Consider the following 72,089-nt stretch of genomic DNA (forward strand, 5'->3'; position numbering starts at 1 on the left):
TTTTTCTTTTATGGTTCAAGTTAGATTTGATTCCTCTTTTATGTATTTATAGATATAAGCATGGAAATAATTCATTCCTATAAATACATCTGTGTGAAGGGAAGAACGTTTTTCGGTTTTATTTTAAAATTTTAGTTTTTAACATTTTGAAATTTAATTTATTTATTTATTTTTATACAGCAGGTTATTATTAGTTATGTACTTTATGCATATACATGTATACAGGTCAATCCCAATCTCCCAACTCATCCCACCACCACCACCCCATGGCTTCCCACACTTGGTGTCCATACGTTTGTTCTCTACCTCTGTGTCTCTATTTCTTCCCTGCAAACCAGTTCATCTGTACCATTTTTTAGGTTCCACATATATGCATTAATATACAATATTTGTTTTCCTCTTTCTGACTTACTTCATTCTGTATGACAGTCTCTAGATCCATCGATGTCTCTACAAATGACCCAGTTTCATTCCTTTTTATGGCTGAGTAATATTCCATTTTATATATGTACCACATCTTTATCCATTCATCTGTCTGTGGGCATTTAGGTTGCTTGCATTACCTGGCTATTGTAAATAGTGCTGCAATGAACATTGTGGTGAATGTGCCTTTTTGATTTATGGTTTTCTCTGGGTATATGCCCAGAAGTGGGATTGCTGGATCAGATGGTAATTCTATTTCTAGTTTTTTTAAGGAAACTCCATACTGTTCTCCATAGTGACTGTATCAATTTACATCCCCACCAATAGTGGAAGAGGGCTCCTTTTGTACACACCCTCCCCAGAATTTGTTGTTTGTAGAGTTTCTGATGATGCCGATTCTAACAGGTGTGAGGTGATACCTCATTGTAGTTTTGATTTGCATTTCTTTAATAATTAGTGCTGTTGAGCAGCTTTTCATGTGCGTCTTGGCCATTTCTGTGTCTTCTTTGAAGAAACGTCTCTTTAGATCTTCTGCCCATTTTTGTATTGGGTTGTTTGTTTTTTTAATATTAAGCTGCATGAGCTGTTTATATATATATATTGGAGATTAAACCTTTGTCCATTGATTCATTTGCAACGATTTTCGCCCATTCTGAGGGATGCCTTTTTCCATTCCCGTTTTTTTAACAAAAAAGGCAAGAAAGAAAAAGAAGCAGAACACTAATGTGCGTAAAATATGCCTTTTGAAATGGTCCTTTTGAAATATGGACGTCCTTTGAATTTTTTGGTCGATATGTGACCCCAGGATTTGTTTTCAGGGCAGGTGTCATTTACAGGCCTGCAATGATTTTGAATATCAACTGACCATTAGCGCTGGGATTAAAGCTGCTGTTGCGTGAAACGGCCACAAGGTGGCAGCAGTTCTCCCTTACCAAATCTGGTTAGTAGAGCAACAGAGCCTCAATGGAAGTCGTGTTCTAGATTGGAATTTAGAATGGAATGTGCCAGGAGAAAGCCCCTCAAGTTTCTCTCACTACTTCTTGTTCGTGTTTTTAATTTTTTTTTTATTTTCTATTACAGCAAGTTTGATTACAATGTTTGGCTTGTTGTAGGTGTGGAAGATGTGGTTCTTTTACACATATACAGATGTCTGTTCTTCCTGGGATCCTTTTCCCATGTACGTTAGGACAGAATGTTGAGTAGTCTTCTCTTGGTATTCCGTAGGTCTTTGGTGATTATATATGTCACCTGTGTTTGATTATGTCTGTTAACCCCGATATCGTAATGAAACCAATCCTCACACCTTTCCATTGGTGAACCATAAGTTTGTTTAATGAATCTGTGATTGCCCTTCTCCGTGGAAATATCTGCCCTGGTATCCATTTTTAGGTAACACCTATAAGTAATATGATACGATATGTGTCTTTCACTTTCTGACTTAATCCAAGTCACGTGATTACCTCTAGACTCATCTACGGGGCTGCAAATGGCATTGTGTCCTTTTTTTCCTTGGCTTCTATTCTGCCTTAGCGAGGTCCATTTTCAACAATGTGATTCCCTGAGGGTTGTGGATTAGCTGACCTGGGCAGCCTTACCCTCCCGGCCGGCCCTCCCCAGGTGTGCCTGGTTGAGGTCAATATAAACAGCGCTCCAGGCAGCAATAGCCCCTGAAGTTGTGCCTGACTCCATATTCTCTGCCCCGTCAGCAGTCTCGGGGCTGTGCTGGTGGGAGGGAGTGAGGGGCCAAGGCTTTGTTGGTGGCCCGGTGTGAGTAGGGCTCTGCTGGCCTTTCTGCAGGAGTTGCCAGGCTGCCACCTGTAAAGAAGAGGATGTGTCACCCATACCTTCCGATGGAATTTCTCTCCGGACAGAGGTGAGGAAGGAAAAAAGCAGTGGGGGCCGGGACACGAGGGGTATCTCAGGCAGAGCGATAGAAAGCTTCCAGAAGAGCGCCCGGGGCCAGGACCATGCTGGCTGGCCTGCAGGCACCAAGTTGGCCTGCGTGCTGTCGCTGGTGTGGCTCCACGGCCCTTCCTCTAGGCTTTCAAGCCCTTGTACATATTCAGGTGTTTTACCTGGGAAGGGTGGCAACAGTTCAGCAGCAGCTGGCCTGGGGCTCAGCTCACGTTTACTCACAGATGCCTCAGCACGGTCCCACAGCTTTGCAATGAGGACGCTCCTTGCATGGGGGGTGGGTTGCTGGCTGTATGGGAGGTGATTCCCCACCTCTGACCAATTTCAGAATTGTTTACCGCTGGAGCAAGTGCCCTGATAGGGTTTCCCTCTGTATAACTGGTGGGTTCAGTTTTTTTTTTCTTTTATGGTTCAAGTTAGATTTGATTCCTCTTTTATGTATTTATAGATATAAGCATGGAAATAATTCATTCCTATAAATACATCTGTGTGAAGGGAAGAATGTTTTTCTGTTTTATTTTAAAATTTTATTTTTTAAAATTTTGAAATTTAATTTTATTTATTTTTTTATACAGCAGGATATTATTAGTTATGTATTTTATGCATATACATGTATACAGGTCAATCCCAATCTCCCAACTCATCCCACCACCACCACCCCATGGCTTCCCACACTTGGTGTCCATACGTTTGTTCTCTACCTCTGTGTCTCTATTTCTTCCCTGCAAACCAGTTCATCTGTACCATTTTTTAGGTTCCACATATATGCATTAATATACAATATTTGTTTTCCTCTTTCTGACTTACTTCATTCTGTATGACAGTCTCTAGATCCATCGATGTCTCTACAAATGACCCAGTTTCATTCCTTTTTATGGCTGAGTAATATTCCATTTTATATATGTACCACATCTTTATCCATTCATCTGTCTGTGGGCATTTAGGTTGCTTGCATTACCTGGCTATTGTAAATAGTGCTGCAATGAACATTGTGGTGAATGTGCCTTTTTGATTTATGGTTTGCTCTGGGTATATGCCCAGAAGTGGGATTGCTGGATCAGATGGTAATTCTATTTCTAGTTTTTTTTAAGGAAACTCCATACTGTTCTCCATAGTGACTGTATCAATTTACATCCCCACCAATAGTGGAAGAGGGCTCCTTTTGTCCACACCCTCCCCAGAATTTGTTGTTTGTAGAGATTCTGATGATGCCGATTCTAACAGGTGTGAGGTGATACCTCATTGTAGTTTTGATTTGCATTTCTCTAATATTAGTGCTGTTGAGCAGCTTTTCATGTGCGTCTTGGCCATCTCTGTGTCTTCTTTGAAGAAACGTCTCTTTAGATCTTCTGCTCATTTTTGTATTGGGTTGTTTGTTTTTTTAATATTAAGCTGCATGAGCTGTTTATATATATATATTGGAGATTAAACCTTTGTCCATTGATTCATTTGCAACGATTTTCGCCCATTCTGAGGGATGCCTTTTTCCATTCCCGTTTTTTTAACAAAAAAGGCAAGAAAGAAAAAGAAGCAGAACACTAATGTGCGTAAAATATGCCTTTTGAAATGGTCGTTTTGAAATATGGACGTCCTTTGAATTTTTTGGTCGATATGTGACCCCAGGATTTGTTTTCAGGGCAGGTGTCATTTACAGGCCTGCAATGATTTTGAATATCAACTGACCATTAGCGCTGGGATTAAAGCTGCTGTTGCGTGAAACGGCCACAAGGTGGCAGCAGTTCTCCCTTACCAAATCTGGTTAGTAGAGCAACAGAGCCTCAATGGAAGTCGTGTTCTAGATTGGAATTTAGAATGGAATGTGCCAGGAGAAAGCCCCTCAAGTTTCTCTCACTACTTCTTGTTCGTGTTTTTAATTTTTTTTTTTTATTTTCTATTACAGCAAGTTTGATTACAATGTTTGGCTTGTTGTAGGTGTGGAAGATGTGGTTCTTTTACACATATACAGATGTCTGTTCTTCCTGGGATCCTTTTCCCATGTACGTTAGGACAGAATGTTGAGTAGTCTTCTCTTGGTATTCCGTAGGTCTTTGGTGATTATATATGTCACCTGTTTTTGATTATGTCTGTTAACCCCGATATCGTAATGAAACCAATCTTCACACTTTTCCATTGGTGAACCATAAGTTTGTTTCATGAATCTGTGATTGCCCTTCTCCGTGGAAATATCTGCCCTGGTATCCATTTTTAGGTAACACCTATAAGTGATATGATATGTGTCTTTCACCTTCTGACTTACTCCAAGACACGTGATTACATCTAGACTCATGTACGGGGCTGCAAATGGCATTGTGTCCTTTTTTTCCTTGGCTTCTATTCTGCCTTAGCGAGGTCCATTTTCAACAATGTGATTCCCTGAGGGTTGTGGATTAGCTGACCTGGGCAGCCTTACCCTGCCGGCCGGCCCTCCCCAGGTGTGCCTGGTTGAGGTCAAAATAAACAGCGCTCCAGGCAGCAATAGCCCCTGAAGTTTTGCCTGACTCCATATTCTCTGCCCCGTCAGCAGTCTCGGGGCTGTGCTGGTGGGAGGGAGTGAGGGGCCAAGGCTTTGTTGGTTGCCCGGTGTGAGTGGGGCTCTGCTGGCCTTTCTGCAGGAGTTGCCAGGCTGCCACCTGTAAAGAAGAGGATGTGTCACCCATACCTTCCGATGGAATTTCTCTCCGGACAGAGGTGAGGAAGGAAAAAAGCAGTGGGGGCCGGGACAGGAGGGGTATCTCAGGCAGGGCGATAGAAAGCTTCCAGAAGAGCGCCCGGGGCCAGGACCATCCTGGCTGGCCTGCAGGCACCAAGTTGGCCTGCGTGCTGTCGCTGGTGTGGCTCCACGGCCCTTCCTCTAGGCTTTCAAGCCCTTGTACATATTCAGGTGTTTTACCTGGGAAGGGTGGGAACAGTTCAGCAGCAGCTGGCCTGGGGCTCAGCTCACGTTTACTCACAGATGCCTCAGCACGGTCCCCCAGCTTTGCAATGAGGACGCTCCTTGCATGGGGGGTGGGTTGCTGGCTGTATGGGAGGTGATTCCCCACCTCTGACCAATTTCAGAATTGTTTACCGCTGGAGCAAGTGCCCTGATAGGGTTTCCCTCTTTATAACTGGTGGGTTCAGTTTTTTTTTTCTTTTATGGTTCAAGTTAGATTTGATTCCTCTTTTATGTATTTATAGATATAAGCATGGAAATAATTCATTCCTATAAATACATCCGTGTGAAGGGAAGAACGTTTTTCTGTTTTATTTTAAAATTTTAGTTTTTAAAATTTTGAAATTTAATTTTATTTATTTTTTTATACAGCAGGTTATTATTAGTTATGTATTTTATGCATATACATGTATACAGGTCAATCCCAATCTCCCAACTCATCCCACCACCACCACCCCATGGCTTCCCACACTTGGTGTCCATACATTTGTTCTCTACCTCTGTGTCTCTATTTCTTCCCTGCAAACCAGTTCATCTGTACCATTTTTTAGGTTCCACATATATGCAATAATATACAATATTTGTTTTCCTCTTTCTGACTTACTTCATTCTGTATGACAGTCTCTAGATCCATCGATGTCTCTACAAATGACCCAGTTTCATTCCTTTTTATGGCTGAGTAATATTCCATTTTATATATGTACCACATCTTTATCCATTCATCTGTCTGTGGGCATTTAGGTTGCTTGCATTACCTGGCTATTGTAAATAGTGCTGCAATGAACATTGTGGTGAATGTGCCTTTTTGATTTATGGTTTGCTCTGGGTATATGCCCAGAAGTGGGATTGCTGGATCAGATGGTAATTCTATTTCTAGTTTTTTTTAAGGAAACTCCATACTGTTCTCCATAGTGACTGTATCAATTTACATCCCCACCAATAGTGGAAGAGGGCTCCTTTTGTACACACCCTCCCCAGAATTTGTTGTTTGTAGAGTTTCTGATGATGCCGATTCTAACAGGTGTGAGGTGATACCTCATTGTAGTTTTGATTTGCATTTCTCTAATAATTAGTGCTGTTGAGCAGCTTTTCATGTGCGTCTTGGCCATCTCTGTGTCTTCTTTGAAGAAACGTCTCTTTAGATCTTCTGCCCATTTTTGTATTGGGTTGTTTGTTTTTTTAATATTAAGCTGCATGAGCTGTTTATATATATATATTGGAGATTAAACCTTTGTCCATTGATTCATTTGCAACGATTTTCGCCCATTCTGAGGGATGCCTTTTTCCATTCCCGTTTTTTTAACAAAAAAGGCAAGAAAGAAAAAGAAGCAGAACACTAATGTGCGTAAAATATGCCTTTTGAAATGGTCGTTTTGAAATATGGACGTCCTTTGAAATTTTTGGTCGATATGTGACCCCAGGATTTGTTTTCAGGGCAGGTGTCATTTACAGGCCTGCAATGATTTTGAATATCAACTGACCATTAGCGCTGGGATTAAAGCTGCTGTTGCGTGAAATGGCCACAAGGTGGCAGCAGTTCTCCCTTACCAAATCTGGTTAGTAGAGCAACAGAGCCTCAATGGAAGTCATGTTCTAGATTGGAATTTAGAATGGAATGTGCCAGGAGAAAGCCCCTCAAGTTTCTCTCACTACTTCTTGTTCGTGTTTTTAATTTTTTTTTTTTATTTTCTATTACAGCAAGTTTGATTACAATGTTTGGCTTGTTGTAGGTGTGGAAGATGTGGTTCTTTTACACATATACAGATGTCTGTTCTTCCTGGGATCCTTTTCCCATGTACGTTAGGACAGAATGTTGAGTAGTCTTCTCTTGGTATTCCGTAGGTCTTTGGTGATTATATATGTCACCTGTGTTTGATTATGTCTGTTAACCCCGATATCGTAATGAAACCAATCCTCACACCTTTCCATTGGTGAACCATAAGTTTGTTTAATGAATCTGTGATTGCCCTTCTCCGTGGAAATATCTGCCCTGGTATCCATTTTTAGGTAACACCTATAAGTGATATGATACGATATGTGTCTTTCACTTTCTGACTTACTCCAAGTCACGTGATTACCTCTAGACTCATGTACCGGGCTGCAAATGGCATTGTGTCCTTTTTTTCCTTGGCTTCTATTCTGCCTTATCGAGGTCCATTTTCAACAATGTGATTCCCTGAGGGTTGTGGATTAGCTGATCTGGGCAGCCTTACCCTGCCGGCCTGCCCTCCCCAGGTGTGCCTGGTTGAGGTCAATATAAACAGCGCTCCAGGCAGCAATAGCCCCTGAAGTTGTGCCTGACTCCATATTCTCTGCCCCGTCAGCAGTCTCGGGGTTGTGCTGGTGGGAGGGAGTGAGGGGCCAAGGCTTTGTTGGTGGCCCGGTGTGAGTGGGGCTCTGCTGGCCTTTCTGCAGGAGTTGCCAGGCTGCCACCTGTAAAGAAGAGGATGTGTCACCCATACCTTCCGATGGAATTTCTCTCCGGACAGAGGTGAGGAAGGAAAAAAGCAGTGGGGGCCGGGACAGGAGGGGTATCTCAGGCAGGGCGATAGAAAGCTTCCAGAAGAGCGCCCGGGGCCAGGACCATCCTGGCTGGCCTGCAGGCACCAAGTTGGCCTGCGTGCTGTCGCTGGTGTGGCTCCACGGCCCTTCCTCTAGGCTTTCAAGACCTTGTACATATTCAGGTGTTTTACCTGGGAAGGGTGGAAACACTTCAGCAGCAGCTGGCCTGGGGCTCAGCTCACGTTTACTCACAGATGCCTCAGCACGGTCCCCCAGCTTTGCAATGAGGACGCTCCTTGCATGGGGGGTGGGTTGCTGGCTGTATGGGAGGTGATTCCCCACCTCTGACCAATTTCAGAATTGTTTACCGCTGGAGCAAGTGCCCTGATAGGGTTTCCCTCTGTATAACTGGTGGGTTCAGGTTTTTTTTTCTTTTATGGTTCAAGTTAGATTTGATTCCTCTTTTATGTATTTATAGATATAAGCATGGAAATAATTCATTCCTATAAATACATCTGTGTGAAGGAAAGAACGTTTTTCTGTTTTATTTTAAAATTTTAGTTTTTAAAATTTTGAAATTTAATTTTATTTATTTTTTTATACAGCAGGTTATTATTAGTTATGTATTTTATGCATATACATGTATACAGGTCAATCCCAATCTCCCAACTCATCCCACCACCACCACCCCATGGCTTCCCACACTTGGTGTCCATACATTTGTTCTCTACCTCTGTGTCTCTATTTCTTCCCTGCAAACCAGTTCATCTGTACCATTTTTTAGGTTCCACATATATGCATTAATATACAATATTTGTTTTCCTCTTTCTGACTTACTTCATTCTGTATGACAGTCTCTAGATCCATCGATGTCTCTACAAATGACCCAGTTTCATTCCTTTTTATGGCTGAGTAATATTCCATTTTATATATGTACCACATCTTTATCCATTCATCTGTCTGTGGGCATTTAGGTTGCTTGCATTACCTGGCTATTGTAAATAGTGCTGCAATGAACATTGTGGTGAATGTGCCTTTTTGATTTATGGTTTGCTCTGGGTATATGCCCAGAAGTGGGATTGCTGGATCAGATGGTAATTCTATTTCTAGTTTTTTTTAAGGAAACTCCATACTGTTCTCCATAGTGACTGTATCAATTTACATCCCCACCAATAGTGGAAGAGGGCTCCTTTTGTCCACACCCTCCCCAGAATTTGTTGTTTGTAGAGTTTCTGATGATGCCGATTCTAACAGGTGTGAGGTGATACCTCATTGTAGTTTTGATTTGCATTTCTCTAATAATTAGTGCTGTTGAGCAGCTTTTCATGTGCGTCTTGGCCATCTCTGTGTCTTCTTTGAAGAATCGTCTCTTTAGATCTTCTGCCCATTTTTGTATTGGGTTGTTTGTTTTTTTAATATTAAGGGGCATGGGCTGTTCATATATATATTGGAGATTAAACCTTTGTCCATTGATTCATTTGCAACGATTTTCGCCCATTCTGAGGGATGCCTTTTTCCATTCCCGTTTTTTTAACAAAAAAGGCAAGAAAGAAAAAGAAGCAGAACACTAATGTGCGTAAAATATGCCTTTTGAAATGGTCCTTTTGAAATATGGACGTCCTTTGCATTTTTTGGTCGATATGTGACCCCAGGATTTGTTTTCAGGGCGGGTGTCATTTACAGGCCTGCAATGATTTTGAATATCAACTGACCATTAGCGCCTGGATTAAAGCTGCTGTTGCGTGAAACGGCCACAAGGTGGCAGCAGTTCTCCCTTACCAAATCTGGTTAGTAGAGCAACAGAGCCTCAATGGAAGTCCTGTTCTGGATTGGAATTTAGAATGGAATGTGCCAGGAGAAAGCCCCTCAAGTTTGTCTCACTACTTCTTGTTCGTGGTTTTAATTTTTTTTTTTTATTTTCTATTACAGCAAGTTTGATTACAATGTTTGGCTTGTTGTAGGTGTGGAAGATGTGGTTCTTTTACACATATACAGATGTCTGTTCTTCCTGGGATCCTTTTCCCATGTACGTTAGGACAGAATGTTGAGTAGTCTTCTCTTGGTATTCCGTAGGTCTTTGGTGATTATATATGTCACCTGTGTTTGATTATGTCTGTTAACCCCGATATCGTAATGAAACCAATCCTCACACCTTTCCATTGGTGAACCATAAGTTTGTTTAATGAATCTGTGATTGCCCTTCTCCGTGGAAATATCTGCCCTGGTATCCATTTTTAGGTAACACTTATAAGTGATATGATACGATATGTGTCTTTCACTTTCTGACTTACACCAAGTCACGTGATTACCTCTAGACTCATCTACGGGGATGCAAATGGCATTGTGTCCTTTTTTTCCTTGACTTCTATTCTGCCTTAGCGAGGTCCATTTTCAACAATGTGATTCCCTGAGGGTTGTGGATTAGCTGACCTGGGCAGCCTTACCCTGCCGGCCGGGCCTCCCCAGTTGTGCCTGGTTGAGGTCAATATAAACAGTGCTCCAGGCAGCAATAGCCCCTGAAGTTGTGCCTGACTCCATATTCTCTGCCCCGTCAGCAGTCTCGGGGCTGTGCTGGTGGGAGGGAGTGAGGGGCCAAGGTTTGTTGGTTGCCCGGTGTGAGTGGGGCTCTGCTGGCCTTTCTGCAGGAGTTGCCAGGCTGCCACCTGTAAAGAAGAGGATGTGTCAACCATACCTTCCGATGGAATTTCTCTCCGGACAGAGGTGAGGAAGGAAAAAAGCAGTGGGGGCCGGGACAGGAGGGGTATCTCAGGCAGGGCGATAGAAAGCTTCCAGAAGAGCACCCGGGGCCAGGACCATCCTGGCTGGCCTGCAGTCACCAAGTTGGCCTGCGTGCTGTCGCTGGTGTGGTTCCACGGCCCTTCCTCTAGGCTTTCAAGCCCTTGTACATATTCAGGTGTTTTACCTGGGAAGGGTGGGAACACTTCAGCAGCAGCTGGCCTGGGGCTCAGCTCACGTTTACTCACAGATGCCTCAGCACGGTCCCCCAGCTTTGCAATGAGGACGCTCCTTGCATGGGGGGTGGGTTGCTGGCTGTATGGGAGGTGATTCCCCACCTCTGACCAATTTCAGAATTGTTTACCGCTGGAGCAAGTGCCCTGATAGGGTTTCCCTCTGTATAACTGGTGGGTTCAGTTTTTTTTTTTCTTTTATGGTTCAAGTTAGATTTGATTCCTCTTTTATGTATTTATAGATATAAGCATGGAAATAATTCATTCCTATAAATACATCTGTGTGAAGGGAATAACGTTTTTCTGTTTTATTTTAAAATTTTATTTTTTAAAATTTTGAAATTTAATTTTATCTATTATTTTATACAGCAGGTTATTATTAGTTATGTATTTTATGCATATACATGTATACAGGTCAATCCCAATCACCCAACTCATCCCACCACCACCACCCCATGGCTTCCCACACTTGGTGTCCATACGTTTGTTCTCTACCTCTGTCTCTATTTCTTCCCTGCAAACCAGTTCATCTGTACCATTTTTTAGGTTCCACATATATGCATTAATATACAATATTTGTTTTCCTCTTTCTGACTTACTTCATTCTGTATGACAGTCTCTAGATCCATCGATGTCTCTACAAATGACCCAGTTTCATTCCTTTTTATGGCTGAGTAATATTCCATTTTATATATGTACCACATCTTTATCCATTCATCTGTCTGTGGGCATTTAGGTTGCTTGCATTACCTGGCTATTGTAAATAGTGCTGCAATGAACATTGTGGTGAATGTGCCTTTTTGATTTATGGTTTGCTCTGGGTATATGCCCAGAAGTGGGATTGCTGGATCAGATGGTAATTCTATTTCTAGTTTTTTTTAAGGAAACTCCATACTGTTCTCCATAGTGACTGTATCAATTTACATCCCCACCAATAGTGGAAGAGGGCTCCTTTTGTACACACCCTCCCCAGAATTTGTTGTTTGTAGAGTTTCTGATGATGCCGATTCTAACAGGTGTGAGGTGATACCTCATTGTAGTTTTGATTTGCATTTCTCTAATAATTAGTGCTGTTGAGCAGCTTTTCATGTGCGTCTTGGCCATCTCTGTGTCTTCTTTGAAGAAAGGTCTCTTTAGATCTTCTGCCCATTTTTGTATTGGGTTGTTTGTTTTTTTAATATTAAGCTGCATGAGCTGTTTATATATATATATTGGAGATTAAACCTTTGTCCACTGATTCATTTGCAACGATTTTCGCCCATTCTGAGGGATGCCTTTTTCCATTCCCGTTTTTTTAACAAAAAAGGCAAGAAAGAAAAAGAAGCAGAACACTAATGTGCGTAAAATATGCCTTTTGAAATGGTCCTTTTGAAATATGGACGTCCTTTGAATTTTTTGGTCGATATGTGACCCCAGGATTTGTTTTCAGGTCAGGTGTCATTTATAGGCCTGCAATGATTTTGAATATCAACTGACCATTAGCGCTGGGATTAAAGCTGCTGTTGCGTGAAACGGCCACAAGGTGGCAGCAGTTCTCCCTTACCAAATCTGGTTAGTAGAGCAACAGAGCCTCAATGGAAGTCGTGTTCTAGATTGGAATTTAGAATGGAATGTGCCAGGAGAAAGCCCCTCAAGTTTCTCTCACTACTTCTTGTTCGTGTTTTTAATTTTTTTTTTTTATTTTCTATTACAGCAAGTTTGATTACAATGTTTGGCTTGTTGTAGGTGTGGAAGATGTGGTTCTTTTACACATATACAGATGTCTGTTCTTCCTGGGATCCTTTTCCCATGTACGTTAGGACAGAATGTTGAGTAGTCTTCTCTTGGTATTCCGTAGGTCTTTGGTGATTATATATGTCACCTGTGTTTGATTATGTCTGTTAACCCCGATATCGTAATGAAACCAATCCTCACACCTTTCCATTGGTGAACCATAAGTTTGTTTAATGAATCTGTGATTGCCCTTCTCCGTGGAAATATCTGCCCTGGTATCCATTTTTAGGTAACACCTATAAGTGATATGATACGATATGTGTCTTTCACTTTCTGACTTACTCCAAGTCACGTGATTACCTCTAGACTCATGTACGGGGCTGCAAATGGCATTGTGTCCTTTTTTTCCTTGGCTTGTATTCTGCCTTAGCGAGGTCCATTTTCAACAATGTGATTCCCTGAGGGTTGTGCATTAGCTGATCTGGGCAGCCTTACCCTGCCGGCCGGCCCTCCCCAGGTGTGCCTGTTTGAGGTCAATATAAACAGCGCTCCAGGCAGCAATAGCCCCTGAAGTTGTGCCTGACTCCATATTCTCTGCCCCGTCAGCAGTCTCGGGGCTGTGCTGGTGGGAGGGAGTGAGGGGCCAAGGCTTTGTTGGTTGCCCGGTGTGAGTGGGGCTCTGCTGGCCTTTCTGCAGGAGTTGCCAGGCTGCCACCTGTAAATAAGAGGATGTGTCACCCATACCTTCCGATGGAATTTCTCTCCGGACAGAGGTGAGGAAGGAAAAAAGCAGTGGGGGCCGGGACAGGAGGGGTATCTCAGGCAGGGCGAGAGAAAGCTTCCAGAAGAGCGCCTCGGGCCAGGACCATCCTGGCTGGCCTGCAGGCACCAAGTTGGCCTGCGTGCTGTCGCTGGTGTGGCTCCACGGCCCTTCCTCTAGGCTTTCAAGCCCTTGTACATATTCAGGTGTTTTACCTGGGAAGGGTGGGAACAGTTCAGCAGCAGCTGGCCTGGGGCTCAGCTCACGTTTACTCACAGATGCCTCAGCACGGTCCCCCAGCTTTGCAATGAGGACGTTCCTTGCATGGGGGGTGGGTTGCTGGCTGTATGGGAGGTGATTCCCCACCTCTGACCAATTTCAGAATTGTTTACCGCTGGAGCATGTGCCCTCTTAGGGTTTCCCTCTTTATAACTGGTGGGTTCAGTTTTTTTTTTTCTTTTATGGTTCAAGTTAGATTTGATTCCTCTTTTATGTATTTATAGATATAAGCATGGAAATAATTCATTCCTATAAATACATCCGTGTGAAGGGAAGAACGTTTTTCTGTTTTATTTTAAAATTTTAGTTTTTAAAATTTTGAAATTTAATTTTATTTATTTTTTATACAGCAGGTTATTATTAGTTATGTATTTTATGCATATACATGTATAGAGGTCAATCCCAATCTCCCAACTCATCCCACCACCACCACCCCATGGCTTCCCACACTTGGTGTCCATACGTTTGTTCTCTACCTCTGTGTCTCTATTTCTTCCCTGCAAACCAGTTCATCTGTACCATTTTTTAGGTTCCACATATATGCATTAATATACAATATTTGTTTTCCTCTTTCTGACTTACTTCATTCTGTATGACAGTCTCTAGATCCATCGATGTCTCTACAAATGACCCAGTTTCATTCCTTTTTATGGCTGAGTAATATTCCATTTTATATATGTACCACATCTTTATCCATTCATCTGTCTGTGGGCATTTAGGTTGCTTGCATTACCTGGCTATTGTAAATAGTGCTGCAATGAACATTGTGGTGAATGTGCCTTTTTGATTTATGGTTTGCTCTGGGTATATGCCCAGAAGTGGGATTGCTGGATTAGATGGTAATTCTATTTCTAGTTTTTTTTAAGGAAACTCCATACTGTTCTCCATAGTGACTGTATCAATTTACATCCCCACCAATAGTGGAAGAGGGCTCCTTTTGTACACACCCTCCCCAGAATTTGTTGTTTGTAGAGTTTCTGATGATGCCGATTCTAACAGGTGTGAGGTGATACCTCATTGTAGTTTTGATTTGCATTTCTCTAATAATTAGTGCTGTTGAGCAGCTTTTCATGTGCGTCTTGGCCATCTCTGTGTCTTCTTTGAAGAAAGGTCTCTTTAGATCTTCTGCCCATTTTTGTATTGGGTTGTTTGTTTTTTTTAATATTAAGCTGCATGAGCTGTTTATATATATATATTGGAGATTAAACCTTTGTCCACTGATTCATTTGCAACGATTTTCGCCCATTCTGAGGGATGCCTTTTTCCATTCCCGTTTTTTTAACAAAAAAGGCAAGAAAGAAAAAGAAGCAGAACACTAATGTGCGTAAAATATGCCTTTTGAAATGGTCCTTTTGAAATATGGACGTCCTTTGAATTTTTTGGTCGATATGTGACCCCAGGATTTGTTTTCAGGTCAGGTGTCATTTATAGGCCTGCAATGATTTTGAATATCAACTGACCATTAGCGCTGGGATTAAAGCTGCTGTTGCGTGAAACGGCCACAAGGTGGCAGCAGTTCTCCCTTACCAAATCTGGTTAGTACAGCAACAGAGCCTCAATGGAAGTCGTGTTCTAGATTGGAATTTAGAATGGAATGTGCCAGGAGAAAGCCCCTCAAGTTTCTCTCACTACTTCTTGTTCGTGTTTTTAATTTTTTTTTTTTATTTTCTATTACAGCAAGTTTGATTACAATGTTTGGCTTGTTGTAGGTGTGGAAGATGTGGTTCTTTTACACATATACAGATGTCTGTTCTTCCTGGGATCCTTTTCCCATGTACGTTAGGACAGAATGTTGAGTAGTCTTCTCTTGGTATTCCGTAGGTCTTTGGTGATTATATATGTCACCTGTGTTTGATTATGTCTGTTAACCCCGATATCGTAATGAAACCAATCCTCACACCTTTCCATTGGTGAACCATAAGTTTGTTTAATGAATCTGTGATTGCCCTTCTCCGTGGAAATATCTGCCCTGGTATCCATTTTTAGGTTATACCTATAAGTGATATGATATGATATGTGTCTTTCACTTTCTGACTTACTCCAAGTCACGTGATTACCTCTAGACTCATCTACGGGGCTGCAAATGGCATTGTGTCCTTTTTTCCTTGGCTTCTATTCTGCCTTAGCGAGGTCCATTTTCAACAATGTGATTCCCTGAGGGTTGTGGATTAGCTGACCTGGGCAGCCTTACCCTGCCGGCCGGCCCTCCCCAGGTGTGCCTGTTTGAGGTCAATATAAACAGCGATCCAGGCAGCAATAGCCCCTGAAGTTGTGCCTGACTCCATATTCTCTGCCCCGTCAGCAGTCTCGGGGCTGTGCTGGTGGGAGGGAGTGAGGGGCCAAGGCTTTGTTGGTTGCCCGGTGTGAGTGGGGCTCTGCTGGCCTTTCTGCAGGAGTTGCCAGGCTGCCACCTGTAAAGAAGAGGATGTGTCACCCATACCTTCCGATGGAATTTCTCTCCGGACAGAGGTGAGGAAGGAAAAAAGCAGTGGGGGCCGGGACAGGAGGGGTATCTCAGGCAGGGCGATAGAAAGCTTCCAGAAGAGCACCCGGGGCCAGGACCGTCCTGGCTGGACTGCAGTCAACAACTTGGCCTGCGTGCTGTCGCTGGTGTGGTTCCACGGCCCTTCCTCTAGGCTTTCAAGCCCTTGTAGATATTCAGGTGTTTTACCTGGGAAGGGTGGGAACAGTTCAGCAGCAGCTGGCCTGGGGCTCAGCTCACGTTTACTCACAGATGCCTCAGCACGGTCCCCCAGCTTTGCAATGAGGACGCTCCTTGCATGGGGGGTGGGTTGCTGGCTGTATGGGAGGTGATTCCCCACCCCTGACCAATTTCAGAATTGTTTACCGCTGGAGCAAGTGCCCTGATAGGGTTTCCCTCTGTATACCTGGTGGGTTCAGGTTTTTTTTTCTTTTATGGTTCAAGTTAGATTTGATTCCTCTTTTATGTATTTATAGATATAAGCATGGAAATAATTCATTCCTATAAATACATCTGTGTGAAGGGAATAACGTTTTTCTGTTTTATTTTAAAATTTTAGTTTTTAAAATTTTGAACTTTAATTTTATTTATTATTTTATACAGCAGGTTATTATTAGTTATGTATTTTATGCATATCAATGTATACAGGTCAATCCCAATCTCCCAACTCAACCCACCACCACCACCCCATGGCTTCCCACACTTGGTGTCCATACGTTTGTTCTCTACCTCTGTGTCTCTATTTCTTCCCTGCAAACCAGTTCATCTGTACCATTTTTTAGGTTCCACATATATGCATTAATATACAATATTTGTTTTCCTCTTTCTGACTTACTTCATTCTGTATGACAGTCTCTAGATCCATCGATGTCTCTACAAATGACCCAGTTTCATTCCTTTTTATGGCTGAGTAATATTCCATTTTATATATGTACCACATCTTTATCCATTCATCTGTCTGTGGGCATTTAGGTTGCTTGCATTACCTGGCTATTGTAAATAGTGCTGCAATGAACATTGTGGTGAATGTGCCTTTTTGATTTATGGTTTGCTCTGGGTATATGCCCAGAAGTGGGATTGCTGGATCAGATGGTAATTCTATTTCTAGTTTTTTTTAAGGAAACTCCATACTGTTCTCCATAGTGACTGTATCAATTTACATCCCCACCAATAGTGGAAGAGGGCTCCTTTTGTCCACACCCTCCCCAGAATTTGTTGTTTGTAGAGTTTCTGATGATGCCGATTCTAACAGGTGTGAGGTGATACCTCATTGTAGTTTTGATTTGCATTTCTCTAATAATTAGTGCTGTTGAGCAGCTTTTCATGTGCGTCTTGGCCATCTCTGTGTCTTCTTTGAAGAAACGTCTCTTTAGATCTTCTGCCCATTTTTGTATTGGGTTGTTTGTTTTTTTAATATTAAGCTGCATGAGCTGTTTATATATATATATTGGAGATTAAACCTTTGTCCATTGATTCATTTGCAACGATTTTCGCCCATTCTGAGGGATGCCTTTTTCCATTCCCGTTTTTTTAACAAAAAAGGCAAGAAAGAAAAAGAAGCAGAACACTAATGTGCGTAAAATATGCCTTTTGAAATGGTCCTTTTGAAATATGGACGTCCTTTGAATTTTTTGGTCGATATGTGACCCCAGGATTTGTTTTCAGGGCAGGTGTCATTTATAGGCCTGCAATGATTTTGAATATCAACTGACCATTAGCGCTGGGATTAAAGCTGCTGTTGCGTGAAACGGCCACAAGGTGGCAGCAGTTCTCCCTTACCAAATCTGGTTAGTAGAGCAACAGAGCCTCAATGGAAGTCGTGTTCTAGATTGGAATTTAGAATGGAATGTGCCAGGAGAAAGCCCCTCAAGTTTCTCTCACTACTTCTTGTTCGTGTTTTTAATTTTTTTTTTTTATTTTCTATTACAGCAAGTTTGATTACAATGTTTGGCTTGTTGTAGGTGTGGAAGATGTGGTTCTTTTACACATATACAGATGTCTGTTCTTCCTGGGATCCTTTTCCCATGTACGTTAGGACAGAATGTTGAGTAGTCTTCTCTTGGTATTCCGTAGGTCTTTGGTGATTATATATGTCACCTGTGTTTGATTATGTCTGTTAACCCCGATATCGTAATGAAACCAATCCTCACACCTTTCCATTGGTGAACCATAAGTTTGTTTAATGAATCTGTGATTGCCCTTCTCCATGGAAATATCTGCCCTGGTATCCATTTTTAGGTAACACCTATAAGTGATATGATACGATATGTGTCTTTCACTTTCTGACTTACTCCAAGTCACGTGAATACCTCTAGACTCATGTACGGGGCTGCAAATGGCATTGTGTCCTTTTTTTCCTTGGCTTGTATTCTGCCTTAGCGAGGTCCATTTTCAACAATGTGATTCCCTGAGGGTTGTGGATTAGCTGACCTGGGCAGCCTTACCCTGCCGGCCGGCCCTCCCCAGGTGTGCCTGGTTGAGGTCAATATAAACAGCGCTCCAGGCAGCAATAGCCCCTGAAGTTGTGCCTGACTCCATATTCTCTGCCCCGTCAGCAGTCTCGGGGCTGTGCTGGTGGGAGGGAGTGAGGGGCCAAGGCTTTGTTGGTTGCCCGGGGTGAGTGGGGCTCTGCTGGCCTTTCTGCAGGAGTTGCCAGGCTGCCACCTGTAAAGAAGAGGATGTGTCACCCATACCTTCCGATGGAATTTCTCTCCGGACAGAGGTGAGGAAGGAAAAAAGCAGTGGGGGCCGGGACAGGAGGGGTATCTCAGGCAGGGCGATAGAAAGCTTCCAGAAGAGCGCCCGGGGCCAGGACCATCCTGGCTGGCCTGCAGGCACCAAGTTGGCCTGCGTGCTGTCGCTGGTGTGGCTCCACGGCCCTTCCTCTAGGCTTTCAAGCCCTTGTACATATTCAGGTGTTTTACCTGGGAAGGGTGGGAACAGTTCAGCAGCAGCTGGCCTGGGGCTCAGCTCACGTTTACTCACAGATGCCTCAGCACGGTCCCCCAGCTTTGCAATGAGGACGCTCCTTGCATGGGGGGTGGGTTGCTGGCTGTATGGGAGGTGATTCCCCACCTCTGACCAATTTCAGAATTGTTTACCGCTGGAGCAAGTGCCCTGATAGGGTTTCCCTCTTTATAACTGGTGGGTTCAGTTTTTTTTTTCTTTTATGGTTCAAGTTAGATTTGATTCCTCTTTTATGTATTTATAGATATAAGCATGGAAATAATTCATTCCTATAAATACATCTGTGTGAAGGGAAGAACGTTTTTCTGTTTTATTTTAAAATTTTAGTTTTTAAAATTTTGAAATTTAATTTTATTTATTTTTTTATACAGCAGGTTATTATTAGTTATGTATTTTATGCATATACATGTATACAGGTCAATCCCAATCTCCCAACTCATCCCACCACCACCACCCCATGGCTTCCCACACTTGGTGTCCATACGTTTGTTCTCTACCTCTGTGTCTCTATTTCTTCCCTGCAAACCAGTTCATCTGTACCATTTTTTAGGTTCCACATATATGCATTAATATACAATATTTGTTTTCCTCTTTCTGACTTACTTCATTCTGTATGACAGTCTCTAGATCCATCGATGTCTCTACAAATGACCCAGTTTCATTCCTTTTTATGGCTGAGTAATATTCCATTTTATATATGTACCACATCTTTATCCATTCATCTGTCTGTGGGCATTTAGGTTGCTTGCATTACCTGGCTATTGTAAATAGTGCTGCAATGAACATTGTGGTGAATGTGCCTTTTTGATTTATGGTTTGCTCTGGGTATATGCCCAGAAGTGGGATTGCTGGATCAGATGGTAATTCTATTTCTAGTTTTTTTTAAGGAAACTCCATACTGTTCTCCATAGTGACTGTATCAATTTACATCCCCACCAATAGTGGAAGAGGGCTCCTTTTGTCCACACCCTCCCCAGAATTTGTTGTTTGTAGAGTTTCTGATGATGCCGATTCTAACAGGTGTGAGGTGATACCTCATTGTAGTTTTGATTGGCATTTCTCTAATAATTAGTGCTGTTGAGCAGCTTTTCATGTGCGTCTTGGCCATCTCTGTGTCTTCTTTGAAGAAACGTCTCTTTAGATCTTCTGCCCATTTTTGTATTGGGTTGTTTGTTTTTTTAATATTAAGCTGCATGAGCTGTTTATATATATATATTGGAGATTAAACCTTTGTCCATTGATTCATTTGCAACGATTTTCGCCCATTCTGAGGGATGCCTTTTTCCATTCCCGTTTTTTTAACAAAAAAGGCAAGAAAGAAAAAGAAGCAGAACACTAATGGGCGTAAAATATGCCTTTTGAAATGGTCCTTTTGAAATATGGACGTCCTTTGAATTTTTTGGTCGATATGTGACCCCAGGATTTGTTTTCAGGGCAGGTGTCATTTACAGGCCTGCAATGATTTTGAATATCAACTGACCATTAGCGCTGGGATTAAAGCTGCTGTTGCGTGAAACGGCCACAAGGTGGCAGCAGTTCTCCCTTACCAAATCTGGTTAGTAGAGCAACAGAGCCTCAATGGAAGTCGTGTTCTAGATTGGAATTTAGAATGCAATGTGCCAGGAGAAAGCCCCTCAAGTTTGTCTCACTACTTCTTCTTCGTGTTTTTAATTTTTTTTTTTATTTTCTATTACAGCAAGTTTGATTACAATGTTTGGTTTGTTGTAGGGGTCTAAGATGTGGTTCTTTTACACATATACAGATGTCTGTTCTTCCTGGGATCCTTTTCCCATGTACGTTAGGACAGAATGTTGAGTAGTCTTCTCTTGGTATTCCGTAGGTCTTTGGTGATTATATATGTCACCTGTGTTTGATTATGTCTGTTAACCCCGATATCGTAATGAAACCAATCCTCACACCTTTCCATTGGTGAACCATAAGTTTGTTTAATGAATCTGTGATTGCCCTTCTCCATGGAAATATCTGCCCTGGTATCCATTTTTAGGTAACACCTATAAGTGATATGATACGATATGTGTCTTTCACTTTCTGACTTACTCCAAGTCACGTGATTACCTCTAGACTCATCTACGGGGCTGCAACTGGCATTGTGTCCTTTTTTTCCTTGGCTTGTATTCTGCCTTAGCGAGGTCCATTTTCAACAATGTGATTCCCTGAGGGTTGTGGATTAGCTGACCTGGGCAGCCTTACCCTGCCGGCCCGGCGTCCCCAGGTGTGCCTGGTTGAGGTCAATATAAACAGTGCTCCAGGCAGCAATAGCCCCTAAAGTTGTGCCTGACTCCATATTCTCTGCCCCGTCAGCAGTCTCGGGGCTGTGCTGGTGGGAGGGAGTGAGGGGCCAAGGCTTTGTTGGTTGCCCGGTGTGAGTGGGGCTCTGCTGGCCTTTCTGCAGGAGTTGCCAGGCTGCCACCTGTAAAGAAGAGGATGTGTCACCCATACCTTCCGATGGAATTTCTCTCCGGACAGAGGTGAGGAAGGAAAAAAGCAGTGGGGGCCGGGACAGGAGGGGTATCTCAGGCAGGGCGATAGAAAGCTTCCAGAAGAGCACCCGGGGCCAGGACCATCCTGGCTGGCCTGCAGTCACCAAGTTGGCCTGCGTGCTGTCGCTGGTGTGGTTCCACGGCCCTTCCTCTAGGCTTTCAAGCCCTTGTACATATTCAGGTGTTTTACCTGGGAAGGGTGGGAACAGTTCAGCAGCAGCTGGCCTGGGGCTCAGCTCACGTTTACTCACAGATGCCTCAGCACGGTCCCCCAGCTTTGCAATGAGGACGCTCCTTGCATGGGGGGTGGGTTGCTGGCTGTATGGGAGGTGATTCCCCACCTCTGACCAATTTCAGAATTGTTTACCACTGGAGCAAGTGCCCTGATAGGGTTTCCCTCTGTATAACTGGTGGGTTCAGTTTTTTTTTCTTTTATGGTTCAAGTTAGATTTGATTCCTCTTTTATGTATTTATAGATATAAGCATGGAAATAATTCATTCCTATAAATACATCTGTGTGAAGGGAAGAACGTTTTTCTGTTTTATTTTAAAATTTTAGTTTTTAAAATTTTGAAATTTAATTTTATCTATTATTTTATACAGCAGGTTATTATTAGTTATGTATTTTATGCATATACATGTATACAGGTCAATCCCAATCTCCCAACTCATCCCACCACCACCACCCCATGGCTTCCCACACTTGGTGTCCATACGTTTGTTCTCTACCTCTGTGTCTCTATTTCTTCCCTGCAAACCAGTTCATCTGTACCATTTTTTAGGTTCCACATATATGCATTAATATACAATATTTGTTTTCCTCTTTCTGACTTACTTCATTCTGTATGACAGTCTCTAGATCCATCGATGTCTCTACAAATGACCCAGTTTCATTCCTTTTTATGGCTGAGTAATATTCCATTTTATATATGTACCACATCTTTATCCATTCATCTGTCTGTGGGCATTTAGGTTGCTTGCATTACCTGGCTATTGTAAATAGTGCTGCAATGAACATTGTGCTGAATGTGCCTTTTTGATTTATGGTTTGCTCTGGGTATATGCCCAGAAGTGGGATTGCTGGATCAGATGGTAATTCTATTTCTACTTTTTTTTAAGGAAACTCCATACTGTTCTCCATAGTGACTGTATCAATTTACATCCCCACCAATAGTGGAAGAGGGCTCCTTTTGTCCACACCCTCCCCAGAATTTGTTGTTTGTAGAGTTTCTGATGATGCCGATTCTAACAGGTGTGAGGTGATACCTCATTGTAGTTTTGATTTGCATTTCTCTAATAATTAGTGCTGTTGAGCAGCTTTTCATGTGCGTCTTGGCCATCTCTGTGTCTTCTTTGAAGAAACGTCTCTTTAGATCTTCTGCCCATTTTTGTATTGGGTTGTTTGTTTTTTTAATATTAACCTGCATGAGCTGTTTATATATATATATTGGAGATTAATCCTTTGTCCATTGATTCATTTGCAACGATTTTCGCCCATTCTGAGGGATGCCTTTTTCCATTCCCGTTTTTTTAACAAAAAAGGCAAGAAAGAAAAAGAAGCAGAACACTAATGTGCGTAAAATATGCCTTTTGAAATGGTCGTTTTGAAATATGGACGTCCTTTGAATTTTTTGGTCGATATGTGACCCCAGGATTTGTTTTCAGGGCAGGTGTCATTTATAGGCCTGCAATGATTTTGAATATCAACTGACCATTAGTGCTGGGATTAAAGCTGCTGTTGCGTGAAACGGCCACAAGGTGGCAGCAGTTCTCCCTTACCAAATCTGGTTAGTAGAGCAACAGAGCCTCAATGGAAGTCGTGTTCTAGATTGGAATTTAGAATGGAATGTGCCAGGAGAAAGCCCCTCAAGTTTCTCTCACTACTTCTTGTTCGTGTTTTTAATTTTTTTTTATTTTCTATTACAGCAAGTTTGATTACAATGTTTGGCTTGTTGTAGGTGTGGAAGATGTGGTTCTTTTACACATATACAGATGTCTGTTCTTCCTGGGATCCTTTTCCCATGTATGTTAGGACAGAATGTTGAGTAGTCTTCTCTTGGTATTCCGTAGGTCTTTGGTGATTATATATGTCACCTGTGTTTGATTATGTCTGTTAACCCCGATATCGTAATGAAACCAATCCTCACACCTTTCCATTGGTGAACCATAAGTTTGTTTAATGAATCTGTGATTGCCCTTCTCCGTGGAAATATCTGCCCTGGTATCCATTTTTAGGTAATACCTATAAGTGATATGATACGATATGTGTCTTTCACTTTCTGACTTACTCCAAGTCACGTGATTACCTCTAGACTCATCTACGGGGCTGCAAATGGCATTGTGTCCTTTTTTCCTTGGCTTCTATTCTGCCTTAGCGAGGTCCATTTTCAACAATGTGATTCCCTGAGGGTTGTGGATTAGCTGACCTGGGCAGCCTTACCCTGCCGGCCGGCCCTCCCCAGGTGTGCCTGGTTGAGGTCAATATAAACAGCGCTCCAGGCAGCAATAGCCCCTGAAGTTGTGCCTGACTCCATATTCTCTGCCCCGTCAGCAGTCTCGGGGCTGTGCTGGTGGGAGGGAGTGAGGGGCCAAGGCTTTGTTGGTTGCCCGGTGTGAGTGGGGCTCTGCTGGCCTTTCTGCAGGAGTTGCCAGGCTGCCACCTGTAAAGAAGAGGATGTGTCACCCATACCTTCCGATGGAATTTCTCTCCGGACAGAGGTGAGGAAGGAAAAAAGCAGTGGGGGCCGGGACAGGAGGGGTATCTCAGGCAGGGCGATAGAAAGCTTCCAGAAGAGCGCCCGGGGCCAGGACCATCCTGGCTGGCCTGCAGGCACCAAGTTGGCCTGCGTGCTGTCGCTGGTGTGGCTCCACGGCCCTTCCTCTAGGCTTTCAAGTCCTTGTACATATTCAGGTGTTTTACCTGGGAAGGGTGGGAACAGTTCAGCAGCAGCTGGCCTGGGGCTCAGCTCACGTTTACTCACAGATGCCTCAGCACGGTCCCCCAGCTTTGCAATGAGGACGCTCCTTGCATGGGGGGTGGGTTGCTGGCTGTATGGGAGGTGATTCCCCACCTCTGACCAATTTCAGAATTGTTTACCGCTGGAGAAAGTGCCCTGATAGGGTTTCCCTCTGTATAACTGGTGGGTTCAGGTTTTTTTTTCTTTTATGGTTCAAGTTAGATTTGATTCCTCTTTTATGTATTTATAGATATAAGCATGGAAATAATTCATTCCTATAAATACATCTGTGTGAAGGGAAGAACGTTTTTCGGTTTTATTTTAAAATTTTAGTTTTTAACATTTTGAAATTTAATTTATTTATTTTTTTTATACAGCAGGTTATTATTAGTTATGTACTTTATGCATATACATGTATACAGGTCAATCCCAATCTCCCAACTCATCCCACCACCACCACCCCATGGCTTCCCACACTTGGTGTCCCTACGTTTGTTCTCTACCTCTGTGTCTCTATTTCTTCCCTGCAAACCAGTTCATCTGTACCATTTTTTAGGTTCCACATATATGCATTAATATACAATATTTGTTTTCCTCTTTCTGACTTACTTCATTCTGTATGACAGTCTCTAGATCCATCGATGTCTCTACAAATGACCCAGTTTCATTCCTTTTTATGGCTGAGTAAAATTCCATTTTATATATGTACCACATCTTTATCCATTCATCTGTCTGTGGGCATTTAGGTTGCTTGCATTACCTGGCTATTGTAAATAGTGCTGCAATGAACATTGTGGTGAATGTGCCTTTTTGATTTATGGTTTGCTCTGGGTATATGCCCAGAAGTGGGATTGCTGGGTCAGATGGTAATTCTATTTCTAGTTTTTTGAAGGAAACTCCATACTGTTCTCCATAGTGACTGTATCAATTTACATCCCCACCAATAGTGGAAGAGGGCTCCTTTTGTCCACACCCTCCCCAGAATTTGTTGTTTGTAGAGTTTCTGATGATGCCGATTCTAACAGGTGTGAGGTGATACCTCATTGTAGTTTTGATTTGCATTTCTCTAATAATTAGTGCTGTTGAGCAGCTTTTCATGTGCGTCTTGGCCATCTCTGTGTCTTCTTTGAAGAAACGTCTCTTTAGATCTTCTGCCCATTTTTGTATTGGGTTGTTTGTTTTTTTTAATATTAAGCTGCATGAGCTGTTTATATATATATATTGGAGATTAAACCTTTGTCCATTGATTCATTTGCAACGATTTTCGCCCATTCTGAGGGATGCCTTTTTCCATTCCCGTTTTTTTAACAAAAAAGGCAAGAAAGAAAAAGAAGCAGAACACTAATGTGCGTAAAATATGCCTTTTGAAATGGTCCTTTTGAAATATGGACGTCCTTTGAAATTTTTGGTCGATATGTGACCCCAGGATTTGTTTTCAGGGCAGGTGTCATTTACAGGCCTGCAATGATTTTGAATATCAACTGACCATTAGCGCTGGGATTAAAGCTGCTGTTGCGTGAAACGGCCACAAGGTGGCAGCAGTTCTCCCTTACCAAATCTGGTTAGTAGAGCAACAGAGCCTCAATGGAAGTCGTCTTCTAGATTGGAATTTAGAATGGAATGTGCGAGGATAAAGCCCCTCAAGTTTGTCTCACTACTTCTTGTTCGTGTTTTTAATTTTTTTTTTATTTTCTATTACAGCAAGTTTGATTACAATGTTTGGCTTGTTGTAGATGTGGAAGATGTGGTTCTTTTACACATATACAGATGTCTGTTCTTCCTGGGATCCTTTTCCCATGTACGTTAGGACAGAATGTTGAGTAGTCTTCTCTTGGTATTCCGTAGGTCTTTGGTGATTATATATGTCACCTGTGTTTGATTATGTCTGTTAACCCCGATATCGTAATGAAACCAATCCTCACACCTTTCCATTGGTGAACCATAAGTTTGTTTAATGAATCTGTGATTGCCCTTCTCCGTGGAAATATCTGCCCTGGTATCCATTTTTAGGTAACACCTATAAGTGATATGATACGATATGTGTCTTTCACTTTCTGACTTACTCCAAGTCACGTGATTACCTCTAGACTCATCTACGGGGCTGCAAATGGCATTGTGTCCTTTTTTTCCTTGGCTTGTATTCTGCCTTAGCGAGGTCCATTTTCAACAATGTGATTCCCTGAGGGTTGTGGATTAGCTGACCTGGGCAGCCTTACCCTGCCGGCCGGCCCTCCCCAGGTGTGCCTGTTTGAGGTCAATATAAACAGCGCTCCAGGCAGCAATAGCCCCTGAAGTTGTGCCTGACTCCATATTCTCTGCCCCGTCAGCAGTCTCGGGGCTGTGCTGGTGGGAGGGAGTGAGGGGCCAAGGCTTTGTTGGTTGCCCGGTGTGAGTGGGGCTCTGCTGGCCTTTCTGCAGGAGTTGCCAGGCTGCCACCTGTAAAGAAGGGGATGTGTCACCCATACCTTCCGATGGAATTTCTCTCCGGACAGAGGTGAGGAAGGAAAAAAGCAGTGGGGGCCGGGACAGGAGGGGTATCTCAGGCAGGGCGATAGAAAGCTTCCAGAAGAGCGCCCGGGGCCAAGACCATCCTGGCTGGCCTGCAGGCACCAAGTTGGCCTGCGTGCTGTCGCTGGTGTGGCTCCACGGCCCTTCCTCTAGGCTTTCAAGCCCTTGTACATATTCAGGTGTTTTACCTGGGAAGGGTGGGAACAGTTCAGCAGCAGCTGGCCTGGGGCTCAGCTCATGTTTACTCACAGATGCCTCAGCACGGTCCCCCAGCTTTGCAATGAGGACGCTCCTTGCATGGGGGGTGGGTTGCTGGCTGTATGGGAGGTGATTCCCCACCTCTGACCAATTTCAGAATTGTTTACCGCTGGAGCAAGTGCCCTGATAGTGTTTCCCTCTGTATAACTGGTGGGTTCAGGTTTTTTTTTCTTTTATGGTTCAAGTTAGATTTGATTCCTCTTTTATGTATTTATAGATATAAGCATGGAAATAATTCATTCCTATAAATACATCTGTGTGAAGGGAAGAACGTTTTTCTGTTTTATTTTAAAATTTTAGTTTTTAACATTTTGAAATTTAATTTTATTTATTTTTTTATACAGCAGGTTATTATTAGTTATGTATTTTATGCATATACATGTATACAGGTCAATCCCAATCTCCCAACTCATCCCACCACCACCACCCCATGGCTTCCCACACTTGGTGTCCATACGTTTGTTCTCTACCTCTGTGTCTCTATTTCTTCCCTGCAAACCAGTTCATCTGTACCATTTTTTTAGGTTCCACATATATGCATTAATATACAATATTTGTTTTCCTCTTTCTGACTTACTTCATTCTGTATGACAGTCTCTAGATCCATCGATGTCTCTACAAATGACCCAGTTTCATTCCTTTTTATGGCTGAGTAATATTCCATTTTATATATGTACCACATCTTTATCCATTCATCTGTCTGTGGGCATTTAGGTTGCTTGCATTACCTGGCTATTGTAAATAGTGCTGCAATGAACATTGTGGTGAATGTGCCTTTTTGATTTATGGTTTGCTCTGGGTATATGCCCAGAAGTGGGATTGCTGGATCAGATGGTAATTCTATTTCTAGTTTTTTTTAAGGAAACTCCATACTGTTCTCCATAGTGACTGTATCAATTTACATCCCCACCAATAGTGGAAGAGGGCTCCTTTTGTCCACACCCTCCCCAGAATTTGTTGTTTGTAGAGTTTCTGATGATGCCGATTCTAACAGGTGTGAGGTGATACCTCATTGTAGTTTTGATTGGCATTTCTCTAATAATTAGTGCTGTTGAGCAGCTTTTCGTGTGCGTCTTGGCCATCTCTGTGTCTTCTTTGAAGAAACGTCTCTTTAGATCTTCTGCCCATTTTTGTATTGGGTTGTTTGTTTTTTTAATATTAAGCTGCATGAGCTGTTTATATATATATTGGAGATTAAACCTTTGTCCATTGATTCATTTGCAACGATTTTCACCCATTCTGAGGGATGCCTTTTTCCATTCCCGTTTTTTTAACAAAAAACGCAAGAAAGAAAAAGAAGCAGAACACTAAAGTGCGTAAAATATGCCTTTTGAAATGGTCCTTTTGAAATATGGACGTCCTTTGAATTTTTTGGTCGATATGTGACCCCAGGATTTGTTTTCAGGGCAGGTGTCATTTACAGGCCTGCAATGATTTTGAATATCAACTGACCATTAGCGCTGGGATTAAAGCTGCTGTTGCGTGAAACGGCCACAAGGTGGCAGCAGTTCTCCCTTACCAAATCTGGTTAGTAGAGCAACAGAGCCTCAATGGAAGTCGTGTTCTAGATTGGAATTTAGAATGGAATGTGCCAGGAGAAAGCCCCTCAAGTTTGTCTCACTACTTTTTGTTCGTGTTTTTAATTTTTTTTTTTATTTTCTATTACAGCAAGTTTGATTACAATGTTTGGTTTGTTGTAGGGGTCTAAGATGTGGTTCTTTTACACATATACAGATGTCTGTTATTCCTGGGATCCTTTTCCCATGTACGTTAGGACAGAATGTTGAGTAGTCTTCTCTTGGTATTCCGTAGGTCTTTGGTGATTATATATGTCACCTGTGTTTGATTATGTCTGTTAACCCCGATATCGTAATGAAACCAATCCTCACACCTTTCCATTGGTGAACCATAAGTTTGTTTAATGAATCTGTGATTGCCCTTCTCCGTGGAAATATCTGCCCTGGTATCCATTTTTAGGTAACACCTATAAGTGATATGATACGATATGTGTCTTTCACTTTCTGACTTACTCCAAGTCACATGATTACCTCTAGACTCATCTACGGGGCTGCAAATGGCATTTTGTCCTTTTTTCCTTGGCTTCTATTCTGCCTTAGCGAGGTCCATTTTCAACAATGTGATTCCCTGAGGGTTGTGGATTAGCTGACCTGGGCATCCTTACCCTGCCGGCCGGCCCTCCCCAGGTGTGCCTGGTTGAGGTCAATATAAACAGCGCTCCAGGCAGCAATAGCCCCTGAAGTTGTGCCTGACTCCATATTCTCTGCCCCGTCAGCAGTCTCGGGGCTGTGCTGGTGGGAGGGAGTGAGGGGCCAAGGCTTTGTTGGTTGCCCGGTGTGAGTGGGGCTCTGCTGGCCTTTCTGCAGGAGTTGCCAGGCTGCCACCTGTAAAGAAGAGGATGTGTCACCCATACCTTCCGATGGAATTTCTCTCCGGACAGAGGTGAGGAAGGAAAAAAGCAGTGGGGGCCGGGACAGGAGGGGTATCTCAGGCAGGGCGATAGAAAGCTTCCAGAAGAGCGCCCGGGGCCAGGACCATCCTGGCTGGCCTGCAGGCACCAAGTTGGCCTGCGTGCTGTCGCTGGTGTGGCTCCACGGCCCTTCCTCTAGGCTTTCAAGTCCTTGTACATATTCAGGTGTTTTACCTGGGAAGGGTGGGAACAGTTCAGCAGCAGCTGGCCTGGGGCTCAGCTCACGTTTACTCACAGATGCCTCAGCACGGTCCCCCAGCTTTGCAATGAGGACGCTCCTTGCATGGGGGGTGGGTTGCTGGCTGTATGGGAGGTGATTCCCCACCTCTGACCAATTTCAGAATTGTTTACCGCTGGAGAAAGTGCCCTGATAGGGTTTCACTCTGTATAACTGGTGGGTTCAGGTTTTTTTTTCTTTTATGGTTCAAGTTAGATTTGATTCCTCATTTATGTATTTATAGATATAAGCATGGAAATAATTCATTCCTATAAATACATCTGTGTGAAGGGAAGAACGTTTTTCTGTTTTATTTTAAAATTTTATTTTTTAAAATTTTGAAATTTAATTTTATTTATTTTTTTATACAGCAGGTTATTATTAGTTATGTATTTTATGCATATACATGTATACAGGTCAATCCCAATCTCCCAACTCATCCCACCACCACCACCCCATGGCTTCCCACACTTGGTGTCCATACGTTTGTTCTCTACCTCTGTGTCTCTATTTCTTCCCTGCAAACCAGTTCATCTGTACCATTTTTTAGGTTCCACATACATGCATTAATATACAATATTTGTTTTCCTCTTTCTGACTTACTTCATTCTGTATGACAGTCTCTAGATCCATCGATGTCTCTACAAATGACCCAGTTTCATTCCTTTTTATGGCTGAGTAATATTCCATTTTATATATGTACCACATCTTTATCCATTCATCTGTCTGTGGGCATTTAGGTTGCTTGCATTACCTGGCTATTGTAAATAGTGCTGCAATGAACATTGTGGTGAATGTGCCTTTTTGATTTATGGTTTGCTCTGGGTATATGCCCAGAAGTGGGATTGCTGGATCAGATGGTAATTCTATTTCTACTTTTTTTTAAGGAAACTCCATACTGTTCTCCATAGTGACTGTATCAATTTACATCCCCACCAATAGTGGAAGAGGGCTCCTTTTGTCCACACCCTCCCCAGAATTTGTTGTTTGTAGAGTTTCTGATGATGCCGATTCTAACAGGTGTGAGGTGATACCTCATTGTAGTTTTGATTTGCATTTCTCTAATAATTAGTGCTGTTGAGCAGCTTTTCATGTGCGTCTTGGCCATCTCTGTGTCTTCTTTGAAGAAACGTCTCTTTAGATCTTCTGCCCATTTTTGTATTGGGTTGTTTGTTCTTTTTAATATTAAGCTGCATGAGCTGTTTATATATATATTGGAGATTAAACCTTTGTCCATTGATTCATTTGCAACGATTTTCGCCCATTCTGAGGGATGCCTTTTTCCATTCCCGTTTTTTTAACAAAAAAGGCAAGAAAGAAAAAGAAGCAGAACACTAATGTGCGTAAAATATGCCTTTTGAAATGGTCCTTTTGAAATATGGACTTCCTTTGAATTTTTTGGTCGATATGTGACCCCAGGATTTGTTTTCAGGGCAGGTGTCATTTACAGGCCTGCAATGATTTTGAATATCAACTGACCATTAGCGCTGGGATTAAAGCTGCTGTTGCATGAAACGGCCACAAGGTGGCAGCAGTTCTCCCTTACCAAATCTGGTTAGTAGAGCAACAGAGCCTCAATGGAAGTCGTGTTCTAGATTGGAATTTAGAATGGAATGTGCCAGGAGAAAGCCCCTCAAGTTTGTCTCACTACGTCTTGTTCGTGTTTTTAATTTTTTTTTTATTTTCCATTACAGCAAGTTTGATTACAATGTTTGGCTTGTTGTAGGTGTGGAAGATGTGGTTCTTTTACACATATACAGATGTCTGTTCTTCCTGAGATCCTTTTCCCATGTACGTTAGGACAGAATGTTGAGTAGTCTTCTCTTGGTATTCCGTAGGTCTTTGGTGATTATATATGTCACCTGTGTTTGATTATGTCTGTTAACCCCGATATCGTAATGAAACCAATCCTCACACCTTTCCATTGGTGAACCATAAGTTTGTTTAATGAATCTGTGATTGCCCTTCTCCGTGGAAATATCTGCCCTGGTATCCATTTTTAGGTAACACCTATAAGTGATATGATACGATATGTGTCTTTCACTTTCTGACTTACTCCAAGTCACGTGATTACCTCTAGACTCATCTACGGGGCTGCAAATGGCATTGTGTCCTTTTTTTCCTTGGCTTCTATTCTGCCTTAGCGAGGTCCATTTTCAACAATGTGATTCCCTGAGGGTTGTGGATTAGCTGACCTGGGCAGCCTTACCCTGCCGGCCGGCCCTCCCCAGGTGTGCCTGGTTGAGGTCAATATAAACAGCGCTCCAGGCAGCAATAGCCCCTGAAGTTGTGCCTGACTCCATATTCTCTGCCCCGTCAGCAGTCTCGGGGCTGTGATGTTGGGATGGAGTGAGGGCCAAGGCTTTGTTGGTTGCCCGGTGTGAGTGGGGCTCTGCTGGCCTTTCTGCAGGAGTTGCCAGGCTGCCACCTGTAAAGAAGAGGATGTGTCACCCATACCTTCCGATGGAATTTCTCTCCGGACAGAGGTGAGGAAGGAAAAAAGCAGTGGGGGCCGGGACAGGAGGGGTATCTCAGGCAGGGCGATAGAAAGCTTCCAGAAGAGCACCCGGGGCCAGGACCGTCCTGGCTGGCCTGCAGTCACCAAGTTGGCCTGCGTGCTGTCGCTGGTGTGGTTCCACGGCCCTTCCTCTAGGCTTTCAAGCCCTTGTACATATTCAGGTGTTTTACCTGGGAAGGGTGGCAACAGTTCAGCAGCAGCTGGCCTGGGGCTCAGCTCACGTTTACTCACAGATGCCTCAGCACGGTCCCCCAGCTTTGCAATGAGGACGCTCCTTGCATGGGGGGTGGGTTGCTGGCTGTATGGGAGGTGATTCCCCACCTCTGACCAATTTCAGAATTGTTTACCGCTGGAGCTAGTGCCCTGATAGGGTTTCCCTCTGTATAACTGGTGGGTTCAGGTTTTTTTTTCTTTTATGGTTCAAGTTAGATTTGATTCCTCTTTTATGTATTTATAGATATAAGCATGGAAATAATTCATTCCTATAAATACATCTGTGTGAAGGGAAGAACGTTATTCGGTTTTATTTTAAAATTTTAGTTTTTAACATTTTGAAATTTAATTTATTTATTTTTTTTATACAGCAGGTTATTATTAGTTATGTACTTTATGCATATCCTTGTATACAGGTCAATCCCAATCTCCCAACTCATCCCACCACCAGCACCCCATGGCTTCCCACACTTGGTGTCCATACGTTTGTTCTCTACCTCTGTGTCTCTATTTCTTCCCTGCAAACCAGTTCATCTGTACCATTTTTTAGGTTCCACATATATGCATTAATATACAATATTTGTTTTCCTCTTTCTGACTTACTTCATTCTGTATGACAGTCTCTAGATCCATCGATGTCTCTACAAATGACCCAGTTTCATTCCTTTTTATGGCTGAGTAATATTCCATTTTATATATGTACCACATCTTTATCCATTCATCTGTCTGTGGGCATTTAGGTTGCTTGCATTACCTGGCTATTGTAAATAGTGCTGCAATGAACATTGTGGTGAATGTGCCTTTTTGATTTATGGTTTGCTCTGGGTATATGCCCAGAAGTGGGATTGCTGGATCAGATGGTAATTCTATTTCTAGTTTTTTTTAAGGAAACTCCATACTGTTCTCCATAGTGACTGTATCAATTTACATCCCCACCAATAGTGGAAGAGGGCTCCTTTTGTCCACACCCTCCCCAGAATTTGTTGTTTGTAGAGTTTCTGATGATGCCGATTCTAACAGGTGTGAGGTGATACCTCATTGTAGTTTTGATTGGCATTTCTCTAATAATTAGTGCTGTTGAGCAGCTTTTCGTGTGCGTCTTGGCCATCTCTGTGTCTTCTTTGAAGAAACGTCTCTTTAGATCTTCTGCCCATTTTTGTATTGGGTTGTTTGTTTTTTTAATATTAAGCTGCATGAGCTGTTTATATATATATTGGAGATTAAACCTTTGTCCATTGATTCATTTGCAACGATTTTCACCCATTCTGAGGGATGCCTTTTTCCATTCCCGTTTTTTTAACAAAAAACGCAAGAAAGAAAAAGAAGCAGAACACTAAAGTGCGTAAAATATGCCTTTTGAAATGGTCCTTTTGAAATATGGACGTCCTTTGAATTTTTTGGTCGATATGTGACCCCAGGATTTGTTTTCAGGGCAGGTGTCATTTACAGGCCTGCAATGATTTTGAATATCAACTGACCATTAGCGCTGGGATTAAAGCTGCTGTTGCGTGAAACGGCCACAAGGTGGCAGCAGTTCTCCCTTACCAAATCTGGTTAGTAGAGCAACAGAGCCTCAATGGAAGTCGTGTTCTAGATTGGAATTTAGAATGGAATGTGCCAGGAGAAAGCCCCTCAAGTTTGTCTCACTACTTCTTGTTCGTGTTTTTAATTTTTTTTTTTATTTTCTATTACAGCAAGTTTGATTACAATGTTTGGTTTGTTGTAGGGGTCTAAGATGTGGTTCTTTTACACATATACAGATGTCTGTTCTTCCTGGGATCCTTTTCCCATGTACGTTAGGAAAGAATGTTGAGTCGTCTTCTCTTGGTATTCCGTAGGTCTTTGGTGATTATATATGTCACCTGTGTTTGATTATGTCTGTTAACCCCGATATCGTAATGAAACCAATCCTCACACCTTTCCATTGGTGAACCATAAGTTTGTTTAATGAATCTGTGATTGCCCTTCTCCGTGGAAATATCTGCCCTGGTATCCATTTTTAGGTAACACCTATAAGTGATATGATACGATATGTGTCTTTCACTTTCTGACTTACTCCAAGTCACGTGATTACCTCTAGACTCATCTACGGGGCTGCAAATGGCATTGTGTCCTTTTTTCCTTGGCTTCTATTCTGCCTTAGCGAGGTCCATTTTCAACAATGTGATTCCCTGAGGGTTGTGGATTAGCTGACCTGGGCAGCCTTACCCTGCCGGCCGGCCCTCCCCAGGTGTGCCTGGTTGAGGTCAATATAAACAGCGCTCCAGGCAGCAATAGCCCCTGAAGTTGTGCCTGACTCCATATTCTCTGCCCCGTCAGCAGTCTCGGGGCTGTGCTGGTGGGAGGGAGTGAGGGGCCAAGGCTTTGTTGGTTGCCCGGTGTGAGTGGGGCTCTGCTGGCCTTTCTGCAGGAGTTGCCAGGCTGCCACCTGTAAAGAAGAGGATGTGTCACCCATACCTTCCGATGGAATTTCTCTCCGGACAGAGGTGAGGAAGGAAAAAAGCAGTGGGGGCCGGGACAGGAGGGGTATCTCAGGCAGGGCGATAGAAAGCTTCCAGAAGAGTGCCCGGGGCCAGGACCATCCTGGCTGGCCTGCAGGCACCAAGTTGGCCTGCGTGCTGTCGCTGGTGTGGCTCCACGGCCCTTCCTCTAGGCTTTCAAGTCCTTGTACATATTCAGGTGTTTTACCTGGGAAGGGTGGGAACAGTTCAGCAGCAGCTGGCCTGGGGCTCAGCTCACGTTTACTCACAGATGCCTCAGCACGGTCCCCCAGCTTTGCAATGAGGACGCTCCTTGCATGGGGGGTGGGTTGCTGGCTGTATGGGAGGTGATTCCCCACCTCTGACCAAATTCAGAATTGTTTACCGCTGGAGAAAGTGCCCTGATAGGGTTTCCCTCTGTATAACTGGTGGGTTCAGGTTTTTTTTTCTTTTATGGTTCAAGTTAGATTTGATTCCTCTTTTATGTATTTATAGATATAAGCATGGAAATAATTCATTCCTATAAATACATCTGTGTGAAGGGAAGAACGTTTTTCGGTTTTATTTTAAAATTTTATTTTTTTAAATTTTGAAATTTAATTTTATTTATTTTTTTATACAGCAGGTTATTATTAGTTATGTATTTTATGCATATACATGTATACAGGTCAATCCCAATCTCCCAACTCATCCCACCACCACCACCCCATGGCTTCCCACACTTGGTGTCCATACGTTTGTTCTCTACCTCTGTGTCTCTATTTCTTCCCTGCAAACCAGTTCATCTGTACCATTTTTTAGGTTCCACATACATGCATTAATATACAATATTTGTTTTCCTTTTTCTGACTTACTTCATTCTGTATGACAGTCTCTAGATCCATCGATGTCTCTACAAATGACCCAGTTTCATTCCTTTTTATGGCTGAGTAATATTCCATTTTATATATGTACCACATCTTTATCCATTCATCTGTCTGTGGGCATTTAGGTTGCTTGCATTACCTGGCTATTGTAAATAGTGCTGCAATGAACATTGTGGTGAATGTGCCTTTTTGATTTATGGTTTGCTCTGGGTATATGCCCAGAAGTGGGATTGCTGGATCAGATGGTAATTCTATTTCTACTTTTTTTTAAGGAAACTCCATACTGTTCTCCATAGTGACTGTATCAATTTACATCCCCACCAATAGTGGAAGAGGGCTCCTTTTGTCCACACCCTCCCCAGAATTTGTTGTTTGTAGAGTTTCTGATGATGCCGATTCTAACAGGTGTGAGGTGATACCTCATTGTAGTTTTGATTTGCATTTCTCTAATAATTAGTGCTGTTGAGCAGCTTTTCATGTGCGTCTTGGCCATCTCTGTGTCTTCTTTGAAGAAACGTCTCTTTAGATCTTCTGCCCATTTTTGTATTGGGTTGTTTGTTCTTTTTAATATTAAGCTGCATGAGCTGTTTATATATATATTGGAGATTAAACCTTTGTCCATTGATTCATTTGCAACGATTTTCGCCCATTCTGAGGGATGCCTTTTTCCATTCCCGTTTTTTTAACAAAAAAGGCAAGAAAGAAAAAGAAGCAGAACACTAATGTGCGTAAAATATGCCTTTTGAAATGGTCCTTTTGAAATATGGACTTCCTTTGAATTTTTTGGTCGATATGTGACCCCAGGATTTGTTTTCAGGGCAGGTGTCATTTACAGGCCTGCAATGATTTTGAATATCAACTGACCATTAGCGCTGGGATTAAAGCTGCTGTTGCGTGAAACGGCCACAAGGTGGCAGCAGTTCTCCCTTACCAAATCTGGTTAGTAGAGCAACAGAGCCTCAATGGAAGTCGTGTTCTAGATTGGAATTTAGAATGGAATGTGCCAGGAGAAAGCCCCTCAAGTTTGTCTCACTACGTCTTGTTCGTGTTTTTAATTTTTTTTTTATTTTCCATTACAGCAAGTTTGATTACAATGTTTGGCTTGTTGTAGGTGTGGAAGATGTGGTTCTTTTACACATATACAGATGTCTGTTCTTCCTGAGATCCTTTTCCCATGTACGTTAGGACAGAATGTTGAGTAGTCTTCTCTTGGTATTCCGTAGGTCTTTGGTGATTATATATGTCACCTGTGTTTGATTATGTCTGTTAACCCCGATATCGTAATGAAACCAATCCTCACACCTTTCCATTGGTGAACCATAAGTTTGTTTAATGAATCTGTGATTGCCCTTCTCCGTGGAAATATCTGCCCTGGTATCCATTTTTAGGTAACACCTATAAGTGATATGATACGATATGTGTCTTTCACTTTCTGACTTACTCCAAGTCACGTGATTACCTCTAGACTCATCTACGGGGCTGCAAATGGCATTGTGTCCTTTTTTTCCTTGGCTTCTATTCTGCCTTAGCGAGGTCCATTTTCAACAATGTGATTCCCTGAGGGTTGTGGATTAGCTGACCTGGGCAGCCTTACCCTGCCGGCCGGCCCTCCCCAGGTGTGCCTGGTTGAGGTCAATATAAACAGCGCTCCAGGCAGCAATAGCCCCTGAAGTTGTGCCTGACTCCATATTCTCTGCCCCGTCAGCAGTCTCGGGTCTGTGATGTTGGGATGGAGTGAGGGCCAAGGCTTTGTTGGTTGCCCGGTGTGAGTGGGGCTCTGCTGGCCTTTCTGCAGGAGTTGCCAGGCTGCCACCTGTAAAGAAGAGGATGTGTCAACCATACCTTCCGATGGAATTTCTCTCCGGACAGAGGTGAGGAAGGAAAAAAGCAGTGGGGGCCGGGACAGGAGGGGTATCTCAGGCAGGGCGATAGAAAGCTTCCAGAAGAGCACCCGGGGCCAGGACCGTCCTGGCTGGCCTGCAGTCACCAAGTTGGCCTGCGTGCTGTCGCTGGTGTGGTTCCACGGCCCTTCCTCTAGGCTTTCAAGCCCTTGTACATATTCAGGGGTTTTACCTGGGAAGGGTGGCAACAGTTCAGCAGCAGCTGGCCTGGGGCTCAGCTCACGTTTACTCACAGATGCCTCAGCACGGTCCCCCAGCTTTGCAATGAGGACGCTCCTTGCATGGGGGGTGGGTTGCTGGCTGTATGGGAGGTGATTCCCCACCTCTGACCAATTTCAGAATTGTTTACCGCTGGAGCTAGTGCCCTGATAGGGTTTCCCTCTGTATAACTGGTGGGTTCAGGTTTTTTTTTCTTTTATGGTTCAAGTTAGATTTGATTCCTCTTTTATGTATTTATAGATATAAGCATGGAAATAATTCATTCCTATAAATACATCTGTGTGAAGGGAAGAACGTTATTCGGTTTTATTTTAAAATTTTAGTTTTTAACATTTTGAAATTTAATTTATTTATTTTTTTTATACAGCAGGTTATTATTAGTTATGTACTTTATGCATATCCTTGTATACAGGTCAATCCCAATCTCCCAACTCATCCCACCACCACCACCCCATGGCTGCCCACACTTGGTGTCCATACGTTTGTTCTCTACCTCTGTGTCTCTATTTCTTCCCTGCAAACCAGTTCATCTGTACCATTTTTTAGGTTCCACATATATGCATTAATATACAATATTTGTTTTCCTCTTTCTGACTTACTTCATTCTGTATGACAGTCTCTAGATCCATCGATGTCTCTACAAATGACCCAGTTTCATTCCTTTTTATGGCTGAGTAATATTCCATTTTATATATGTACCACATCTTTATCCATTCATCTGTCTGTGGGCATTTAGGTTGCTTGCATTACCTGGCTATTGTAAATAGTGCTGCAATGAACATTGTGGTGAATGTGCCTTTTTGATTTATGGTTTGCTCTGGGTATATGCCCAGAAGTGGGATTGCTGGATCAGATGGTAATTCTATTTCTACTTTTTTTTAAGGAAACTCCATACTGTTCTCCATAGTGACTGTATCAATTTACATCCCCACCAATAGTGGAAGAGGGCTCCTTTTGTCCACACCCTCCCCAGAATTTGTTGTTTGTAGAGTTTCTGATGATGCCGATTCTAACAGGTGTGAGGTGATACCTCATTGTAGTTTTGATTTGCATTTCTCTAATATTAGTGCTGTTGAGCAGCTTTTCATGTGCGTCTTGGCCATCTCTGTGTCTTCTTTGAAGAAACGTCTCTTTAGATCTTCTGCCCATTTTTGTATTGGGTTGTTTGTTTTTTTAATATTAAGCTGCATGAGCTCTTTATATATATATTGGAGATTAAACCTTTGTCCATTGATTCATTTGCAACGATTTTCGCCCATTCTGAGGGATGCCTTTTTCCATTCCCTTTTTTTAACAAAAAAGGCAAGAAAGAAAAAGAAGCAGAACACTAATGTGCGTAAAATATGCCTTTTGAAATGATCCTTTTGAAATATGGACGTCCTTTGAATTTTTTGGTCGATATGTGACCCCAGGATTTGTTTTCAGGGCAGGTGTCATTTACAGGCCTGCAATGATTTTGAATATCAACTGACCATTAGCGCTGGGATTAAAGCTGCTGTTGCGTGAAACGGCCACAAGGTGGCAGCAGTTCTCCCTTACCAAATCTGGTTAGTAGAGCAACGGATCCTCAATGGAAGTCGTGTTCTAGATTGGAATTTAGAATGGAATGTGCCAGGAGAAAGGCCCTCAAGTTTGTCTCACTACTTCTTGTTCGTGTTTTTAATTTTTTTTTTTTATTTTCCATTACAGCAAGTTTGATTACAATGTTTGGCTTGTTGTAGGTGTGGAAGATGTGGTTCTTTTACACATATACAGATGTCTGTTCTTCCTGGGATCCTTTTCCCGTGTACGTTAGGACAGAATGTTGAGTCGTCTTCTCTTGGTATTCCGTAGGTCTTTGGTGATTATATATGTCACCTGTGTTTGATTATGTCTGTTAACCCCGATATCGTAATGAAACCAATCCTCACACCTTTCCATTGGTGAACCATAAGTTTGTTTAATGAATCTGTGATTGCCCTTCTCCGTGGAAATATCTGCCCTGGTATCCATTTTTAGGTAACACCTATAAGTGATATGATACGATATGTGTCTTTCACTTTCTGACTTACTCCAAGTCACGTGATTACCTCTAGACTCATCTACGGGGCTGCAAATGGCATTGTGTCCTTTTTTTCCTTGGCTTCTATTCTGCCTTAGCGAGGTCCATTTTCAACAATGTGATTCCCTGAGGGTTGTGGATTAGCTGATCTGGGCAGCCTTACCCTGCCGGCCGGCCCTCCCCAGGTGTGCCTGGTTGAGGTCAATATAAAAAGCACTCCAGGCAGCAATAGCCCCTGAAGTTGTGCCTGACTCCATATTCTCTGCCCCGTCAGCAGTCTCGGGGCTGTGCTGGTGGGAGGGAGTGAGGGGCCAAGGCTGTGTTGGTTGCCCGGTGTGAGTGGGGCTCTGCTGGCCTTTCTGCAGGAGTTGCCAGGCTGCCACCTGTAAAGAAGAGGATGTGTCACCCATACCTTCCGATGGAATTTCTCTCCGGACAGAGGTGAGGAAGGAAAAAAGCAGTGGGGGCCGGGACAGGAGGGGTATCTCAGGCAGGGCGATAGAAAGCTTCCAGAAGAGCATCCGGGGCCAGGACCGTCCTGGCTGGCCTGCAGTCACCAAGTTGGCCTGCGTGCTGTCGCTGGTGTGGTTCCACGGCCCTTCCTCTAGGCTTTCAAGCCCTTGTACATATTCAGGGGTTTTACCTGGGAAGGGTGGCAACAGTTCAGCAGCAGCTGGCCTGGGGCTCAGCTCACGTTTACTCACAGATGCCTCAGCACGGTCCCCCAGCTTTGCAATGAGGACGCTCCTTGCATGGGGGGTGGGTTGCTGGCTGTATGGGAGGTGATTCCCCACCTCTGACCAATTTCAGAATTGTTTACCGCTGGAGCTAGTGCCCTGATAGGGTTTCCCTCTGTATAACTGGTGGGTTCAGGTTTTTTTTTCTTTTATGGTTCAAGTTAGATTTGATTCCTCTTTTATGTATTTATAGATATAAGCATGGAAATAATTCATTCCTATAAATACATCTGTGTGAAGGGAAGAACGTTATTCGGTTTTATTTTAAAATTTTAGTTTTTAACATTTTGAAATTTAATTTATTTATTTTTTTTATACAGCAGGTTATTATTAGTTATGTACTTTATGCATATCCTTGTATACAGGTCAATCCCAATCTCCCAACTCATCCCACCACCACCACCCCATGGCTGCCCACACTTGGTGTCCATACGTTTGTTCTCTACCTCTGTGTCTCTATTTCTTCCCTGCAAACCAGTTCATCTGTACCATTTTTTAGGTTCCACATATATGCATTAATATACAATATTTGTTTTCCTCTTTCTGACTTACTTCATTCTGTATGACAGTCTCTAGATCCATCGATGTCTCTACAAATGACCCAGTTTCATTCCTTTTTATGGCTGAGTAATATTCCATTTTATATATGTACCACATCTTTATCCATTCATCTGTCTGTGGGCATTTAGGTTGCTTGCATTACCTGGCTATTGTAAATAGTGCTGCAATGAACATTGTGGTGAATGTGCCTTTTTGATTTATGGTTTGCTCTGGGTATATGCCCAGAAGTGGGATTGCTGGATCAGATGGTAATTCTATTTCTACTTTTTTTTAAGGAAACTCCATACTGTTCTCCATAGTGACTGTATCAATTTACATCCCCACCAATAGTGGAAGAGGGCTCCTTTTGTCCACACCCTCCCCAGAATTTGTTGTTTGTAGAGTTTCTGATGATGCCGATTCTAACAGGTGTGAGGTGATACCTCATTGTAGTTTTGATTTGCATTTCTCTAATATTAGTGCTGTTGAGCAGCTTTTCATGTGCGTCTTGGCCATCTCTGTGTCTTCTTTGAAGAAACGTCTCTTTAGATCTTCTGCCCATTTTTGTATTGGGTTGTTTGTTTTTTTAATATTAAGCTGCATGAGCTCTTTATATATATATTGGAGATTAAACCTTTGTCCATTGATTCATTTGCAACGATTTTCGCCCATTCTGAGGGATGCCTTTTTCCATTCCCTTTTTTTAACAAAAAAGGCAAGAAAGAAAAAGAAGCAGACCACTAATGTGCGTAAAATATGCCTTTTGAAATGATCCTTTTGAAATATGGACGTCCTTTGAATTTTTTGGTCGATATGTGACCCCAGGATTTGTTTTCAGGGCAGGTGTCATTTACAGGCCTGCAATGATTTTGAATATCAACTGACCATTAGCGCTGGGATTAAAGCTGCTGTTGCGTGAAACGGCCACAAGGTGGCAGCAGTTCTCCCTTACCAAATCTGGTTAGTAGAGCAACGGAGCCTCAATGGAAGTCGTGTTCTAGATTGGAATTTAGAATGGAATGTGCCAGGAGAAAGGCCCTCAAGTTTGTCTCACTACTTCTTGTTCGTGTTTTTAATTTTTTTTTTTTATTTTCCATTACAGCAAGTTTGATTACAATGTTTGGCTTGTTGTAGGTGTGGAAGATGTGGTTCTTTTACACATATACAGATGTCTGTTCTTCCTGGGATCCTTTTCCCGTGTACGTTAGGACAGAATGTTGAGTCGTCTTCTCTTGGTATTCCGTAGGTCTTTGGTGATTATATATGTCACCTGTGTTTGATTATGTCTGTTAACCCCGATATCGTAATGAAACCAATCCTCACACCTTTCCATTGGTGAACCATAAGTTTGTTTAATGAATCTGTGATTGCCCTTCTCCGTGGAAATATCTGCCCTGGTATCCATTTTTAGGTAACACCTATAAGTGATATGATACGATATGTGTCTTTCACTTTCTGACTTACTCCAAGTCACGTGATTACCTCTAGACTCATCTACGGGGCTGCAAATGGCATTGTGTCCTTTTTTTCCTTGGCTTCTATTCTGCCTTAGCGAGGTCCATTTTCAACAATGTGATTCCCTGAGGGTTGTGGATTAGCTGATCTGGGCAGCCTTACCCTGCCGGCCGGCCCTCCCCAGGTGTGCCTGGTTGAGGTCAATATAAAAAGCACTCCAGGCAGCAATAGCCCCTGAAGTTGTGCCTGACTCCATATTCTCTGCCCCGTCAGCAGTCTCGGGGCTGTGCTGGTGGGAGGGAGTGAGGGGCCAAGGCTGTGTTGGTTGCCCGGTGTGAGTGGGGCTCTGCTGGCCTTTCTGCAGGAGTTGCCAGGCTGCCACCTGTAAAGAAGAGGATGTGTCACCCATACCTTCCGATGGAATTTCTCTCCGGACAGAGGTGAGGAAGGAAAAAAGCAGTGGGGGCCGGGACAGGAGGGGTATCTCAGGCAGGGCAATAGATAGCTTCCAGAAGAGCGCCCGGGGCCAGGACCATCCTGGCTGGCCTGCAGGCACCAAGTTGGCCTGCGTGCTGTCGCTGGTGTGGCTCCACGGCCCTTCCTCTAGGCTTTCAAGCCCTTGTACATATTCAGGTGTTTTACCTGGGAAGGGTGGGAACAGTTCAGCAGCAGCTGGCCTGGGGCTCAGCTCACGTTTACTCACAGATGCCTCAGTACGGTCCCCCAGCTTTGCAATGAGGACGCTCCTTGCATGGGGGGTGGGTTGCTGGCTGTATGGGAGGTGATTCCCCACCTCTGACCAATTTCAGAATTGTTTACCGCTGGAGCAAGTGCCCTGATAGGGTTTCCCTCTGTATAACTGGTGGGTTCAGGTTTTTTTTTTTCTTTTATGGTTCAAGTTAGATTTGATTCCTCTTTTATGTATTTATAGATATAAGCATGGAAATAATTCATTCCTATAAATACATCTGTGTGAAGGGAAGAACGTTTTTCTGTTTTATTTTAAAATTTTATTTTTTAAAATTTTGAAATTTAATTTTATTTATTTTTTATACAGCAGGTTATTATTAGTTATGTATTTTATGCATATACATGTATACAGGTCAATCCCAATCTCCCAACTCATCCCACCACCAGCACCCCATGGCTTCCCACACTTGGTGTCCATACGTTTGTTCTCTACCTCTGTGTCTCTATTTCTTCCCTGCAAACCAGTTCATCTGTACCATTTTTTAGGTTCCACATATATGCATTAATATACAATATTTGTTTTCCTCTTTCTGACTTACTTCATTCTGTATGACAGTCTCTAGATCCATCGATGTCTCTACAAATGACCCAGTTTCATTCCTTTTTATGGCTGAGTAATATTCCATTTTATATATGTACCACATCTTTATCCATTCATCTGTCTGTGGGCATTTAGGTTGTTTGCATTATCTGGCTATTGTAAATAGTGCTGCAATGAACATTGTGGTGAATGTGCCTTTTTGATTTATGGTTTGCTCTGGGTATATGGCCAGAAGTGGGATTGCTGGATCAGATGGTAATTCTATTTCTAGTTTTTTTAAGGAAACTCCATACTGTTCTCCATAGTGACTGTATCAATTTACATCCCCACCAATAGTGGAAGAGGGCTCCTTTTGTCCACACCCTCCCCAGAATTTGTTGTTTGTAGAGTTTCTGATGATGCCGATTCTAACAGGTGTGAGGTGATACCTCATTGTAGTTTTGATTTGCATTTCTCTAATATTAGTGCTGTTGAGCAGCTTTTCATGTGCGTCTTGGCCATCTCTGTGTCTTCTTTGAAGAAACGTCTCTTTAGATCTTCTGCCCATTTTTGTATTGGGTTGTTTGTTTTTTTAATATTAAGCTGCATGAGCTGTTTATATATATATTGGAGATTAAACCTTTGTCCATTGATTCATTTGCAACGATTTTCGCCCATTCTGAGGGATGCCTTTTTCCATTCCCGTTTTTTTAACAAAAGAGGAAAGAAAGAAAAAGAAGCAGAACACTAATGTGCGTAAAATATGCCTTTTGAAATGGTCGTCTTGAAATATGGACGTCCTTTGAATTTTTTGGTCGATATGTGACCCCAGGATTTGTTTTCAGGGCAGGTGTCATTTACAGGCCTGCAATGATTTTGAATATCAACTGACCATTAGCACTGGGATTAAAGCTGCTGTTGCGTGAAACGGCCACAAGGTGGCAGCAGTTCTCCCTTACCAAATCTGGTTAGTAGAGCAACAGAGCCTCAATGGAAGTCGTGTTCTAGATTGGAATTTAGAATGGAATGTGCCAGGAGAAGGGCCCTCAAGTTTGTCTCACTACTTCTTGTTTGTGTTTTTAATTTTTTATTTTTTTATTTTCCATTACAGCAAGTTTGATTACAATGTTTGGCTTGTTGTAGGTGTGGAAGATGTGGTTCTTTTACACATATACAGATGTCTGTTCTTCCTGGGATCCTTTTCCCATGTACGTTAGGACAGAATGTTGAGTAGTCTTCTCTTGGTATTCCGTAGGTCTTTGGTGATTATATATGTCACCTGTGTTTGATTATGTCTGTTAACCCCGATATCGTAATGAAACCAATCCTCACACCTTTCCATTGGTGAACCATAAGTTTGTTTAATGAATCTGTGATTGCCCTTCTCCGTGGAAATATCTGCCCTGGTATCCATTTTTAGGTAACACCTATAAGTGATATGATACGATATGTGTCTTTCACTTTCTGACTTACTCCAAGTCACGTGATTACCTCTAGACTCATCTACGGGGCTGCAACTGGCATTGTGTCCTTTTTTTCCTTGGCTTCTATTCTGCCTTAGCGAGGTCTATTTTCAACAATGTGATTCCCTGAGGGTTGTGGATTACCTGATCTGGGCAGCCTTACCCTGCCGGCCGGCCCTCCCCAGGTGTGCCTGGTTGAGGTCAATATAAACAGCACTCCAGGCAGCAATAGCCCCTGAAGTTGTGCCTGACTCCATATTCTCTGCCCCGTCAGCAGTCTCGGGGCTGTGCTGGTGGGAGGGAGTGAGGGGCCAAGGCTTTGTTGGTTGCCCGGTGTGAGTGGGGCTCTGCTGGCCTTTCTGCAGGAGTTGCCAGGCTGCCACCTGTAAAGAAGAGGATGTGTCACCCATACCTTCCGATGGAATTTCTCTCCGGACAGAGGTGAGGAAGGAAAAAAGCAGTGGGGGCCGGGACAGGAGGGGTATCTCAGGCAGGGCGATAGAAAGCTTCCAGAAGAGCGCCCGGGGCCAGGACCATCCTGGCTGGCCTGCAGGCACCAAGTTGGCCTGCGTGCTGTCGCTGGTGTGGCTCCACGGCCCTTCCCCTAGGCTTTCAAGCCCTTGTACATATTCAGGTGTTTTACCTGGGAAGGGTGGGAACAGTTCAGCAGCAGCTGGCCTGGGGCTCAGCTCACGTTTACTCACAGATGCCTCAGCACGGTCCCCCAGCTTTGCAATGAGGACGCTCCTTGCATGGGGGGTGGGTTGCTGGCTGTATGGGAGGTGATTCCCCACCTCTGACCAATTTCAGAATTGTTTACCGCTGGAGCAAGTGCCCTGATAGGGTTTCCCTCTGTATAACTGGTGGGTTCAGGTTTTTTTTTCTTTTATGGTTCAAGTTAGATTTGATTCCTCTTTTATGTATTTATAGATATAAGCATGGAAGTAATTCATTCCTATAAATACATCTGTGTGAAGGGAAGAACGTTTTTCTGTTTTATTTTAAAATTTTATTTTTAAAAATTTTGAAATTTAATTTATTTTTTTTATACAGCAGGTTATTATTAGTTATGTATTTTATGCATATACATGTATAGAGGTCAATCCCAATCTCCTAACTCATCCGACCACCACCACCCCATGGCTTCCCACACTTGGTGTCCATACGTTTGTTCTCTACCTCTGTGTCTCTATTTCTTCCCTGCAAACCAGTTCATCTGTACCATTTCTTAGGTTCCACATATATGCATTAATATACAATATTTGTTTTCCTCTTTCTGACTTACTTCATTCTGTATGACAGTCTCTAGATCCATCGATGTCTCTACAAATGACCCAGTTTCATTCCTTTTTATGGCTGAGTAATATTCCATTTTATATATGTACCACATCTTTATCCATTCATCTGTCTGTGGGCATTTAGGTTGCTTGCATTACCTGGCTATTGTAAATAGTGCTGCAATGAACATTGTGGTGAATGTGCCTTTTTGATTTATGGTTTGCTCTGGGTATATGCCCAGAAGTGGGATTGCTGGATCAGATGGTAATTCTATTTCTAGTTTTTTTAAGGAAACTCCATACTGTTCTCCATGGTGACTGTATCAATTTACATCCCCACCAATAGTGGAAGAGGGCTCCTTTTGTCCACACCCTCCCCAGAATTTGTTGTTTGTAGAGTTTCTGATGATGCCGATTCTAACAGGTGTGAGGTGATACCTCATTGTAGTTTTGATTTGCATTTCTCTAATAATTAGTGCTGTTGAGCAGCTTTTCATGTGCGTCTTGGCCATCTCTGTGTCTTCTTTGAAGAAACGTCTCTTTAGATCTTCTGCCCATTTTTCTATTGGGTTGTTTGTTTTTTTAATATTAAGCTGCATGAGCTGTTTATATATATATTGGAGATTAAACCTTTGTCCATTGATTCATTTGCAACGATTTTCGCCCATTCTGAGGGATGCCTGTTTCCATTCCCGTTTTTTTAACAAAAAAGGAAAGAAAGAAAAAGAAGCAGAACAGTAATGTGCGTAAAATATGCCTTTTGAAATGATCCTTTTGAAATATGGACGTCCTTTGAATTTTTTGGTCGATATGTGACCCCAGGATTTGTTTTCAGGGCAGGTGTCATTTACAGGCCTGCAATGATTTTGAATATCAACTGACCATTAGTGCTGGGATTAAAGCTGCTGTTGCGTGAAACGGCCACAAGGTGGCAGCAGTTCTCCCTTACCAAATCTGGTTAGTAGAGCAACGGAGCCTCAATGGAAGTCGTGTTCTAGATTGGAATTTAGAATGGAATGTGCCAGGAGAAAGGCCCTCAAGTTTGTCTCACTACTTCTTGTTCGTGTTTTTAATTTTTTTTTTTTTATTTTCCATTACAGCAAGTTTGATTACAATGTTTGGCTTGTTGTAGGTGTGGAAGATGTGGTTCCTTTACACATATACAGATGTCTGTTCTTCCTGGGATCCTTTTCCCGTGTACGTTAGGACAGAATGTTGAGTCGTCTTCTCTTGGTATTCCGTAGGTCTTTGGTGATTATATATGTCACCTGTGTTTGATTATGTCTGTTAACCCCGATATCGTAATGAAACCAATCCTCACACCTTTCCATTGGTGAACCATAAGTTTGTTTAATGAATCTGTGATTGCCCTTCTCCGTGGAAATATCTGCCCTGGTATCCATTTTTAGGTAACACCTATAAGTGATATGATACGATATGTGTCTTTCACTTTCTGACTTACTCCAAGTCACGTGATTACCTCTAGACTCATCTACGGGGCTGCAACTGGCATTGTGTCCTTTTTTTCCTTGGCTTCTATTCTGCCTTAGCGAGGTCTATTTTCAACAATGTGATTCCCTGAGGGTTGTGGATTAGCTGATCTGGGCAGCCTTACCCTGCCGGCCGGCCCTCCCCAGGTGTGCCTGGTTGAGGTCAATATAAACAGCACTCCAGGCAGCAATAGCCCCTGAAGTTGTGCCTGACTCCATATTCTCTGCCCCGTCAGCAGTCTCGGGGCTGTGCTGGTGGGAGGGAGTGAGGGGCCAAGGCTGTGTTGGTTGCCCGGTGTGAGTGGGGCTCTGCTGGCCTTTCTGCAGGAGTTGCCAGGCTGCCACCTGTAAAGAAGAGGATGTGTCACCCATACCTTCCGATGGAATTTCTCTCCGGACAGAGGTGAGGAAGGAAAAAAGCAGTGGGGGCCGGGACAGGAGGGGTATCTCAGGCAGGGCAATAGAAAGCTTCCAGAAGAGCGCCCGGGGCCAGGACCATCCTGGCTGGCCTGCAGGCACCAAGTTGGCCTGCGTGCTGTCGCTGGTGTGGCTCCACGGCCCTTCCCCTAGGCTTTCAAGCCCTTGTACATATTCAGGTGTTTTACCTGGGAAGGGTGGGAACAGTTCAGCAGCAGCTGGCCTGGGGCTCAGCTCACGTTTACTCACAGATGCCTCAGCACGGTCCCCCAGCTTTGCAATGAGGACGCTCCTTGCATGGGGGGTGGGTTGCTGGCTGTATGGGAGGTGATTCCCCACCTCTGACCAATTTCAGAATTGTTTACCGCTGGAGCAAGTGCCCTGATAGGGTTTCCCTCTGTATAACTGGTGGGTTCAGGTTTTTTTTTTCTTTTATGGTTCAAGTTAGATTTGATTCCTCTTTTATGTATTTATAGATATAAGCATGGAAGTAATTCATTCCTATAAATACATCTGTGTGAAGGGAAGAACGTTTTTCTGTTTTATTTTAAAATTTTATTTTTTAAAATTTTGAAATTTAATTTAATTTATTTTTTTTATACAGCAGGTTATTATTAGTTATGTATTTTATGCATATACATGTATAGAGGTCAATCCCAATCTCCTAACTCATCCGACCACCACCACCCCATGGCTTCCCACACTTGGTGTCCATACGTTTGTTCTCTACCTCTGTGTCTCTATTTCTTCCCTGCAAACCAGTTCATCTGTACCATTTCTTAGGTTCCACATATATGCATTAATATACAATATTTGTTTTCCTCTTTCTGACTTACTTCATTCTGTATGACAGTCTCTAGATCCATCGATGTCTCTACAAATGACCCAGTTTCATTCCTTTTTATGGCTGAGTAATATTCCATTTTATATATGTACCACATCTTTATCCATTCATCTGTCTGTGGGCATTTAGGTTGCTTGCATTACCTGGCTATTGTAAATAGTGCTGCAATGAACATTGTGGTGAATGTGCCTTTTTGATTTATGGTTTGCTCTGGGTATATGGCCAGAAGTGGGATTGCTGGATCAGATGGTAATTCTATTTCTAGTTTTTTTAAGGAAACTCCATACTGTTCTCCATAGTGACTGTATCAATTTACATCCCCACCAATAGTGGAAGAGGGCTCCTTTTGTCCACACCCTCCCCAGAATTTGTTGTTTGTAGAGTTTCTGATGATGCCGATTCTAACAGGTGTGAGGTGATACCTCATTGTAGTTTTGATTTGCATTTCTCTAATATTAGTGCTGTTGAGCAGCTTTTCATGTGCGTCTTGGCCATCTCTGTGTCTTCTTTGAAGAAACGTCTCTTTAGATCTTCTGCCCATTTTTGTATTGGGTTGTTTGTTTTTTTAATATTAAGCTGCATGAGCTGTTTATATATATATTGGAGATTAAACCTTTGTCCATTGATTCATTTGCAACGATTTTCGCCCATTCTGAGGGATGCCTTTTTCCATTCCCGTTTTTTTTTTAACAAAAAAGGAAAGAAATGAAAAGAAGCAGAACACTAATGTGCGTAAAATATGCCTTTTGAAATGGTCCTTTTGAAATATGGACGTCCTTTGAATTTTTTGGTCGATATGTGACCCCAGGATTTGTTTTCAGGGCAGGTGTCATTTACAGGCCTGCAATGATTTTGAATATCAACTGACCATTAGCGCTGGGATTAAAGCTGCTGTTGCGTGAAACGGCCACAAGGTGGCAGCAGTTCTCCCTTACCAAATCTTGTTAGTAGAGCAACAGAGCCTCAATGGAAGTCGTGTTCTAGATTGGAATTTAGAATGCAATGTGCCAGGAGAAGGGCCCTCAAGTTTGTCTCACTACTTCTTGTTTGTGTTTTTAATTTTTTATTTTTTTATTTTCCATTACAGCAAGTTTGATTACAATGTTTGGCTTGTTGTAGGTGTGGAAGATGTGGTTCTTTTACACATATACAGATGTCTGTTCTTCCTGGGATCCTTTTCCCATGTACGTTAGGACAGAATGTTGAGTAGTCTTCTCTTGGTATTCCGTAGGTCTTTGGTGATTATATATGTCACCTGTGTTTGATTATGTCTGTTAACCCCGATATCGTAATGAAACCAATCCTCACACCTTTCCATTGGTGAACCATAAGTTTGTTTAATGAATCTGTGATTGCCCTTCTCCGTGGAAATATCTGCCCTGGTATCCATTTTTAGGTAACACCTATAAGTGATATGATACGATATGTGTCTTTCACTTTCTGACTTACTCCAAGTCACGTGATTACCTCTAGACTCATCTACGGGGCTGCAACTGGCATTGTGTCCTTTTTTTCCTTGGCTTCTATTCTGCCTTAGCGAGGTCTATTTTCAACAATGTGATTCCCTGAGGGTTGTGGATTAGCTGATCTGGGCAGCCTTACCCTGCCGGCCGGCCCTCCCCAGGTGTGCCTGGTTGAGGTCAATATAAACAGCACTCCAGGCAGCAATAGCCCCTGAAGTTGTGCCTGACTCCATATTCTCTGCCCCGTCAGCAGTCTCGGGGCTGTGCTGGTGGGAGGGAGTGAGGGGCCAAGGCTTTGTTGGTTGCCCGGTGTGAGTGGGGCTCTGCTGGCCTTTCTGCAGGAGTTGCCAGGCTGCCACCTGTAAAGAAGAGGATGTGTCACCCATACCTTCCGATGGAATTTCTCTCCGGACAGAGGTGAGGAAGGAAAAAAGCAGTGGGGGCCGGGACAGGAGGGGTATCTCAGGCAGGGCGATAGAAAGCTTCCAGAAGAGCGCCCGGGGCCAGGACCATCCTGGCTGGCCTGCAGGCACCAAGTTGGCCTGCGTGCTGTCGCTGGTGTGGCTCCACGGCCCTTCCCCTAGGCTTTCAAGCAGTTGTACATATTCAGGTGTTTTACCTGGGAAGGGTGGGAACAGTTCAGCAGCAGCTGGCCTGGGGCTCAGCTCACGTTTACTCACAGATGCCTCAGCACGGTCCCCCAGCTTTGCAATGAGGACGCTCCTTGCATGGGGGTTGGGTTGCTGGCTGTATGGGAGGTGATTCCCCACCTCTGACCAATTTCAGAATTGTTTACCGCTGGAGCAAGTGCCCTGATAGGGTTTCCCTCTGTATAACTGGTGGGTTCAGGTTTTTTTTTCTTTTATGGTTCAAGTTAGATTTGATTCCTCTTTTATGTATTTATAGATATAAGCATGGAAGTAATTCATTCCTATAAATACATCTGTGTGAAGGGAAGAACGTTTTTCTGTTTTATTTTAAAATTTTATTTTTTAAAATTTTGAAATTTAATTTAATTTATTTTTTTTATACAGCAGGTTATTATTAGTTATGTATTTTATGCATATACATGTATAGAGGTCAATCCCAATCTCCTAACTCATCCGACCACCACCACCCCATGGCTTCCCACACTTGGTGTCCATACGTTTGTTCTCTACCTCTGTGTCTCTATTTCTTCCCTGCAAACCAGTTCATCTGTACCATTTCTTAGGTTCCACATATATGCATTAATATACAATATTTGTTTTCCTCTTTCTGACTTACTTCATTCTGTATGACAGTCTCTAGATCCATCGATGTCTCTACAAATGACCCAGTTTCATTCCTTTTTATGGCTGAGTAATATTCCATTTTATATATGTACCACATCTTTATCCATTCATCTGTCTGTGGGCATTTAGGTTGCTTGCATTACCTGGCTATTGTAAATAGTGCTGCAATGAACATTGTGGTGAATGTGCCTTTTTGATTTATGGTTTGCTCTGGGTATATGCCCAGAATTGGGATTGCTGGATCAGATGGTAATTCTATTTCTAGTTTTTTTAAGGAAACTCCATACTGTTCTCCATGGAGACTGTATCAATTTACATCCCCACCAATAGTGGAAGAGGGCTCCTTTTGTCCACACCCTCCCCAGAATTTGTTGTTTGTAGAGTTTCTGATGATGCCGATTCTAACAGGTGTGAGGTGATACCTCATTGTAGTTTTGATTTGCATTTCTCTAATAATTAGTGCTGTTGAGCAGCTTTTCATGTGCGTCTTGGCCATCTCTGTGTCTTCTTTGAAGAAACGTCTCTTTAGATCTTCTGCCCATTTTTCTATTGGGTTGTTTGTTTTTTTAATATTAAGCTGCATGAGCTGTTTATATATATATTGGAGATTAAACCTTTGTCCATTGATTCATTTGCAACGATTTTCGCCCATTCTGAGGGATGCCTTTTTCCATTCCCGTTTTTTTAACAAAAAAGGAAAGAAAGAAAAAGAAGCAGAACACTAATGTGCGTAAAATATGCCTTTTGAAATGATCCTTTTGAAATATGGACGTCCTTTGAATTTTTTGGTCGATATGTGACCCCAGGATTTGTTTTCAGGGCAGGTGTCATTTACAGGCCTGCAATGATTTTGAATATCAACTGACCATTAGCGCTGGGATTAAAGCTGCTGTTGCGTGAAACGGCCACAAGGTGGCAGCAGTTCTCCCTTACCAAATCTGGTTAGTAGAGCAACGGAGCCTCAATGGAAGTCGTGTTCTAGATTGGAATTTAGAATGGAATGTGCCAGGAGAAAGGCCCTCAAGTTTGTCTCACTACTTCTTGTTCGTGTTTTTAATTTTTTTTTTTTATTTTCCATTACAGCAAGTTTGATTACAATGTTTGGCTTGTTGTAGGTGTGGAAGATGTGGTTCTTTTACACATATACAGATGTCTGTTCTTCCTGGGATCCTTTTCCCGTGTACGTTAGGACAGAATGTTGAGTCGTCTTCTCTTGGTATTCCGTAGGTCTTTGGTGATTATATATGTCACCTGTGTTTGATTATGTCTGTTAACCCCGATATCGTAATGAAACCAATCCTCACACCTTTCCATTGGTGAACCATAAGTTTGTTTAATGAATCTGTGATTGCCCTTCTCCGTGGAAATATCTGCCCTGGTATCCATTTTTAGGTAACACCTATAAGTGATATGATACGATATGTGTCTTTCACTTTCTGACTTACTCCAAGTCACGTGATTACCTCTAGACTCATCTACGGGGCTGCAACTGGCATTGTGTCCTTTTTTTCCTTGGCTTCTATTCTGCCTTAGCGAGGTCTATTTTCAACAATGTGATTCCCTGAGGGTTGTGGATTAGCTTATCTGGGCAGCCTTACCCTGCCGGCCGGCCCTCCCCAGGTGTGCCTGGTTGAGGTCAATATAAACAGCACTCCAGGCAGCAATAGCCCCTGAAGTTGTGCCTGACTCCATATTCTCTGCCCCGTCAGCAGTCTCGGGGCTGTGCTGGTGGGAGGGAGTGAGGGGCCAAGGCTGTGTTGGTTGCCCGGTGTGAGTGGGGCTCTGCTGGCCTTTCTGCAGGAGTTGCCAGGCTGCCACCTGTAAAGAAGAGGATGTGTCACCCATACCTTCCGATGGAATTTCTCTCCGGACAGAGGTGAGGAAGGAAAAAAGCAGTGGGGGCCGGGACAGGAGGGGTATCTCAGGCAGGGCAATAGAAAGCTTCCAGAAGAGCGCCCGGGGCCAGGACCATCCTGGCTGGCCTGCAGGCACCAAGTTGGCCTGCGTGCTGTCGCTGGTGTGGCTCCACGGCCCTTCCCCTAGGCTTTCAAGCCCTTGTACATATTCAGGTGTTTTACCTGGGAAGGGTGGGAACAGTTCAGCAGCAGCTGGCCTGGGGCTCAGCTCACGTTTACTCACAGATGCCTCAGCACGGTCCCCCAGCTTTGCAATGAGGACGCTCCTTGCATGGGGGGTGGGTTGCTGGCTGTATGGGAGGTGATTCCCCACCTCTGACCAATTTCAGAATTGTTTACCGCTGGAGCAAGTGCCCTGATAGGGTTTCCCTCTGTATAACTGGTGGGTTCAGGTTTTTTTTTTCTTTTATGGTTCAAGTTAGATTTGATTCCTCTTTTATGTATTTATAGATATAAGCATGGAAGTAATTCATTCCTATAAATACATCTGTGTGAAGGGAAGAACGTTTTTCTGTTTTATTTTAAAATTTTATTTTTTAAAATTTTGAAATTTAATTTAATTTATTTTTTTTATACAGCAGGTTATTATTAGTTATGTATTTTATGCATATACATGTATAGAGGTCAATCCCAATCTCCTAACTCATCCGACCACCACCACCCCATGGCTTCCCACACTTGGTGTCCATACGTTTGTTCTCTACCTCTGTGTCTCTATTTCTTCCCTGCAAACCAGTTCATCTGTACCATTTCTTAGGTTCCACATATATGCATTAATATACAATATTTGTTTTCCTCTTTCTGACTTACTTCATTCTGTATGACAGTCTCTAGATCCATCGATGTCTCTACAAATGACCCAGTTTCATTCCTTTTTATGGCTGAGTAATATTCCATTTTATATATGTACCACATCTTTATCCATTCATCTGTCTGTGGGCATTTAGGTTGCTTGCATTACCTGGCTATTGTAAATAGTGCTGCAATGAACATTGTGGTGAATGTGCCTTTTTGATTTATGGTTTGCTCTGGGTATATGCCCAGAAGTGGGATTGCTGGATCAGATGGTAATTCTATTTCTAGTTTTTTTAAGGAAACTCCATACTGTTCTCCATGGTGACTGTATCAATTTACATCCCCACCAATAGTGGAAGAGGGCTCCTTTTGTCCACACCCTCCCCAGAATTTGTTGTTTGTAGAGTTTCTGATGATGCCGATTCTAACAGGTATGAGGTGATACCTCATTGTAGTTTTGATTTGCATTTCTCTAATAATTAGTGCTGTTGAGCAGCTTTTCATGTGCGTCTTGGCCATCTCTGTGTCTTCTTTGAAGAAACGTCTCTTTAGATCTTCTGCCCATTTTTGTATTGGGTTGTTTGTTTTTTTAATATTAAGCTGCATGAGCTGTTTATATATATATTGGAGATTAAACCTTTGTCCATTGATTCATTTGCAACGATTTTCGCCCATTCTGAGGGATGCCTTTTTCCATTCCCGTTTTTTTAACAAAAAAGGAAAGAAAGGAAAAGAAGCAGAACACTAATGTGCGTAAAATATGCCTTTGGAAATGGTCGTTTTGAAATATGGACGTCCTTTGAATTTTTTGGTCGATATGTGACCCCAGGATTTGTTTTCAGGGCAGGTGTCATTTACAGGCCTGCAATGATTTTGAATATCAACTGACCATTAGCGCTGGGATTAAAGCTGCTGTTGCGTGAAACGGCCACAAGGTGGCAGCAGTTCTCCCTTACCAAATCTGGTTAGTAGAGCAACGGAGCCTCAATGGAAGTCGTGTTCTAGATTGGAATTTAGAATGGAATGTGCCAGGAGAAAGGCCCTCAAGTTTGTCTCACTACTTCTTGTTCGTGTTTTTAATTTTTTTTTTTTATTTTCCATTACAGCAAGTTTGATTACAATGTTTGGCTTGTTGTAGGTGTGGAAGATGTGGTTCTTTTACACATATACAGATGTCTGTTCTTCCTGGGATCCTTTTCCCGTGTACGTTAGGACAGAATGTTGAGTCGTCTTCTCTTGGTATTCCGTAGGTCTTTGGTGATTATATATGTCACCTGTGTTTGATTATGTCTGTTAACCCCGATATCGTAATGAAACCAATCCTCACACCTTTCCATTGGTGAACCATAAGTTTGTTTAATGAATCTGTGATTGCCCTTCTCCGTGGAAATATCTGCCCTGGTATCCATTTTTAGGTAACACCTATAAGTGATATGATACGATATGTGTCTTTCACTTTCTGACTTACTCCAAGTCACGTGATTACCTCTAGACTCATCTATGGGGCTGCAACTGGCATTGTGTCCTTTTTTTCCTTGGCTTCTATTCTGCCTTAGCGAGGTCCATTTTCAACAATGTGATTCCCTGAGGGTTGTGGATTAGCTGATCTGGGCAGCCTTACCCTGCCGGCCGGCCCTCCCCAGGTGTGCCTGGTTGAGGTCAATATAAACAGCACTCCAGGCAGCAATAGCCCCTGAAGTTGTGCCTGACTCCATATTCTCTGCCCCGTCAGCAGTCTCGGGGCTGTGCTGGTGGGAGGGAGTGAGGGGCCAAGGCTGTGTTGGTTGCCCAGTGTGAGTGGGGCTCTGCTGGCCTTTCTGCAGGAGTTGCCAGGCTGCCACCTGTAAAGAAGAGGATGTGTCACCCATACCTTCCGATGGAATTTCTCTCCGGACAGAGGTGAGGAAGGAAAAAAGCAGTGGGGGCCGGGACAGGAGGGGTATCTCAGGCAGGGCAATAGAAAGCTTCCAGAAGAGCGCCCGGGGCCAGGACCATCCTGGCTGGCCTGCAGGCACCAAGTTGGCCTGCGTGCTGTCGCTGGTGTGGCTCCACGGCCCTTCCCCTAGGCTTTCAAGCCCTTGTACATATTCAGGTGTTTTACCTGGGAAGGGTGGGAACAGTTCAGCAGCAGCTGGCCTGGGGCTCAGCTCACGTTTACTCACAGATGCCTCAGCACGGTCCCCCAGCTTTGCAATGAGGACGCTCCTTGCATGGGGGGTGGGTTGCTGGCTGTATGGGAGGTGATTCCCCACCTCTGACCAATTTCAGAATTGTTTACCGCTGGAGCAAGTGCCCTGATAGGGTTTCCTCTGTATAACTGGTGGGTTCAGGTTTTTTTTTTCTTTTATGGTTCAAGTTAGATTTGATTCCTCTTTTATGTATTTATAGATATAAGCATGGAAGTAATTCATTCCTATAAATACATCTGTGTGAAGGGAAGAACGTTTTTCTGTTTTATTTTAAAATTTTATTTTTTAAAATTTTGAAATTTAATTTAATTTATTTTTTTTATACAGCAGGTTATTATTAGTTATGTATTTTATGCATATACATGTATAGAGGTCAATCCCAATCTCCTAACTCATCCCACCACCACCACCCCATGGCTTCCCACACTTGGTGTCCATACGTTTGTTCCCTACCTCTGTGTCTCTATTTCTTCCCTGCAAACCAGTTCATCTGTACCATTTCTTAGGTTCCACATATATGCATTAATATACAATATTTGTTTTCCTCTTTCTGACTTACTTCATTCTGTATGACAGTCTCTAGATCCATCGATGTCTCTACAAATGACCCAGTTTCATTCCTTTTTATGGCTGAGTAATATTCCATTTTATATATGTACCACATCTTTATCCATTCATCTGTCTGTGGGCATTTAGGTTGCTTGCATTACCTGGCTATTGTAAATAGTGCTGCAATGAACATTGTAGTGAATGTGCCTTTTTGATTTATGGTTTGCTCTGGGTATATGCCCAGAAGTGGGATTGCTGGATCAGATGGTAATTCTATTTCTAGTTTTTTTAAGGAAACTCCATACTGTTCTCCATGGTGACTGTATCAATTTACATCCCCACCAATAGTGGAAGAGGGCTCCTTTTGTCCACACCCTCCCCAGAATTTGTTGTTTGTAGAGTTTCTGATGATGCCGATTCTAACAGGTGTGAGGTGATACCTCATTGTAGTTTTGATTTGCATTTCTCTAATAATTAGTGCTGTTGAGCAGCTTTTCATGTGCGTCTTGGCCATCTCTGTGTCTTCTTTGAAGAAACGTCTCTTTAGATCTTCTGCCCATTTTTGTATTGGGTTGTTTGTTTTTTTAATATTAAGCTGCATGAGCTGTTTATATATATATTGGAGATTAAACCTTTGTCCATTGATTCATTTGCAACGATTTTCGCCCATTCTGAGGGATGCCTTTTTCCATTCCCGTTTTTTTAACAAAAAAGGAAAGAAAGAAAAAGAAGCAGAACACTAATGTGCGTAAAATATGCCTTTGGAAATGGTCGTTTTGAAATATGGACGTCCTTTGAATTTTTTGGTCGATATGTGACCCCAGGATTTGTTTTCAGGGCAGGTGTCATTTACAGGCCTGCAATGATTTTGAATATCAACTGACCATTAGCGCTGGGATTAAAGCTGCTGTTGCGTGAAACGGCCACAAGGTGGCAGCAGTTCTCCCTTACCAAATCTGGTTAGTAGAGCAACGGAGCCTCAATGGAAGTCGTGTTCTAGATTGGAATTTAGAATGGAATGTGCCAGGAGAAAGGCCCTCAAGTTTGTCTCACTACTTCTTGTTCGTGTTTTTAATTTTTTTTTTTTATTTTCCATTACAGCAAGTTTGATTACAATGTTTGGCTTGTTGTAGGTGTGGAAGATGTGGTTCTTTTACACATATACAGATGTCTGTTCTTCCTGGGATCCTTTTCCCGTGTACATTAGGACAGAATGTTGAGTCGTCTTCTCTTGGTATTCCGTAGGTCTTTGGTGATTATATATGTCACCTGTGTTTGATTATGTCTGTTAACCCCGATATCGTAATGAAACCAATCCTCACACCTTTCCATTGGTGAACCATAAGTTTGTTTAATGAATCTGTGATTGCCCTTCTCCGTGGAAATATCTGCCCTGGTATCCATTTTTAGGTAACACCTATAAGTGATATGATACGATATGTGTCTTTCACTTTCTGACTTACTCCAAGTCACGTGATTACCTCTAGACTCATCTACGGGGCTGCAACTGGCATTGTGTCCTTTTTTTCCTTGGCTTCTATTCTGCCTTAGCGAGGTCTATTTTCAACAATGTGATTCCCTGAGGGTTGTGGATTAGCTTATCTGGGCAGCCTTACCCTGCCGGCCGGCCCTCCCCAGGTGTGCCTGGTTGAGGTCAATATAAACAGCACTCCAGGCAGCAATAGCCCCTGAAGTTGTGCCTGACTCCATATTCTCTGCCCCGTCAGCAGTCTCGGGGCTGTGCTGGTGGGAGGGAGTGAGGGGCCAAGGCTGTGTTGGTTGCCCGGTGTGAGTGGGGCTCTGCTGGCCTTTCTGCAGGAGTTGCCAGGCTGCCACCTGTAAAGAAGAGGATGTGTCACCCATACCTTCCGATGGAATTTCTCTCCGGACAGAGGTGAGGAAGGAAAAAAGCAGTGGGGGCCGGGACAGGAGGGGTATCTCAGGCAGGGCAATAGAAAGCTTCCAGAAGAGCGCCCGGGGCCAGGACCATCCTGGCTGGCCTGCAGGCACCAAGTTGGCCTGCGTGCTGTCGCTGGTGTGGCTCCACGGCCCTTCCCCTAGGCTTTCAAGCCCTTGTACATATTCAGGTGTTTTACCTGGGAAGGGTGGGAACAGTTCAGCAGCAGCTGGCCTGGGGCTCAGCTCACGTTTACTCACAGATGCCTCAGCACGGTCCCCCAGCTTTGCAATGAGGACGCTCCTTGCATGGGGGGTGGGTTGCTGGCTGTATGGGAGGTGATTCCCCACCTCTGACCAATTTCAGAATTGTTTACCGCTGGAGCAAGTGCCCTGATAGGGTTTCCCTCTGTATAACTGGTGGGTTCAGGTTTTTTTTTTCTTTTATGGTTCAAGTTAGATTTGATTCCTCTTTTATGTATTTATAGATATAAGCATGGAAGTAATTCATTCCTATAAATACATCTGTGTGAAGGGAAGAACGTTTTTCTGTTTTATTTTAAAATTTTATTTTTTAAAATTTTGAAATTTAATTTAATTTATTTTTTTTATACAGCAGGTTATTATTAGTTATGTATTTTATGCATATACATGTATAGAGGTCAATCCCAATCTCCTAACTCATCCGACCACCACCACCCCATGGCTTCCCACACTTGGTGTCCATACGTTTGTTCTCTACCTCTGTGTCTCTATTTCTTCCCTGCAAACCAGTTCATCTGTACCATTTCTTAGGTTCCACATATATGCATTAATATACAATATTTGTTTTCCTCTTTCTGACTTACTTCATTCTGTATGACAGTCTCTAGATCCATCGATGTCTCTACAAATGACCCAGTTTCATTCCTTTTTATGGCTGAGTAATATTCCATTTTATATATGTACCACATCTTTATCCATTCATCTGTCTGTGGGCATTTAGGTTGCTTGCATTACCTGGCTATTGTAAATAGTGCTGCAATGAACATTGTGGTGAATGTGCCTTTTTGATTTATGGTTTGCTCTGGGTATATGCCCAGAAGTGGGATTGCTGGATCAGATGGTAATTCTATTTCTAGTTTTTTTAAGGAAACTCCATACTGTTCTCCATGGTGACTGTATCAATTTACATCCCCACCAATAGTGGAAGAGGGCTCCTTTTGTCCACACCCTCCCGAGAATTTGTTGTTTGTAGAGTTTCTGATGATGCCGATTCTAACAGGTATGAGGTGATACCTCATTGTAGTTTTGATTTGCATTTCTCTAATAATTAGTGCTGTTGAGCAGCTTTTCATGTGCGTCTTGGCCATCTCTGTGTCTTCTTTGAAGAAACGTCTCTTTAGATCTTCTGCCCATTTTTGTATTGGGTTGTTTGTTTTTTTAATATTAAGCTGCATGAGCTGTTTATATATATATTGGAGATTAAACCTTTGTCCATTGATTCATTTGCAACGATTTTCGCCCATTCTGAGGGATGCCTTTTTCCATTCCCGTTTTTTTAACAAAAAAGGAAAGAAAGGAAAAGAAGCAGAACACTAATGTGCGTAAAATATGCCTTTGGAAATGGTCGTTTTGAAATATGGACGTCCTTTGAATTTTTTGGTCGATATGTGACCCCAGGATTTGTTTTCAGGGCAGGTGTCATTTACAGGCCTGCAATGATTTTGAATATCAACTGACCATTAGCGCTGGGATTAAAGCTGCTGTTGCGTGAAACGGCCACAAGGTGGCAGCAGTTCTCCCTTACCAAATCTGGTTAGTAGAGCAACGGAGCCTCAATGGAAGTCGTGTTCTAGATTGGAATTTAGAATGGAATGTGCCAGGAGAAAGGCCCTCAAGTTTGTCTCACTACTTCTTGTTCGTGTTTTTAATTTTTTTTTTTTATTTTCCATTACAGCAAGTTTGATTACAATGTTTGGCTTGTTGTAGGTGTGGAAGATGTGGTTCTTTTACACATATACAGATGTCTGTTCTTCCTGGGATCCTTTTCCCGTGTACGTTAGGACAGAATGTTGAGTCGTCTTCTCTTGGTATTCCGTAGGTCTTTGGTGATTATATATGTCACCTGTGTTTGATTATGTCTGTTAACCCCGATATCGTAATGAAACCAATCCTCACACCTTTCCATTGGTGAACCATAAGTTTGTTTAATGAATCCGTGATTGCCCTTCTCCGTGGAAATATCTGCCCTGGTATCCATTTTTAGGTAACACCTATAAGTGATATGATACGATATGTGTCTTTCACTTTCTGACTTACTCCAAGTCACGTGATTACCTCTAGACTCATCTATGGGGCTGCAACTGGCATTGTGTCCTTTTTTTCCTTGGCTTCTATTCTGCCTTAGCGAGGTCCATTTTCAACAATGTGATTCCCTGAGGGTTGTGGATTAGCTGATCTGGGCAGCCTTACCCTGCCGGCCGGCCCTCCCCAGGTGTGCCTGGTTGAGGTCAATATAAACAGCACTCCAGGCAGCAATAGCCCCTGAAGTTGTGCCTGACTCCATATTCTCTGCCCCGTCAGCAGTCTCGGGGCTGTGCTGGTGGGAGGGAGTGAGGGGCCAAGGCTGTGTTGGTTGCCCGGTGTGAGTGGGGCTCTGCTGGCCTTTCTGCAGGAGTTGCCAGGCTGCCACCTGTAAAGAAGAGGATGTGTCACCCATACCTTCCGATGGAATTTCTCTCCGGACAGAGGTGAGGAAGGAAAAAAGCAGTGGGGGCCGGGACAGGAGGGGTATCTCAGGCAGGGCAATAGAAAGCTTCCAGAAGAGCGCCCGGGGCCAGGACCATCCTGGCTGGCCTGCAGGCACCAAGTTGGCCTGCGTGCTGTCGCTGGTGTGGCTCCACGGCCCTTCCCCTAGGCTTTCAAGCCCTTGTACATATTCAGGTGTTTTACCTGGGAAGGGTGGGAACAGTTCAGCAGCAGCTGGCCTGGGGCTCAGCTCACGTTTACTCACAGATGCCTCAGCACGGTCCCCCAGCTTTGCAATGAGGACGCTCCTTGCATGGGGGGTGGGTTGCTGGCTGTATGGGAGGTGATTCCCCACCTCTGACCAATTTCAGAATTGTTTACCGCTGGAGCAAGTGCCCTGATAGGGTTTCCCTCTGTATAACTGGTGGGTTCAGGTTTTTTTTTCTTTTATGGTTCAAGTTAGATTTGATTCCTCTTTTATGTATTTATAGATATAAGCATGGAAGTAATTCATTCCTATAAATACATCTGTGTGAAGGGAAGAACGTTTTTCTGTTTTATTTTAAAATTTTATTTTTTAAAATTTTGAAATTTAATTTAATTTATTTTTTTTATACAGCAGGTTATTATTAGTTATGTATTTTATGCATATACATGTATAGAGGTCAATCCCAATCTCCTAACTCATCCCACCACCACCACCCCATGGCTTCCCACACTTGGTGTCCATACGTTTGTTCCCTACCACTGTGTCTCTATTTCTTCCCTGCAAACCAGTTCATCTGTACCATTTCTTAGGTTCCACATATATGCATTAATATACAATATTTGTTTTCCTCTTTCTGACTTACTTCATTCTGTATGACAGTCTCTAGATCCATCGATGTCTCTACAAATGACCCAGTTTCATTCCTTTTTATGGCTGAGTAATATTCCATTTTATATATGTACCACATCTTTATCCATTCATCTGTCTGTGGGCATTTAGGTTGCTTGCATTACCTGGCTATTGTAAATAGTGCTGCAATGAACATTGTAGTGAATGTGCCTTTTTGATTTATGGTTTGCTCTGGGTATATGCCCAGAAGTGGGATTGCTGGATCAGATGGTAATTCTATTTCTAGTTTTTTTAAGGAAACTCCATACTGTTCTCCATGGTGACTGTATCAATTTACATCCCCACCAATAGTGGAAGAGGGCTCCTTTTGTCCACACCCTCCCCAGAATTTGTTGTTTGTAGAGTTTCTGATGATGCCGATTCTAACAGGTGTGAGGTGATACCTCATTGTAGTTTTGATTTGCATTTCTCTAATAATTAGTGCTGTTGAGCAGCTTTTCATGTGCGTCTTGGCCATCTCTGTGTCTTCTTTGAAGAAACGTCTCTTTAGATCTTCTGCCCATTTTTGTATTGGGTTGTTTGTTTTTTTAATATTAAGCTGCATGAGCTGTTTATATATATATTGGAGATTAAACCTTTGTCCATTGATTCATTTGCAACGATTTTCGCCCATTCTGAGGGATGCCTTTTTCCATTCCCGTTTTTTTAACAAAAAAGGAAAGAAAGAAAAAGAAGCAGAACACTAATGTGCGTAAAATATGCCTTTTGAAATGATCCTTTTGAAATATGGACGTCCTTTGAATTTTTTGGTCGATATGTGACCCCAGGATTTGTTTTCAGGGCAGGTGTCATTTACAGGCCTGCAATGATTTTGAATATCAACTGACCATTAGCGCTGGGATTAAAGCTGCTGTTGCGTGAAACGGCCACAAGGTGGCAGCAGTTCTCCCTTACCAAATCTGGTTAGTAGAGCAACGGAGCCTCAATGGAAGTCGTGTTCTAGATTGGAATTTAGAATGGAATGTGCCAGGAGAAAGGCCCTCAAGTTTGTCTCACTACTTCTTGTTCGTGTTTTTAATTTTTTTTTTTTTTATTTTCCATTACAGCAAGTTTGATTACAATGTTTGGCTTGTTGTAGGTGTGGAAGATGTGGTTCTTTTACACATATACAGATGTCTGTTCTTCCTGGGATCCTTTTCCCGTGTACGTTAGGACAGAATGTTGAGTCGTCTTCTCTTGGTATTCCGTAGGTCTTTGGTGATTATATATGTCACCTGTGTTTGATTATGTCTGTTAACCCCGATATCGTAATGAAACCAATCCTCACACCTTTCCATTGGTGAACCATAAGTTTGTTTAATGAATCTGTGATTGCCCTTCTCCGTGGAAATATCTGCCCTGGTATCCATTTTTAGGTAACACCTATAAGTGATATGATACGATATGTGTCTTTCACTTTCTGACTTACTCCAAGTCACGTGATTACCTCTAGACTCATCTACGGGGCTGCAACTGGCATTGTGTCCTTTTTTTCCTTGGCTTCTATTCTGCCTTAGCGAGGTCTATTTTCAACAATGTGATTCCCTGAGGGTTGTGGATTACCTGATCTGGGCAGCCTTACCCTGCCGGCCGGCCCTCCCCAGGTGTGCCTGGTTGAGGTCAATATAAACAGCACTCCAGGCAGCAATAGCCCCTGAAGTTGTGCCTGACTCCATATTCTCTGCCCCGTCAGCAGTCTCGGGGCTGTGCTGGTGGGAGGGAGTGAGGGGCCAAGGCTTTGTTGGTTGCCCGGTGTGAGTGGGGCTCTGCTGGCCTTTCTGCAGGAGTTGCCAGGCTGCCACCTGTAAAGAAGAGGATGTGTCACCCATACCTTCCGATGGAATTTCTCTCCGGACAGAGGTGAGGAAGGAAAAAAGCAGTGGGGGCCGGGACAGGAGGGGTATCTCAGGCAGGGCGATAGAAAGCTTCCAGAAGAGCGCCCGGGGCCAGGACCATCCTGGCTGGCCTGCAGGCACCAAGTTGGCCTGCGTGCTGTCGCTGGTGTGGCTCCACGGCCCTTCCCCTAGGCTTTCAAGCCCTTGTACATATTCAGGTGTTTTACCTGGGAAGGGTGGGAACAGTTCAGCAGCAGCTGGCCTGGGGCTCAGCTCACGTTTACTCACAGATGCCTCAGCACGGTCCCCCAGCTTTGCAATGAGGACGCTCCTTGCATGGGGGGTGGGTTGCTGGCTGTATGGGAGGTGATTCCCCACCTCTGACCAATTTCAGAATTGTTTACCGCTGGAGCAAGTGCCCTGATAGGGTTTCCCTCTGTATAACTGGTGGGTTCAGGTTTTTTTTTCTTTTATGGTTCAAGTTAGATTTGATTCCTCTTTTATGTATTTATAGATATAAGCATGGAAGTAATTCATTCCTATAAATACATCTGTGTGAAGGGAAGAACGTTTTTCTGTTTTATTTTAAAATTTTATTTTTAAAAATTTTGAAATTTAATTTATTTTTTTTATACAGCAGGTTATTATTAGTTATGTATTTTATGCATATACATGTATAGAGGTCAATCCCAATCTCCTAACTCATCCGACCACCACCACCCCATGGCTTCCCACACTTGGTGTCCATACGTTTGTTCTCTACCTCTGTGTCTCTATTTCTTCCCTGCAAACCAGTTCATCTGTACCATTTCTTAGGTTCCACATATATGCATTAATATACAATATTTGTTTTCCTCTTTCTGACTTACTTCATTCTGTATGACAGTCTCTAGATCCATCGATGTCTCTACAAATGACCCAGTTTCATTCCTTTTTATGGCTGAGTAATATTCCATTTTATATATGTACCACATCTTTATCCATTCATCTGTCTGTGGGCATTTAGGTTGCTTGCATTACCTGGCTATTGTAAATAGTGCTGCAATGAACATTGTGGTGAATGTGCCTTTTTGATTTATGGTTTGCTCTGGGTATATGCCCAGAAGTGGGATTGCTGGATCAGATGGTAATTCTATTTCTAGTTTTTTTAAGGAAACTCCATACTGTTCTCCATGGTGACTGTATCAATTTACATCCCCACCAATAGTGGAAGAGGGCTCCTTTTGTCCACACCCTCCCCAGAATTTGTTGTTTGTAGAGTTTCTGATGATGCCGATTCTAACAGGTGTGAGGTGATACCTCATTGTAGTTTTGATTTGCATTTCTCTAATAATTAGTGCTGTTGAGCAGCTTTTCATGTGCGTCTTGGCCATCTCTGTGTCTTCTTTGAAGAAACGTCTCTTTAGATCTTCTGCCCATTTTTCTATTGGGTTGTTTGTTTTTTTAATATTAAGCTGCATGAGCTGTTTATATATATATTGGAGATTAAACCTTTGTCCATTGATTCATTTGCAACGATTTTCGCCCATTCTGAGGGATGCCTGTTTCCATTCCCGTTTTTTTAACAAAAAAGGAAAGAAAGAAAAAGAAGCAGAACAGTAATGTGCGTAAAATATGCCTTTTGAAATGATCCTTTTGAAATATGGACGTCCTTTGAATTTTTTGGTCGATATGTGACCCCAGGATTTGTTTTCAGGGCAGGTGTCATTTACAGGCCTGCAATGATTTTGAATATCAACTGACCATTAGTGCTGGGATTAAAGCTGCTGTTGCGTGAAACGGCCACAAGGTGGCAGCAGTTCTCCCTTACCAAATCTGGTTAGTAGAGCAACGGAGCCTCAATGGAAGTCGTGTTCTAGATTGGAATTTAGAATGGAATGTGCCAGGAGAAAGGCCCTCAAGTTTGTCTCACTACTTCTTGTTCGTGTTTTTAATTTTTTTTTTTTTATTTTCCATTACAGCAAGTTTGATTACAATGTTTGGCTTGTTGTAGGTGTGGAAGATGTGGTTCCTTTACACATATACAGATGTCTGTTCTTCCTGGGATCCTTTTCCCGTGTACGTTAGGACAGAATGTTGAGTCGTCTTCTCTTGGTATTCCGTAGGTCTTTGGTGATTATATATGTCACCTGTGTTTGATTATGTCTGTTAACCCCGATATCGTAATGAAACCAATCCTCACACCTTTCCATTGGTGAACCATAAGTTTGTTTAATGAATCTGTGATTGCCCTTCTCCGTGGAAATATCTGCCCTGGTATCCATTTTTAGGTAACACCTATAAGTGATATGATACGATATGTGTCTTTCACTTTCTGACTTACTCCAAGTCACGTGATTACCTCTAGACTCATCTACGGGGCTGCAACTGGCATTGTGTCCTTTTTTTCCTTGGCTTCTATTCTGCCTTAGCGAGGTCTATTTTCAACAATGTGATTCCCTGAGGGTTGTGGATTAGCTGATCTGGGCAGCCTTACCCTGCCGGCCGGCCCTCCCCAGGTGTGCCTGGTTGAGGTCAATATAAACAGCACTCCAGGCAGCAATAGCCCCTGAAGTTGTGCCTGACTCCATATTCTCTGCCCCGTCAGCAGTCTCGGGGCTGTGCTGGTGGGAGGGAGTGAGGGGCCAAGGCTGTGTTGGTTGCCCGGTGTGAGTGGGGCTCTGCTGGCCTTTCTGCAGGAGTTGCCAGGCTGCCACCTGTAAAGAAGAGGATGTGTCACCCATACCTTCCGATGGAATTTCTCTCCGGACAGAGGTGAGGAAGGAAAAAAGCAGTGGGGGCCGGGACAGGAGGGGTATCTCAGGCAGGGCAATAGAAAGCTTCCAGAAGAGCGCCCGGGGCCAGGACCATCCTGGCTGGCCTGCAGGCACCAAGTTGGCCTGCGTGCTGTCGCTGGTGTGGCTCCACGGCCCTTCCCCTAGGCTTTCAAGCCCTTGTACATATTCAGGTGTTTTACCTGGGAAGGGTGGGAACAGTTCAGCAGCAGCTGGCCTGGGGCTCAGCTCACGTTTACTCACAGATGCCTCAGCACGGTCCCCCAGCTTTGCAATGAGGACGCTCCTTGCATGGGGGGTGGGTTGCTGGCTGTATGGGAGGTGATTCCCCACCTCTGACCAATTTCAGAATTGTTTACCGCTGGAGCAAGTGCCCTGATAGGGTTTCCCTCTGTATAACTGGTGGGTTCAGGTTTTTTTTTTCTTTTATGGTTCAAGTTAGATTTGATTCCTCTTTTATGTATTTATAGATATAAGCATGGAAGTAATTCATTCCTATAAATACATCTGTGTGAAGGGAAGAACGTTTTTCTGTTTTATTTTAAAATTTTATTTTTTAAAATTTTGAAATTTAATTTAATTTATTTTTTTTATACAGCAGGTTATTATTAGTTATGTATTTTATGCATATACATGTATAGAGGTCAATCCCAATCTCCTAACTCATCCGACCACCACCACCCCATGGCTTCCCACACTTGGTGTCCATACGTTTGTTCTCTACCTCTGTGTCTCTATTTCTTCCCTGCAAACCAGTTCATCTGTACCATTTCTTAGGTTCCACATATATGCATTAATATACAATATTTGTTTTCCTCTTTCTGACTTACTTCATTCTGTATGACAGTCTCTAGATCCATCGATGTCTCTACAAATGACCCAGTTTCATTCCTTTTTATGGCTGAGTAATATTCCATTTTATATATGTACCACATCTTTATCCATTCATCTGTCTGTGGGCATTTAGGTTGCTTGCATTACCTGGCTATTGTAAATAGTGCTGCAATGAACATTGTGGTGAATGTGCCTTTTTGATTTATGGTTTGCTCTGGGTATATGGCCAGAAGTGGGATTGCTGGATCAGATGGTAATTCTATTTCTAGTTTTTTTAAGGAAACTCCATACTGTTCTCCATAGTGACTGTATCAATTTACATCCCCACCAATAGTGGAAGAGGGCTCCTTTTGTCCACACCCTCCCCAGAATTTGTTGTTTGTAGAGTTTCTGATGATGCCGATTCTAACAGGTGTGAGGTGATACCTCATTGTAGTTTTGATTTGCATTTCTCTAATATTAGTGCTGTTGAGCAGCTTTTCATGTGCGTCTTGGCCATCTCTGTGTCTTCTTTGAAGAAACGTCTCTTTAGATCTTCTGCCCATTTTTGTATTGGGTTGTTTGTTTTTTTAATATTAAGCTGCATGAGCTGTTTATATATATATTGGAGATTAAACCTTTGTCCATTGATTCATTTGCAACGATTTTCGCCCATTCTGAGGGATGCCTTTTTCCATTCCCGTTTTTTTTTTAACAAAAAAGGAAAGAAATGAAAAGAAGCAGAACACTAATGTGCGTAAAATATGCCTTTTGAAATGGTCCTTTTGAAATATGGACGTCCTTTGAATTTTTTGGTCGATATGTGACCCCAGGATTTGTTTTCAGGGCAGGTGTCATTTACAGGCCTGCAATGATTTTGAATATCAACTGACCATTAGCGCTGGGATTAAAGCTGCTGTTGCGTGAAACGGCCACAAGGTGGCAGCAGTTCTCCCTTACCAAATCTTGTTAGTAGAGCAACAGAGCCTCAATGGAAGTCGTGTTCTAGATTGGAATTTAGAATGCAATGTGCCAGGAGAAGGGCCCTCAAGTTTGTCTCACTACTTCTTGTTTGTGTTTTTAATTTTTTATTTTTTTATTTTCCATTACAGCAAGTTTGATTACAATGTTTGGCTTGTTGTAGGTGTGGAAGATGTGGTTCTTTTACACATATACAGATGTCTGTTCTTCCTGGGATCCTTTTCCCATGTACGTTAGGACAGAATGTTGAGTAGTCTTCTCTTGGTATTCCGTAGGTCTTTGGTGATTATATATGTCACCTGTGTTTGATTATGTCTGTTAACCCCGATATCGTAATGAAACCAATCCTCACACCTTTCCATTGGTGAACCATAAGTTTGTTTAATGAATCTGTGATTGCCCTTCTCCGTGGAAATATCTGCCCTGGTATCCATTTTTAGGTAACACCTATAAGTGATATGATACGATATGTGTCTTTCACTTTCTGACTTACTCCAAGTCACGTGATTACCTCTAGACTCATCTACGGGGCTGCAACTGGCATTGTGTCCTTTTTTTCCTTGGCTTCTATTCTGCCTTAGCGAGGTCTATTTTCAACAATGTGATTCCCTGAGGGTTGTGGATTAGCTGATCTGGGCAGCCTTACCCTGCCGGCCGGCCCTCCCCAGGTGTGCCTGGTTGAGGTCAATATAAACAGCACTCCAGGCAGCAATAGCCCCTGAAGTTGTGCCTGACTCCATATTCTCTGCCCCGTCAGCAGTCTCGGGGCTGTGCTGGTGGGAGGGAGTGAGGGGCCAAGGCTTTGTTGGTTGCCCGGTGTGAGTGGGGCTCTGCTGGCCTTTCTGCAGGAGTTGCCAGGCTGCCACCTGTAAAGAAGAGGATGTGTCACCCATACCTTCCGATGGAATTTCTCTCCGGACAGAGGTGAGGAAGGAAAAAAGCAGTGGGGGCCGGGACAGGAGGGGTATCTCAGGCAGGGCGATAGAAAGCTTCCAGAAGAGCGCCCGGGGCCAGGACCATCCTGGCTGGCCTGCAGGCACCAAGTTGGCCTGCGTGCTGTCGCTGGTGTGGCTCCACGGCCCTTCCCCTAGGCTTTCAAGCAGTTGTACATATTCAGGTGTTTTACCTGGGAAGGGTGGGAACAGTTCAGCAGCAGCTGGCCTGGGGCTCAGCTCACGTTTACTCACAGATGCCTCAGCACGGTCCCCCAGCTTTGCAATGAGGACGCTCCTTGCATGGGGGTTGGGTTGCTGGCTGTATGGGAGGTGATTCCCCACCTCTGACCAATTTCAGAATTGTTTACCGCTGGAGCAAGTGCCCTGATAGGGTTTCCCTCTGTATAACTGGTGGGTTCAGGTTTTTTTTTCTTTTATGGTTCAAGTTAGATTTGATTCCTCTTTTATGTATTTATAGATATAAGCATGGAAGTAATTCATTCCTATAAATACATCTGTGTGAAGGGAAGAACGTTTTTCTGTTTTATTTTAAAATTTTATTTTTTAAAATTTTGAAATTTAATTTAATTTATTTTTTTTATACAGCAGGTTATTATTAGTTATGTATTTTATGCATATACATGTATAGAGGTCAATCCCAATCTCCTAACTCATCCGACCACCACCACCCCATGGCTTCCCACTCTTGGTGTCCATACGTTTGTTCTCTACCTCTGTGTCTCTATTTCTTCCCTGCAAACCAGTTCATCTGTACCATTTCTTAGGTTCCACATATATGCATTAATATACAATATTTGTTTTCCTCTTTCTGACTTACTTCATTCTGTATGACAGTCTCTAGATCCATCGATGTCTCTACAAATGACCCAGTTTCATTCCTTTTTATGGCTGAGTAATATTCCATTTTATATATGTACCACATCTTTATCCATTCATCTGTCTGTGGGCATTTAGGTTGCTTGCATTACCTGGCTATTGTAAATAGTGCTGCAATGAACATTGTGGTGAATGTGCCTTTTTGATTTATGGTTTGCTCTGGGTATATGCCCAGAATTGGGATTGCTGGATCAGATGGTAATTCTATTTCTAGTTTTTTTAAGGAAACTCCATACTGTTCTCCATGGAGACTGTATCAATTTACATCCCCACCAATAGTGGAAGAGGGCTCCTTTTGTCCACACCCTCCCCAGAATTTGTTGTTTGTAGAGTTTCTGATGATGCCGATTCTAACAGGTGTGAGGTGATACCTCATTGTAGTTTTGATTTGCATTTCTCTAATAATTAGTGCTGTTGAGCAGCTTTTCATGTGCGTCTTGGCCATCTCTGTGTCTTCTTTGAAGAAACGTCTCTTTAGATCTTCTGCCCATTTTTCTATTGGGTTGTTTGTTTTTTTAATATTAAGCTGCATGAGCTGTTTATATATATATTGGAGATTAAACC

Source organism: Mesoplodon densirostris, chromosome 14 (genome assembly GCF_025265405.1).
Source record: "Mesoplodon densirostris isolate mMesDen1 chromosome 14, mMesDen1 primary haplotype, whole genome shotgun sequence".
In the NCBI taxonomy this organism is placed as follows: Eukaryota; Metazoa; Chordata; class Mammalia; order Artiodactyla; family Ziphiidae; genus Mesoplodon; species Mesoplodon densirostris.